A 72,089-nucleotide genomic window follows, 5' to 3' on the forward strand; every position below is an offset into this window, starting at 1 on the left:
GGGAGCACTACGAATAATTCCAGAGCATAACTTTTTTCAAATAGCTCACTTCCTCGCAAAATAAGTATCGTGAAGACGATGATGGAAGAAGACTTAACTCTAGGGATACCGCGAGCGTAGCGAGCGGGGAAAAAAATGTATGGGTATGAAGCCTGTAATATAATATGTTGACTGCTATATTTTAGTATTAAAGATAGGGATTTTGGGGGGCCCCTTGAGCCTGGGGGCCTTGGAGCCTGGACTCCATTAGCTCCGCCCTTAATCCGCCCCTGGCTACAGCTTATGTTTCTCAGAAACTGAGAGGTCATTTCCAGTTTTATGAAGTGGAATAGTGGACTAAATATCCATGATTTGTGGAGAAAAGTGTTGGATAGGGCAGGGAAGAAGTTGTGTTGAAGTGTATATGAAGTGGTGAAAGTATCCAATTGAAAAGTTTTCTGAGATACAGTAAAAGCTCCTTATTCGCGCTTCCTTCATTCGCGTTTTCACTATTCGCGGATTAAAAAAATGCGACCCAATTCCTATATTCGCGGCTAAAGATTTCTTTATTCGCGGATCTAATCAGTACGTACATACATGATAATAAAAATGATTCCAATAGGTTCCAACCCAATATCCTTTGTAAACGCCGTCAAGTGGACTAATAAAATGTAAAATAGACCTTATTACAACTTTGCCTAAAGTATGTTGTTAACTGATATCGCCGCTGTATTGGTTCGGACTTTGACAGCCGTCTTCGCCGCGATCGGTGTTTTTGAGAATGTAAACAAACAGAATGAAAGCAACCTTATTACTCAATGAAAAAAGTATATTTTTAAATGCCGCCACATACGCCTTGGAGAGTCGTTTGCATCCATATCACGTTCATTCAATGTGAACGAATCAACTGTACGATCGATAAAAAAATCCGAAGATAAAATAAGGTCGTCTGTAGCTTCAACTTCACTGTCAGCGAAAATTGTTCGTGATCCAGCAATAGAAAAAATGGAAATGGCGTTGTCATTATGGATCGAAGACCGCAACCAAAAAAAGGGTGCCCCTGAGTGGTCCAATGGTCCGGGAGAAGGCAAAGCGTCTTTACGCTCATTTTAAAGAACCTGATGGTAGTTGTAGTGCTGAATGTACAGATGGAGGATTTCAAGCATCGGAAGGTTGGTTCAATAAATTTAAGGTGAGACAATCATTGCATAACATTAAAATCGTTGAAGAAGCTGCATCTGCAGACACTGCTACAGCAGAACGATATCCAGAAGAATTTGCAAACTTAGTAGCTGATGGAGAATACAAACCTGAGCAAGTATTTAATGCAGACGAAACTGCACTGTTTTGGAAGAGAATGCCAAACTAAACATTGATTTCTAAAAGCGAAAAGTCTGCTCCTGGGTTTAAGGCAGCAAAGGATAGAGCTACACTGCTGCTATGTTCTAATGCATCTGGAGATTGTGTCATTAAACCACTGATGCTTTACAGATCGTTAAATCCTCGGCCTTTAAAAAATCAAAACAAGGACGACCTGCTAGTGTTTTGGCGTGCTAATAAGAAAGCGTGGGTTACAAGAGCTACTTTTTGTGACTGGTTCCGGAATTGTTTTGTTTATGAAGTTGAAACTTATTTTAAAAAACAGGATTTAGACTTTAAAGCAGTTCTAGTTTTGGACAATGCATCAGGTCATCCTCGCGAACTTGGAACTATGCATCTAAATATAAAAGTGACATTTTTACCTCCCAACACGACGGCTTTGCTTCAACCTATGGACCAAGGAATAATCCAGGCCTTTAATCTCTATTACATTAGACGAACCTTCAAAATCGTATTGGATAATATGGAATGTAATCCTGATATGAATGTTATGGAATGCTGGAAGAAATTTGACATAGCAAAATGCATCGTAAACATAAAAGAATCATTGGAAGATCTGAAGCCACACACATTGAAGTCATGCTGGAAAAAACTGTGGCCTGCTCTGATTGCGGAAAATGACGAAGAATGTGTGCAAATTCAAACTTTGACTGTAAACATAGCCGAAATTGCGAATGGAATAGGACAAGATGGGTTCGAACAGATAGAATTAAGTGACATTCAGGAATTGCTTGAATCGCAAGATGAAGATTTGACTGAAACCAACTTGGAGGAAATGTTAAATTCACAGCCCATTGAAGAAGAGACTTCAACAAGCACTAGAAACGTGACATTTAATTTGAAAAACCTTAGTGAAGGTTTAAGAATGGCAAATGAGCTTTATGATTTATTTATGAAAATGGATCCGTCTATGGAACGAAGTCTTATTTTTAAGAGGCAAATTGCTAATGCCACTGCTGAATATCAGTCTGAATTGAAGGAGCTTTTAAAAACTGCCAAGCAAGAAAAAATTACAAAATTCTTCAAACCATTGCCTAAGCCTGAAGATAATAATTAATCAATATGGTCAAAAACTTCAATTACAGTAAACTGATTTTTTATATATGTGTTTTTTTTTATTTTGTCACCTAGGAACGTATCCCCTATAATCCCATATAAATTACCATTCCGTATTCACGGTTTCTGTATTCGCGGCATATTATGGAACATATACCCCGCGAATAAAGAGCTTTTACTGTATACAAACTCTAGCATTTAGACTTTGTTTCATAATATGTCCAATGAAGGGAATGGTACATTGTCGAAATTCTAACACTTTATTTATTAAAAGTGATTTGCTTTGGTCAGATTTTATTTTTTAATTAAGGTAAAGCAGTTCCAAAGCTAGATTTTATTGATACGAAAAATTTACAAGACATTCTAATGGTCAACCGAAACTACCGAATAAGGACATAAATTCTAACAACATTTAAAGATTTTTTTAAAAAGAAATCAACGATAAAAAGTACAGGTTACAAAGTCTCTGGGAATAAGGTAAGTGTAAAGCATCACCAATAGATGGCAATACGTTTCCTCAATCTTTCAAATGTAAATTATAGTTGAGGGTAATATGTACTACAATTTGCTCAAATTTAGGAGACGGATATTGAAACCTGGTCCAACGAAAACATGAATCAACAGTCAGAGCAGTGGCCTACACAGAATGTCATCAACGACGGGTGCCAGTACCCAACTTCATATCTCTCCAGGATCTCTGCTAGTTTTATTCAGATCTTAACACGTAAATGAATATTTTTTTTTCCATAATATAATGTAGAAAGAGGAGAATTAAGATACGGTAAGCTCTCTTTGCGTACGCCACTAAGTCATGGAATAATCCAATTATTGTATTTTGTTTAATGTAGTAAAAGAGTACGCCTTAAGTTACCTTACCACTAGATAGTATACTGTTCCGTTACTGCACAGGACTGCACCACTATTCCATTACTGCACTGCACCTCATCATGTAGCAGTACTTACCAACTGCAGCATTGATTATATCTAGTATCTGGTAGGTCACTTAGCGGACAGTTTTTGACCGTGCAAGGGTCAAATGCTCGTTTTACCAATCTCTAACAATGTAGATTTTCTTGGAGAAAGCTTTCCGCATATCTGTTCGACCAGTGCCATAATTTGTTTCATGGTCTATCCATCGTGGACCAAAACATTCGCAACCAGTCACTAGCTTTTTTTTTTTTAGTAGATGTATACTGCATGTACACATTGCCGGCTACTAATACAGCAACACTAAGGATCAGAAAAGATAGTAAAGCCAGTACTTTGGGGGAAGACACCAGACACATAATACTGTATAAGGGAAACAATTAGACTTATTGTTGTATGCTATGTGCAAAGGGAGCTTGAGAATAGAGCATTACATACAGACGTTAGTATCTCATGTAGCCGGCATGAACGTCAGTAACTGCTGCGATACTGAGAAGTGTAGAGAGAAAGAGGCTATGAATAACTCCATGGAGATATCACAAGCTATTCTGTTTCTCACGTTTCCAAAATTCATCTGTTGTAGCCACCGGAAATCTCTGATGTGCTAATCATTATAGATTATGAACAAGACGTTCAATAAGAGAGAGAGAGATCAGAAGATATCTAATGGGGTACAAGCAATCAATTGAACATGCTGTCAATCTAGAAATACTCTAATATTGAGTATTACGAATTATTTTCTTACATGAGTCGTGCATTCCCCTGTTGGAAAATAATTCCATTCAGGAACTGCAGAGGTAAAACCACAGTATGTTCCAACACCTCAGCGATGTAATACACCAATGCTGGCAATTCAACGTTCCATTAATTCATATCAGACGTGAATTGTAACGAAATGCAATGACATCTTCCAATAACGCTGAAGCCGAATCAGTGTGACGATACAAGTCCAGAATGATGCAAAACATGCTTCGTTGACACTGTATTGCACTAATGTGACCTTCATTCTATTTCAGGTAGAAGCGGAATTCTTCAGAGAGGAGGGTGCTATACAATTTGTATAAAACCTATCTATACTTATATAAATACATTACATGTAGGTATACTTCGTTGGATTCTACTGTATATTCTTTTTTATGCAAACTGCAACTGAAACAGATAGCTTTTTGAAGAAAAAATTAGTAATCATTGGACTGATTTATTCGTTTCTGTATTCCATTTTATTTTATTTTTTTCTCTCAGTATAGCGGTTTTCTAAAAATCAAAATAGTTCTCTAAAAATCAATATATAGTTTATCTTTCCTCGTAACAATAAGCTTTCCTAAGATTCTAACTTAACACCAAGTAATTCTTATAGGACTGGCAAAACTGCGTCCTCTACTAAACTGACGTGAATGCATAAGGAACCACGCTTGGGTAACCGCAATTACATCCATTTTCTTCTGTATATTTGTACGTGTATGTATGTGTGTTACCTGAAATACAAGTGGTGTATTAGGAAGATCAAGAACAATCATCAAGGACTTCTGCGAAAATATAAACAGATTCATTTTAAGTATGGTGAAGGAACCCATCAGGAAACTCTGAAGAATTACATGTGTTTCTCAGACAATTGCAGACAACAGAAGCATCTGCCAGTGATATCCGAAAAAAAAAATGCCAATCTTTTGCGAATATCAGTCATACTAATCTACCAGAAGCTCTTTTTTTTTCCGCAAGGGATGACTTCATTCCCAAATTACTACCTTACATTTATTTTTAGGCTTTAATTCTTTTCTGAAGTAATGACATGTACTGTTTTTGCTTATTCTATATAGAGAAGTAATCAACTTATTTTCAAGCATTAATTAAAAATATAAAATCTAATGATATCAAACTGATATGAACTACTATACTGTACCAATTCCCTGCAAGTAACAATAATTATGGTATCCAGGAAGGGTACAAGTTCTCCTAAAGGATCTCTCTATGATTTAGTCAATGTTATTCTCTAGGAAGTAGTCAGTATCTCGTGCATGTTATTAGTGTCTGTGTGAATGTGTGTTATTAGTAGGCAATGTTAGATGTTAGAAAAAGAGCAGTTATTCTAAAATGCCTAACAAGCTTGCCTCCTGCACACATGGTTCCAGGTTCGATTTCCGTTGGGAAATTTCCTCGGAAACAAATCCGAGTAGTAGTTCGAATCCCACTTTAAATAGTAGGCCCCGTCTCAAACAGCCTCGATTAAATAGATCAATAAATACAATAACAACTATCGTTGACTATTTGCTAATGTTAAGGATTCTGAGGTTGGTGGATGGTTCTCCAAGAAGAGAAACCGAAAGATTTCTATCGTTTTTAAATCAATACAGTCTAAGTAGTATTCCGATCAGAGTACTATAATGAGACTAGTGACAAATATGAAGTTTCTTCTTGTCAACCTCGCGAAAGTAATGCAAACATGCAACCATTCCCATGTAACCTAACCTACATCCAAAAACAGCACATGTAGACAAGTGCAGACGAGCATGACCAATGCAGATATTGACTGCACTGAATAGCTATGACATGGACCAAAAAATGTCATATTTCCGTCGGTAAATTTTGAGTCAATTTCTCGTCCCTACTTCTCCAAGTATTGAAAGAACATTGAAGAAAATATTTTAAAGAACACTTTGATTTAGCCTTTTAAACCTAATTTTTTTGAAGTAAAATCTCAAATCCGTATTTCAGTATTCTTCATTCTCACAAATAAAGGACCACCATCTAATTGAAATAGCCTAGTTACATCAGTCTCGCTTAGGATACAATGCATTGGAACAATTAGTAAGGTTGCAGAAAGGCAGATTCATCTACACGACTAGCAACGACAATATTAACGCATAGTTAAACTCGAACTCATTATAGTGGAGTTTTAATACTGCAATTCCTTAATCTGACAAGTAACACTTCCCAAGTGTAACACTCCGATTTTGATAAAATTTGATGAAATAAATAAATAGTGTTTTTTATTTTCTGGGGAAAAAAAGTTTTTAGGGGGCAAAAGCCCCCCACCCAAAATTTTGAAAGTTGACACCCGAAAGGCAAAAACAAGTGGACCGAAGTGATCGAAATTGTACACAGATATTGTTGACGCAAAATAAGGGAATACGTGTTTCTTATTTTCTTGGAAAAAACGGTTGGGTGGGCCACGGACCCTTCCAAACCTTTGATCACGAATTATACCAAAAGTGCTAATAACAGTAGGGCCTACGTCAGGAGTGCCTAAAGGACATGAAAAATTGCAACGAAACTTTGTGTAGTGATAATACGCAAAAAAAAAAATAAAAATAAAAAAATAAATAAAATAAAATAAAAATAAAAAATAAATAAATAAATAAAATAAACGATTACGTGTTTTTTGTTTTCTCGGAAAAACGGTTTTGATAGAATTTCATAAGCATTGTATTAAATCAGCCAGCTGCTTTCTAAAATTGTAATATTGTTAACTATCTTTCAGGAGTGGGGGCCGCGATATGATGTATTATGTTAAGGGAAAATCTGAACTATGTGCCTGGGAATCACGTACCAACGGTATTATTATTATTATTATTATTATTATTATTATTATTATTATTATTATTATTATTATTATTATTATTATTATTATCATTATTATTATTATTATTATTATTATTATTATTATTATTATTATTATTATTATTATTATTATTATTATTATTATTACTGAAGTTCTTGTAAATATAGGCAAAAATATCATGTAGGAGATAAGATATCATAGTGTACTTTACATCAGCAGATACAAGATACAAAGCCTGCCTTGTCCAGAATTTTACCTCCCGAAACAATAACAGGCTTCAATACTCAGTTCGCGTCGTACATGTGAAAGGAGAGAAAGAGAGAGAGAGAGACATTGCATTTATACTTATAGTATGCGATGTCACCATAGCATGGCACAAGAGGAAAAGAGAGAGGTAGCAGATAGATGTGTGCGTGTGTGCATATGTGTATACATATATATGTGTGTATTGTGATTTGAAAAGGAATGGCAAAGAAGAACGCCCCTACTTTATGTATAGGACTTAACGTTCCCGCACTGTCTGCTATAGCAGATGGTTACCCATCCTCCCCTACTACTATATCTACTCCCCCTCCTCCACATAGAATTTTTCTCCCTACTATACTCTAATGTGTATGTGTGTGCTAAAGCCCTCCCCCTCTCTCTAGCTCTTTTTCGGCCGTCGTATTCACGCGCCACGCTCCCTGCACGCGCGATGCCCCCCTGACCCCGAGGCCCTGACTGACAGTCCTACAATGAAACGGGGTGGTGTGTGCACCCCTCTCTCTCTTTTTTGTTCCCCACCTTCTCTTGGTTCAAGAGACCACCAGCCTACCCCAATTCTCCTCGGCTAGTCCGTCAGCTTGCAACAGGAGGTGGGTTGGCTTCCTGGTTTATTCCAAACACTGTTACCAACATTTAGATCAACTTTTATATTATAAAACAGTTGTGTGTGCGTGTTTCCGAAGGAACGGCGGTTAATGTTCAAGTTTCTTCCGTATTCAAAAAATACGCAGTTACATACGACGAAAGACAGTGATCGAATCGTGTTGTTATTTGGTGGCGCGACGGGCAACGGTTATTTTTGTAGGAATGAACGTGTTTCAAACGATACGCTTAAAATTTGCGCCTGTTTTGCAGATGTAATACTTTGTAGCATTGGATATTTTTTTCTCACATTTGTGGAACTGATTTTTAGAAAATGGCTACTACCCTTAGCGTAGTGACATTTGCTACATCTGGGCCACATAAACTACAAATCTTACAACCAGCTCACAACAAAAACAATATCAACAATAACAACAACAATGACAACGAAATTCAAAGAATGGACGTAAAAAGAAAACCATCGACAATAATGGTGTCTCCAGATTCAACTGCCACAGCTGTGGTAATTACCAATGGCAGTTTTGCACATACTGGTGCAACCGTTACTTCGCCGAATAATAATACTTCATTAATGACAACACCAACAAACGGGTCATCAAAAGTAAAACGACGTACTCCCACTACTTCTGGTGGAACTTTTTCGTCAGGACAACAACCTATTTCTGTGGCGCGTCGGAACGCTCGTGAAAGAAATCGTGTAAAACAAGTGAATAATGGATTCGCAACTTTAAGACAACATATCCCGATAACGTCCAGAAACAAGAAGATGAGTAAAGTGGAAACATTACGGTGTGCAGTGGAATATATAAAATCTCTTCAACGACTTCTCGATGAAAGTGATAATAATGTATCATCTAGTGCGGGGGAGGACAACAATACCAGTGCGATTATGCCTCCAGGACCAATTGTTTTTGAGCATTCAGAAGCCGTTTCAGACAGTGGTAATACTGATGACATTCCGTTAGTTGTTGACGATTATAAGGATGATGCTAGTTCGTATGGGGACACATTACTCATCCCAACTGACAGTACTCGATCGCTGCTTACTAATATTCATCATACAAATCGTCTTCCCCCACTTGTTTCGGCATTTCAACCCCATCAAGAACTGACCCTGGTTGCTTCGTCTAATTCGTTGTCCCCCACCTACAGTGACACTTCTTCCAATAACTCTTCGTGCCCTCCAGATGCTCCACCGCCTCCAGGAGGGTATCTGACGTTATTCGATTCTAAATCCGGCACAATTGACCTTCCACCTCTACGTCATCAGTCTGTAAAAAATGAAGTTACGAAAGGTGAAGTAGAAGAGAGGGATGTACTTGACGTCATGACCTGGTGGGATCAGAGGTCGAACCTTCGACAAGTGACAACATCCTGATGTTACAACCAGGTAAGAATTTATGTGTTTTTTGATAGCTATATTTTACGCTTGATTTCCTTTTTTCTACCTATAGATCACCATTTATCTTGTATAAAAAGAAGACGGGTTGGTTGGTATCTATCCCAGTCCTATTTCCTGAAGAATTATTTTCAACATATTGAAATTCAATACACATTTCAACTTAATTCAGAAAGCAATAAATAATGTTATAAAGTAAAAGTGTAATCTTTCTCGTATTGTAGTTCGAGAGATTTCTTACTTTTTATTTGATTTTTACTGTGAAATATTACTGCATATTCAGACATAAAAGTATTAAACTTTATTAAGTATATATATATATATATATATATATATATATATATATATATATATATATATATATATCATTACTTGTTTATAATTCGTTTGAAAATGTATACATAAACTGAACAAACACATATATTAGACAGTAGTATCACCATATTTGTATTAACACTGTCTTTTCTGTTGTGGTCTTGTTTGTAGAAAAATATATATTTTTTAAATCTTATATCTTCTTTTACGTGTAACCAATAGATGAAGATAATAAGAAATCCTATATTTGACTTAGCCAAGCAACATCAGTAAGTTGATTTATTGAATGTTGTTTCCCATGTTTTGATATCTTGACTTTTAAACAATTGGTTTTGAATATAGCTAGAAACGAATTACAGTTATCTAATGTTTTATTTGTTATCACTTCAGTCAAATATGCTTCATTAAAACATAAATTGAATAATAAGAGTTCAATCTTCAGGAATCTGTGGTATCTTCAGAGAGATTAAGTGAAAACACTTATATACACTAGACTTCATCTTGCAAGTTGGCACACAACGTGGAACATATGTCTTTTCTATTTGACGACTTCCAAATAATAATATCTTAGTCTTCCACGTCTGGTTTTCTCTCGATCTTCCCATCTAGCAGTATGTATTAGCCTATTATGAGTAGCGAATTAATTGACCAATCATGTTACATCTGCTTTCTCTAATGTGGCCAAAATACATTGGTTTGTTTTACTTCTTGTAATATTGCTGTAGTACCTCTCCTTTCTTCCCATTAATTATACACACACTATTCCTCTCGGCCTCTATGGAGTTTATTCTTCTTCCAGCTTCTCGCTAGAATACAATTCGAACCAAACTCAAAGTTTCAATTTTAAATCTTGGGTACACTTGCAATAAAATTCTAAGACTGTAATGTGAGTCAATTAACTCAACTTGTTTTGGGTTTAATAAAGAAGAAAAAATGGAAACTAATGTTTAAGAATGTACTATAGAAACAATATATTTCAAACACTATTTGTTGCCGCATAATTCAATTTAAAATTATTTGTTCTCCAGCTTAATATGGTGTGTATACCACTACCAAATCATTAATTTTTGACATTGATTATCTTCTTAGTGAATGAAAAAGACAAAGAAGGCAGGAAAAACTTATCCAGAGCTGCGGAGTAGATAATCTCAATGAATGTAAGAAGTTTATAAATACTTGACTGTGAATATGTACTGTATTTTTGGTTAATATTAAAAACAAATTACAACTATTAATACCAGGCACTTTCTTAGTAATAATAGTTGTTACTTTGTTTCTAATGTCATTAACAAAAAGCGCCTCTAAACGTATCAATAAAATTATTGAAGACATAGGCGCCGACTTTGGGGGGCAGGACACTTTTTGTCCCCCCAATATTTAAAGGTGGGGTCCTCTCCCCCCCCCCCAATATTATCCATTCGAGGAAGAATTAACAAAGAGGAGCAAGAATTTCTGTCGTAAACTTTGACGTGCCTTTAATTCAACATTATGAACATCCTTCGTATTCGATAGAAAACGCCGTTTTCAAAACGGTGTTTAGAAGAGCACTGAAGCGTCAATTAACATCCTGGCACCACTGATATGACAAGTAAAGATCAATGAACAAAAAAAAAAAAAAAAAAAAAAAGTCGGGGGGGCGGCAACAAGCAGTTGATAGCAAAGCAGATTGAATATGATGATTATGATATTTATTCATTGTATCCCCCCTCTCCAATATCTTCTTCAAGTCTTTGCCTATGATTGAAAAAATGAAATGAAATCTTTGAGTTTTACGTCCTACGGTTATGCCGGTTGGGCTAAAGGAGACGGTGAAGATGAGAAATGAATGAAATGGTGGAATGAAGAAAGTGGGAGGAAACGAGAGAACCCCGAGAAAACCCACGAGCACGGTGTTTGTCCACCACAAAGTCCACACGGCGCGAGCTGGGATCGAACCCAGGGACCCTAAGCAGGGATGCTTTACCACTGAGGCACCACGCCCCCCGTCTATGATTGAAGACCTGTCCGAACTGTTAATACTCAAAATTATATAATGAGTGGTCTTCGATAACTATATAATGGTTAATATTAACTGGCGTAAATCTCAAATTTAATTTACGGTTTTGAGTAGTTCAGCCAGGTTTTTAATCCCATAGATTTATGAGAAATTATTTTCTTTAAAAAGAAATTGAAATTAAAATGACTTAACCTTACTCATTCCGTTTTAATTCTTTAAAATGATCTTTACTTTCTGAAAATTAAATTTTGTGATTTAGAATTTTAATAATTAGCAATAATTTGAAGAAGAAAGCAATAAAGAAAACACACATCATTAAAATTATAGTTTATTTCAAAGAAAACCATAAAACAACTATCCAAATAAGTCAATGGGGTAAAAAATAAAGTTGGCGTATGCACTCAACCCCCTTAAGAAGATATTTCAGGCGAGATTCATTTTCTTATTGAAACTTTTCATTTACTTTTCATATTAACTTATTAATAGTTTGCATAAATTATAACTGAAAACGTTATACGGAACTATGTTAAATTACACTTATTTATTTACATATACCTGTATTTCTTTTCATTATCATTTTATTTGTGAACGGACCTTGGCTTTTACACTGTTTTCACAGGCCTTTACATTGCTTTCTTAGTTATGAGAAACTATGTGTAAGTAAATGATAATATCCAGCAAACTGTAGAATTTTAGTGTAGCTTGGTTTCAAATGGTATTTCTATTACGGATGGTCAAATTACACACTCATAAACAGTGTGGCGGGCCGGCGGTATGCGTTTGCGTAGACCGGCACCCACACAAGAGAGTTTTGTAATTTCCCAAAATACTTCTATTTAGTCAACCAAAGTTTCTGCAAAACACCAACTATAACTCGAGCGGTAAAGTTATACTGGAAACAGGAACTCAGCTAACAAAACAGTCTGAAGAATCTTAGTATTACACGGTAGCGTTGGCCGTGGCCAAGACTTATCTTCTAATGGAAACAATGGAATCGTTATCCTGATTAAGGTTTTATAACCAAACAATCCTTTGGGATATCTCTTGAAACAAAACTCGACAAATATGTTCCTTGCAGTAAGCCTGCAGTTTATTGGCTCTAAGCAAATTACAAGAACCAGAGCCGGGGCGATAGTGTAAGTACTGTGTCTATATATAAGAGAGTTTAACTTACGTGGCGACGTTCCAATAGGTAGTAAAAATAACTCACTGAATGTCACTGAATAAAACAAACTAACTGTAGCACTTTTCACAAATAAAACAAAACTGCACTAGACTGGGAGGGCACGAATCAGTCCTAGTGGGTAGGTAGGTAAGAGGTATACTATTTGATCTACCGGTCTGCGAACAGACATCAAATAGGGTAGGCTACCAGAGGTTAGGAACAGGTTACCGTTTGATCTACCGGTCTGCGAACAGACATCAAACAGGGTAAGTGTAAAGGTTACCGTTTGATCTACCGGTCTGCTAGGCAGACATCAAACAAAGTTGGTTACCAGAAGGAATTAAGGTTACCGTTTGATCTACCGGTCTGCGAACAGACATCAAACAAGGAAGGTGTAAGGGTTTACCGTTTGATCTACCGGTCTGCGAACAGACATCAAACAGGGAGTCACTATTTGATTACCGGTGCGTTTTAGGCCAGCTAAGCAATAAACTTAGAGTCTGTCAAAACACACATCAAATAGGGGTGCGACAGAACTTTAGCCGTCAACTTCCTAAGCTTGCCAGCAGTTTCTGGAGCGAGTCCGGGCTGAAGCGAAACTTGCGGAAGTAGATTGCCAAGTTCGGAAGGAGGTAACTTTAGCCGTCAGTTTCCTAAGCAGACCAGCAATTATGGGAGAACCCTGGCTGAACCGTCTTGCTTTCAGAAACAGATTGCCAAGTTACTGTGAGGATTAGGTAGGGTAGTACTTTGACCGTCAGTTTCCTAAGCCGACCAGCAATTATGGGAGAACCCTGGCTGAGCCATCGAGCTTTCAGAAACAGATTGCCAAGTACTGGGTAAACCAAGGTAGTGAGGTAGGTAACCAAGAGATTGAGTAGGCAGGCCTCCGTAGAGGCAGAGAGGTTTGAAGGCAGAGGGATGGACAACTAGAGACTTCTTCGTGATAAGTTCCTGAACTGAGACGTACCTAACGAATTGCGTACTCCTCGTAGTCTGCACGTCTCTGAGGGGTTCAGGAGAGGGACGTTGTCCGACGAGAGAGGCCAAAACACGCGTTTTTAAGGGCCTCGGTCGGAGGTGCAAGCGGCACCAATTTACGGTCTGTGTGCAAAATAGTAACGTGAGCAAACGTTGCACTAGGACCGTAAGGTCAGAGGTTGAGCATGCGTGGAGATCTAAAAAGTACCTAGGGCGGAGCCCGAAGGGGACCCGTATCCTGAAAAGAAAGATTATTGGCTTTGCACACGGTTCGGGTGCACAAGGAGCTCGGAAGAGTTCCACTCTGAGGGGCGGAGACGCTAGCTATTGGAACGAGCCATGCCATTAACATCTAGATTGGCTAGAACAAGGTGCCTTGGGCGGAGCCAGGCCAAAGATAAGATTGTGTGTGCGCGCATGCGTGTGCGTGTGATGTGTAGTCCTTGAGTTTAGGTGTGTGAGCCCCTTTCTCTGGAAGAATGATATTACATCGAGATATTACAGAGAATTGTACAAATAGTATCTTATACTATAAACATATACTAAACATAAAAGATTTCAAGTAATAAACTTGAAAGGTTTTATACATCATGAACTCAAGACCCTTCAACAGTTTATCTTACTTGTTTTCGACCAAAGACATACATATATATTTAATGTTTTCGAAGAACGAAAAAGAATCTTCTTTTTAGAAGCAAAAATGACATTTAAAAAGATACACAATCTATATGGGTTTTCTTAACAGTATTCTACCACTAATAATAATAATAATAATAATAATAATCTAACTTGTTAAAAGACTACATAAAAAAAACTAAGCTTCTGTATCGAACCAGAAGGGGAGAATGTTTATCTTAACTGCTGTTGACCTACAGGTCAGAAAGGGGGAACTCGCTGGCGAGACGGAAAGCAGACAGAAGGTCTGGTTTACAGCTAGGGAAAAAAAGAACACTCAACACGAATTTGTATTTTTAAAGAAGTAAATGAATACGAATTCTGTTGCAGGTTTTAAAAATGAAAAAAAAAGAATATTTATTCGCAAAAAGAAATGGCGAATTTGCGGTTCCACTACAGTCCTTCCTCCTAGGGAAAGAAAAATTTTAACTGGAAGGCAAAATTTAAATTTTAACTGTAAGGCAAAAATTTTTCGTACTAACTACAATCAAAATTTGAAAAAAAAAAAATCCAAAATTAAATTTTAACGATAGTTCCTAGACCTAGTAACTCTCTGATTGAGATGAGGTGAATCATAATCTTGTGATTCTTCGTTAAAAGTTATTTCACCAGAAGCAGCTCGATAAGTAGCATTAAGAGCTGGACTATTTGATTGTACACCTGCAATGATTGTTGGCTTAAAACATATGGTTTTGATACAGTCTGAATTACACCATTTATTCCTATGTCTACAACAATTAAACTTAAAACTACAATACACACAAAGAAATATCAGAATAGTAAACATGATTATATAAGTCAAAATAGAATAAGAAAATACATGATTACTTTGTCTTATCTGCCATTCTTGTTCATTAATTAATTTTTCAACATCCTCAACACGATGGCTGGCATATTGTAAATCTGTAACTTTGTGTATGATATGATTTAACGGCAAAGTAAATTCCATATTCTTAATATTGATCTTTGAGTCTGAGAATATACAACAATCAATGCTATCATTTAGTAGTGGAAGCAAATCTTTACTTGTACTGTTACTTACATATATTTCCTGAGAACTGATTAAGGAATTTGGATCATAAGCTTTACAGTTTTTATCTAAGGTTAATTTCTTACAAGTATTAAACATATGTTCATCAATCTTACAATATTATGGTAAGATTGCTTTGATACTTCAATAATCAAATACGGATTTTGAGGCTGTATAAAGAAATACTTATTGTCTTTAAGCTCAGTTGGAAATGGAATTAATTTATACATATTAAATCTTAAACCATCAGTAAAAGGTAAACTAATAACATAACCAAGAATTTTTCTGATTGATGAAAACAATTGATATAGATGTATTTATTAATGTATGACATGCAAATTCATATATGTCTGACTACGAGTATTGACTACGTTTAATAGTTTTCAAAAGACTATTTAATAATAATTAACATATGAAATGACATCTGATTTAATTATCGTAAATAATTAAATAAGAGTCATTGATAATTAACATCTGAAATACCAAAAATGAGAATTTTTTTAGATTTCAAACACCCAAATTAAATTTATGAAGTTAATTAAATATTCCTCTTTGGTTTTTCACCATGTATATATTTTTTTAGTTTTTTAATTAGCTCAACCTTGTGGAGTTTTCGGGTGATTACACTTAATTAAAGTTCTCGATGAGAATACCCAGAACATATGACCAAAAGTTTTTTTTTTATATATATATATAATCAAGCAAGCAGACAAGGAGAGAGGATGTCTCATGATGGCTGCGAACAAAAATGGAAACTACATTACCTACTAATAGTATCTACTAATAATATAACTTTAACCTATTAGCATGAACTACAAATGTTTTTCTTCGATTAGCAATAGTACAATTAACACCTTTAACTTTAACTACTTTGTATGGACCGATCCACTGTGAACCCAATTTCTTGGATCGTCCTCTTCTAACAGATTCATCTTTAAGTAACACTTGATCGCCTACTTTAAACAATTGTTCTTTATGAGAGGCGGTCTTATCATATTGTTCTTTGTTTTTAACCTTAGCTTGTTTCAGTTTTGTTCTAGCTAACTCGTAACTGTTCTGAAGCTTCTGCTTTAGGGTTTTGATGTAATCATCATACGCGTAATTAATGTCGGTAGTTTGTTTCTGTAATATACCAGGGATGTTAGCCATCCGGCCAAACATCAACTCGTGTGGAGTATAGTTAGTTACTGAATGTGGAGTTGTATTGTAAGCAAAAGCAGCGTATGGCAACCAGACGTCCCAGTCCAGTTGGTTTTCAGACACATAATGCCTCAGATACTCAGCAAGAGATCTATGAACTCTTTCAACGAAGTTAGCTTGAGGGTGGAATGCACTAGTATGTAGTTTCCTAATCTGGAACATGCGACACATTTTCTTAAAGGTATCGCTCATAAAATTAGTACCTTGATCGGTTAAAATGGTTTGAGGTATACCGAAAACACAAACAATTTTCGTCACAAAGGCTTCAGCTACGGTTTCTGCATCTTGTTGCTGTAGGGGAATGGTCACTAAATATTTCGATAATTCATCTTGGCATGTTAAGATGTATTTGTTTCCGAGAGAACTCTCAGGAAACGGCCCTACAAGATCTAAAGCGCATTTCTCAAATACTACTTCAGGAGTGGTGGTCAAAACCATGGGAAGTTTGACATTAGGTTGGGTGAGTTTGTTCTTTTGACACGACTCACATTTCTTTATGTATTCTTCGACATCGGTGTTTAGTCTTTTCCAAGATTTCGGATCGATATTGTTCATTTCTAAGTACGCTTTGATTTTAGCTATAGTTCGATGAATACCTTGGTGTCCACCGGTAGGAAGGTTGTGAAACTCTTTCAGAATTCTACTCTTTGTTTCTTCGTCAAGGGTGGAAGGTTGACCTTCTGGATCGGGGTCTAAATATGCAATACGACTCAATGCATCAGCATTGGTATTACGGACACCTGCTTTATAAACAATCTTATAATTATATTCTTCTAGCTTAATTCTCCATCTTAAAAGTCTACTACTAGGATCTTTTACACTAAACACCCAAAGTAAAGGTTTATGATCAGTCACAAAGGTGGTTTCCTTTCCAAAGATGTATGGGCGGAATAGTTTGGCAGCCCAAACTATCGCAAGTAATTCACGTTCGGTTGTGGAGTAATTTCTTTCAGCATTATTAAGTGTACGACTAGCGTAAGCGATTGGTTTGTCTTGGCCAATTTGGCCCTGGGACAAGATAGCTCCAATTGCGACTTCTGAGGCGTCACAGGTAATAATAAAGGGACGGCTCATGTCAGGATATTGAAGGAGAGGTGGTGTTGTCAATTTTTCCTTCAAAGTCTGGAACGCTAGTTCTTGTTTAGTTTCCCACTTGAATGGAACATCTTTCTTTAACAAAAGGGTGAGAGGTTTGGCTATATTGCTATAGCCTTCAATAAATCTACGGTAATAAGAACTTAATCCTAAAAATCCACGCAATTGCTTGACATTTTTCGGATGCGGAAAATGTAACACTTTCTCAATTAAGCGAGGGTCTGGCTTCAGACCTTGATCTGTTATTTGATGTCCTAAATATGTTACTTCCTTCCTAAGAAATTCACACTTATCAGGCTGAAGTTTGAGGTTATAGGTTCGAAACCTATCAAATACAAGTTTCAATCTTGACATATGTTCCTTTAAGTCTCTACTATAGATACAACAATCGTCTAAATACGAAAAACACTTTAATCCTTGCAATCCGGATAGAACAATATTCATCATTCTCTGAAATGTTGCGGGGGCACCGCATAATCCAAAGCTCATACGATTATACTCGTAATGACCATATGGTGTACTGAAGGCGGTCTTACTACGGTCTTCAGGTTTAATTCTAATCTGTTGGTACGAACTGGCTAAATCCAAGGTCGTAAAGTATTTCGATTGCCCTAACTGATCTAGTATTTCTGTAATATTCGGTAAAGGAAAGCTATCTCCAATAGTAATCTGATTAAGCCTACGAAAATCTAAACATATACGAATCTTAGGTTTGCCTGATGCGTCCATCTTTTTCGGCACTATTAATATTGGAAAATTCCAAGGACTCTTGCTTGGGGAAATTATACCTTCATCTAACATCTTGTCGATTTGATTTTGTACTTCTGCCTTATGTACCTCGGGAATACGGTACGGTTTCTGAGTCACGACTGTACCTCGTTTGTCGGGATGAATGGGGATGCTATGTTCAATCACATCAGTATAGGAGAGTTTGTCTCCCTCTAAATAAAATAAATCATGATATTCTTCACAATGCGACAGTATTAACGCTTTCTCTTCTGGATTCAAATGGTCTAATCGCAAGTTCTGCCTAAGTAATTCTAAACGCGATTTTAACCCGTTAGTTTGACTTGCATTGTCAGATTTGCTCAATGCATAAACACTATGAGATTTTGTCATATCAAGAAGTGGTTCAAAATCTAAAGAGATTGGAGGAATTTGTACGTCTACCTCATTTTCAGTCAAATTCAAAATGCTAGTTATACATTTGTTATCGGATGCTTTAACTATAGCGTCTGGCAGGAATACACCGTCTGCCAAAGTACGTTTGGACAAAAATCCTATCCCATTATTTTCAGTCTTAACTTCAATTAGCTTTTCAGTACGTGCTGGGATCTTTACTTTAGTTCCTACATCAATTTTCAATTCAGCTTGTCCGTCATACGAAATTACACAATGATGTTCAAGAAGAAAATCTCTGCCTATTATACCGGCTACATTAGGAGGTAATAAATCACTACGCATTACATGAAAAGTATGAGTCACTCTGTTCTTGCCTATTTCTAATCTAAGATCTAATGTACCTAAAGTATGGGCATGAAAATTATTGAATCCATGCACTGGAGTGGAGTCACATCTATGTATCTTTCTCAACATTGACTCACGTAAATGGCTATACTTAATAAGCGATAGATCTGAGCCTGAATCTAATAACATGTCGTAATTCTTATTTAAATCCATCATTCGTACTTTAATTTTACCCTTTTCATCGATTATACTCTTAGTGGAACATTCGCATAATTGGGCGTAACGTCCAATTGTATCAGACTTAACAGAATTTCGATCAGGTTTCTGAGGTGGGGACACCTTCGTACAATTATTACTCGTTTGTTCAGTGGAACAAAGGAAAATCTTCTTAACATTATCATTCTGATTTCTATTACTATCAACACGTTTCTCTAATTTAACTCTGGAGGAGTTGTGTTTCGATAAACAACATAAAGACTTATTCTTGCTACAAGATTTTGGCTTGGTGCTGTGGTCAGCACGGCATTTCTCTTTCAATTCACAATCATGCGTGTCAAAGGCGGGATGACGACGCGGTGAGACATTATTCGGGTTTGGTCGCGGAGAAGGTTTGCGCGGTGTACGGCGCTGAGGACACACATACACTGGGCGACGCGGCGAAGGACTACGCGCTGGACGTTGCTGAGTGCGATGCGGAGAATGACTATGCGATCGGCGACGCTGAGTGCGACGCGGAGAATGAGTACACGCTGGGCGATGACATTGAGGACGGCGCGGAGAAGGATCTCGCGCTGGGCGACACTGAATGCGACGCGGGGAACGGCTTCGCGTTTTGCGGCAACGAGAACTACGCGGAGAAGGACTGCGCGTTTGCCGGTGATGAGAACAACGCGGAGAACTTGTGTTCTTTCGGGTACAAACATGGATACGTTTCTTAGCACAAGTATGGGTACGCTTTTCACGACAATGATATGAGTGTGTACAACGTAAAGCACAACAAGAATTGGAATCCTCTAATTTGTCACTATTTTCACTACAATGTTTATCATGCGGTTCTTCATGCGAGTCTACTGAATGATCACAATCTTCTAAACAATGAACCTTTTTCCTAAAATTTCTTCTATCCTTACGGGAATGAGAAGAGTTATGAGAATCTCTAGATTTACTTTCAGAATGCTTTTTCTCGGAAAATTTCCTATTTCCTTTCTTCTCTGACTTATGGTTATGATTTGAAGAATTTGCCCTATCTTCATTCTTAGAATCTAATGGCTTTCGTCTCTGAGACAATATGTGCGATTCTTCAACTAGAGCGAAATCTACTAATTGAGCGAAACTATCATCTTCTGTACTTTTACCACGAATTACTGTTTGAATGCGGGGATCGCTAATTCCCTGGACAAAAGATGCTTTTGTCAAATGATCAATAAGTGAATGAGCGCCAGCTCTTTCAGTTTCACGACATATTTTCGAAGCAGCAGCTTTCAGATCAGCTCGAATTGTATCTAACTTGCTAGCCCATGAGCTAATACCCTCATTTTTGCCTTGCCTGGCAGAAAACAATAAACAAGCATAATAATCAATAGATCTATGTGTAGCATAATTCTCTTCTAAAATTGTCTTAACTGCTTCCCAAGTATCTACGTTCAATCTAACTAAAATACGATTTCTAGGTTCTCCTAAAATTTTTGACTTAATAAACTTCAATAATACAGGTTTGTCACGGGGGTTAACTAACCCTTGAGCAATTTCACAACTATCAATAAATTGCCTCAACTTAGAACGATCTCCTGTAAATGGTTCTGCAATAACCTGAATTGCTTGAGAAACTTTAACATATTCTGGCTGTACGTTACTTCCGTCAGCTTCTGCCATGATTAAAAATTCAAATTACGTTCCAACGTAGAAACAACAAATTAAATAAATGAATGAACCTCTTAGATTTGCGAAAACTCGAAGGTTTGAGCAATAATGGTTTCTGAGAGGAATTTCTCACTTAACCTAACTAAATCTAAATTCACGATGAGTTTATCACCTGTATGGGGCTTTAAATGCCTAATTTCAACACTAAAATGCACTGCACTTATTTAAACACTAATGAACTGAAATCACTAATGTGCGTTTGGCGTCACGATACAGTGAGCAGGATGTTTTGCTGATTGATGGCCAGTCAAACAACAAAAGCGTCCTTTTCCCTTTTTCGCTTCCGCCAAGGAGGATGGAATGAAAGTTAAACAGATGGAAAAACTTTCAGCACACAATAAATATCACACATGCAAAATGCACATGCACAAAACACAGTTCACTTAAATAACTTAAACTGGTTTCAAAGTTTACGATGTCACGATTATTCCGGATATCCTAAGGCTGTGCAAAAAGTTCACGATATCCTAGGTTGTTCAAGATATCCCACAAAGCTGACACCAAATTATGTGGCGGGCCGGCGGTATGCGTTTGCGTAGACCGGCACCCACACAAGAGAGTTTTGTAATTTCCCAAAATACTTCTATTTAGTCAACCAAAGTTTCTGCAAAACACCAACTATAACTCGAGCGGTAAAGTTATACTGGAAACAGGAACTCAGCTAACAAAACAGTCTGAAGAATCTTAGTATTACACGGTAGCGTTGGCCGTGGCCAAGACTTATCTTCTAATGGAAACAATGGAATCGTTATCCTGATTAAGGTTTTATAACCAAACAATCCTTTGGGATATCTCTTGAAACAAAACTCGACAAATATGTTCCTTGCAGTAAGCCTGCAGTTTATTGGCTCTAAGCAAATTACAAGAACCAGAGCCGGGGCGATAGTGTAAGTACTGTGTCTATATATAAGAGAGTTTAACTTACGTGGCGACGTTCCAATAGGTAGTAAAAATAACTCACTGAATGTCACTGAATAAAACAAACTAACTGTAGCACTTTTCACAAATAAAACAAAACTGCACTAGACTGGGAGGGCACGAATCAGTCCTAGTGGGTAGGTAGGTAAGAGGTATACTATTTGATCTACCGGTCTGCGAACAGACATCAAATAGGGTAGGCTACCAGAGGTTAGGAACAGGTTACCGTTTGATCTACCGGTCTGCGAACAGACATCAAACAGGGTAAGTGTAAAGGTTACCGTTTGATCTACCGGTCTGCTAGGCAGACATCAAACAAAGTTGGTTACCAGAAGGAATTAAGGTTACCGTTTGATCTACCGGTCTGCGAACAGACATCAAACAAGGAAGGTGTAAGGGTTTACCGTTTGATCTACCGGTCTGCGAACAGACATCAAACAGGGAGTCACTATTTGATTACCGGTGCGTTTTAGGCCAGCTAAGCAATAAACTTAGAGTCTGTCAAAACACACATCAAATAGGGGTGCGACAGAACTTTAGCCGTCAACTTCCTAAGCTTGCCAGCAGTTTCTGGAGCGAGTCCGGGCTGAAGCGAAACTTGCGGAAGTAGATTGCCAAGTTCGGAAGGAGGTAACTTTAGCCGTCAGTTTCCTAAGCAGACCAGCAATTATGGGAGAACCCTGGCTGAACCGTCTTGCTTTCAGAAACAGATTGCCAAGTTACTGTGAGGATTAGGTAGGGTAGTACTTTGACCGTCAGTTTCCTAAGCCGACCAGCAATTATGGGAGAACCCTGGCTGAGCCATCGAGCTTTCAGAAACAGATTGCCAAGTACTGGGTAAACCAAGGTAGTGAGGTAGGTAACCAAGAGATTGAGTAGGCAGGCCTCCGTAGAGGCAGAGAGGTTTGAAGGCAGAGGGATGGACAACTAGAGACTTCTTCGTGATAAGTTCCTGAACTGAGACGTACCTAACGAATTGCGTACTCCTCGTAGTCTGCACGTCTCTGAGGGGTTCAGGAGAGGGACGTTGTCCGACGAGAGAGGCCAAAACACGCGTTTTTAAGGGCCTCGGTCGGAGGTGCAAGCGGCACCAATTTACGGTCTGTGTGCAAAATAGTAACGTGAGCAAACGTTGCACTAGGACCGTAAGGTCAGAGGTTGAGCATGCGTGGAGATCTAAAAAGTACCTAGGGCGGAGCCCGAAGGGGACCCGTATCCTGAAAAGAAAGATTATTGGCTTTGCACACGGTTCGGGTGCACAAGGAGCTCGGAAGAGTTCCACTCTGAGGGGCGGAGACGCTAGCTATTGGAACGAGCCATGCCATTAACATCTAGATTGGCTAGAACAAGGTGCCTTGGGCGGAGCCAGGCCAAAGATAAGATTGTGTGTGCGCGCATGCGTGTGCGTGTGATGTGTAGTCCTTGAGTTTAGGTGTGTGAGCCCCTTTCTCTGGAAGAATGATATTACATCGAGATATTACAGAGAATTGTACAAATAGTATCTTATACTATAAACATATACTAAACATAAAAGATTTCAAGTAATAAACTTGAAAGGTTTTATACATCATGAACTCAAGACCCTTCAACAGTTTATCTTACTTGTTTTCGACCAAAGACATACATATATATTTAATGTTTTCGAAGAACGAAAAAGAATCTTCTTTTTAGAAGCAAAAATGACATTTAAAAAGATACACAATCTATATGGGTTTTCTTAACAGTATTCTACCACTAATAATAATAATAATAATAATAATAATCTAACTTGTTAAAAGACTACATAAAAAAAACTAAGCTTCTGTATCGAACCAGAAGGGGAGAATGTTTATCTTAACTGCTGTTGACCTACAGGTCAGAAAGGGGGAACTCGCTGGCGAGACGGAAAGCAGACAGAAGGTCTGGTTTACAGCTAGGGAAAAAAAGAACACTCAACACGAATTTGTATTTTTAAAGAAGTAAATGAATACGAATTCTGTTGCAGGTTTTAAAAATGAAAAAAAAAGAATATTTATTCGCAAAAAGAAATGGCGAATTTGCGGTTCCACTACAACAGTATGTTAAACATACTGGGCATTTCATGTTTTAGTGAATTACATTTTAAAAATAAAACTCTTTTAGTTCTCAAAAGCGGACGTTTTATGTATTAAACAAACTTATTTTTTTCTGAAAAAAAGAGAGAAGAGGGATACAAGTTTTTTTTTTTTTAATTCAAGGTCAATATAGAAGAAACTAGCTTATATACTTCATTGTTCTACTTTGTGGTTTTTATAATCTATGGGAAGTGGGTAGTTAATGTGTCCTTAAAGTTATTAATTGTAATTTGCTGAAAGATTGATGATGATATCACATTTCTCACGCAAGTTGCTGGCCAGAGATGAGTTTCGAAACAGTTTATTAAAGAAGAAGAAGAAGAAGTCTGATTTGTTTCTCGGAAGTGATTGACTATTTCTTTTGACATTTGGAATTCCTTCCTACAGAACTTCACTACATTTTAATCTTCTTACATGTAAAAAGGATTGTTTGCTTGTTCGTATGTTTGTCCCGTACACAAATCCACAATATTGGGTTACCATTAAAGCAATTGTACTCAAGAGATTGAAGTCTGGAGGTGACCGTAGATTATTTAAAAATTCTTATGCGTATCCTAAGAAAGTAAAGGGGCTTTAAAAGGAAAGAGGAGGTTAAACATTTACTCCAAAAATAGACTATGTATTTCACTAGCTCTTTACATTAGGAAATTGAAACTTGGACGTTTTATTTGCAAAATCAAGTTGATATACATATATTGCTCGCAATCTGAAAATTAAAGTACTGTAGGGATAAGACACTCTTAGGGAGTGGGAAGGGATGACATAAAAATATTCGAATACGACCGAGATAAAGGTCGAATCCATCTTTTTATATTTCTGTGGGGTCGACGTTTCTGATAAGCCTTTTTTTTTTTTTTTTTTTTTTTTGTATAAAGCTCTGTCCCAAATTCATCTCCTGTTTTTCTCCCTGAAGTCATTCTTAATCATGTTCATCCATTTCCTTTTTTGATCTCTCTCTATTTCCCTCTCCATCCACTTTCATTGTCATCACTGTTCTGTCTACGTAGTCGTTTGTTCTCATTAGATGGATTTCTCGCTGCTCTTCTTTCTTAGCTCTTCTTAGATGTCTTTACAACCATGGTTGTTTTCATTACTCTCTCATTCCTCACTATTTCTCTTCTTGTTATCCCACACATCCAGCGTAGCATTCTCATTTCAATAACGTTCAATCTTTTCTTCTGTGCTTTCTTTATTGCTTTTTTTTTTCTCCTAACATTGCTGGCCTAATGATTTGTGTTGCAAATCGTCCCTGTAGTATTTACTGTGATTTTGTGACTGCACAAAATGCCACATATTTTCCTCCACTTTCGCCACCTCTCTTGCATTCTGTGTGTTATTTCCACGTCCAAAACGTAACTAAAACCAAGAAAATGTTTCAAAAACGTTTCAACGTAAATAAAACGAAGAAAATGCTTCAATGCAAAACATATGAAATCATCACCAATCCAATAAATAGTACGGACTAACATACTTCTCGTTCCAACTCAAACTAAATCATGTTGAACTGCATCAAAACTTTCTAAAATAAAACTCATCCCAAAATATAAACTACCTCTTGTAATTTTGTTTTAAATAAGAAATAACGTATGTCATATGTTAGGGTTATTAATGAAATATTTGTTTATAAAATAATAACATAATTCCATGAGGGATATTCTACAAATTTGTTTAAAAAAAAAAAAAAAAAAAAAAAAAACCTCACTCGAACAGTAAACTACCCCTTGTGGATATTCTCATAGAAATGATATATGCAGTATTATAAGAATAATAATAAAATATCTTTTCTTATGAAATATGATCAAAATCACGCTATCGTTTTTGAGAAAGTAATCTGCACATTAACTCATCCCCAAGGGAAAACTACCCCTTGTGATTTTCTTTCGTAAGAAATAATTTTACACAATATTATAATTTAAATGAAATATTTATTACGAAATATGAACAAAATGACATGACTCGTTATTCAGAAAATCGTCCCCCCCCAAAAAAAAAAACTCACTCCCAGGAATAAACTTCCTCTAGTACATATTTCAGCAAAAATGAGTTATGCCATATTGTCAGGTTACTAATGAAATATTTATTTATGAAATATGAAGAAATCACGTATGTGTGCAGTTTTTCAATTTAATGATCAATATTTTTAAATATTAATTTTAAAATGTTACCAATCGATACTTCAATTTTTTATATAGTTATATTTGAATATTTTTTGTGATTTCAAAATATTTTGATATTCGATATTGTTATCTTTAATATTCTAACTATATAAACTTGTAGATAGTTTGATAGTCGATATTTTCATATTTTTGATATATCGATCAAGCTTCAACATTATTTATTTATTTTAATTAATTAATTAATTTATTTATTTATTATTTATTATTATTTTTTTATTTTTATTATTTATTTATTATTTATTTATTTTAATTTTCGATATCTAATTCCGTGTATTGCACAGTGCTAAGTGGACCTTTGAGTTCTCTAAGCATTCTAGACTTCGGATATGCAATAAAAAAAAAAGGTGAGGCAAAAGATGCACTGAAAATTGCGAAAATATGCAGTGAAGAGATAAATATATGAGCTAAAATGTGCAGTAAACAAGCAAATATGTAGTACAAAAGTGAATAGCTAATAACGTTATTCTACCTTTTGTAATCAAGTATATTACATCTGCTAACTTAAAATAACATCTTAATAATGAGTTACAGTACAAAAAATTGGCATATATGCTGCATAAACTAATACTAAATAAATAAATGCTAAATCATAAATGCTAACTAATACTAAATAATAATTTATGTTTAAACTAGGGATGGCCAATTCCAGAAGTTTTACTTTCCAGAATCCGGAAAGGAACTTCGGAAAAATTCCGAAATTCGAAAAAAATCCGATGTCGGAAAAATTCTGGAATTCGGGAAAATTCCGGATTTTTTCTGAATTCCGGAATTTTTCTGAATTCTGGAATTTTTTAAGTGAAATTTCCGATTCTGGAAAATTTTGGCCATCCCTAGTTCAAACAATAATTGGAGTTCAAACTCATGCGCACAACTTATTTACTAAACTTGTTGTTGTTGTTGTTGTTGTTGTTGTTGTTGCAATAAACAATCGTTTTCTTTGTTTCTCCTTTCTTCCTAGTGCTTGACACACTTTTATATATCGAAAATGTTCTCTCTGTCTGACAAGTTGTTAGGATTCCTGAAGAAATTACGTTGTTATTAATCGCAACAGTTCCAATGCTATGGAGAGTTCTAAGCCACATTCTTTTGATTGTATTACATGTTAGTAGTACTTCAAGCTGCACATGCGAACACACTCCTTCCAAAATTTTAATTGCACGAGTAGTCCTGGAAAACTTTCTTAAAATTTGGAACGGGTACCTTGGCCCAAGAACACATGTCAAATTTTCAGCAATGACATTTGACATCGCCATTTATGATCTTTAACCATCAGAACTGTTTGACCTTTGACCTCTGAGAGGCATACATGTTTCGACTGTCAAGATACGTGTCCTACATCCTGTAAGAGAAAAAAAAATGGAAAGGGTACATGTCTTGGCCGTGGGTATATGTTGTATTTGTTTAGCACATACTTTGCATAATACATTATTCCATGATTAATAAAGTTTCTTCGCCAACAATCCATCTACTTGAAAGGGAATTATTTTTAAGACTTCTGTTTTTGCCAGCACGATCTCAAACACAATGTACACACAATAGAACAATTTTGTCAATTGGCTTCATTAATCGACAGAAAAGTATTGCTACTGTTGAGACGAGTAATGCTCGCCGACAAACAAACAAATAATAATAATAATAATAATAATAATAATAATAATAATAATAATAATAATAATAATAATAATAATAAAGTTATTTGGACTCTACATGTTGTGATTCATCCATCCTCTACCTTCTTCACATAACTCTGGAAATTCCCACGGTAAAATTTCAATTACTAAAGAACTAATTTAATTTCTATCTATGGACTCAAAGTCTTCCTTCCACAAACTGATTACTGACTGAAGTAGTTCTAAGAATGGATGAACGTAATAATACTATAAATTATGTTTTTCTATGCAGTTATGTTAGAAATATGCACTAACCTCCCGAACATGCATAATATGCACCATAAAACTTCGTTATTTTAGTTGCAAATCAACTGTATCGGATATATATTAAGATAGTATATCGATATCATATTGGAAAAAAATACATGCAAATATGCAAAAATCCGAAGTGTGGAACAAGTGCTGTAGTTAACAATTGTCTTCTGTTGACAACTAATGTAACAACAACAATGACAAGTTCAGGTAAGTCAGTCAGACATTACGGTACTTTCTTTGAGCGATTTTTTTCTTTTTTTAATGCATGTTTTCTCCTCTCAGAAAGTTCGTCAACAAAACTTTTCTAATACTGTTTGAAGAAGTTTGCGTCCTTGAAACCTCGAGACAGGGAAACCCCTACACAAAAAAGGATCTTCACGAAGGCTTTTTTTTCTCCTATTCCTTCCTCATGGTCTTTTTGAGGGTAAATATTCTTGCATCTTGTTTTGACCTTCTCAACCGCCAAAAACTTCTTCTTCTCTCCAAAAAAGCTTCTTCCCATTCCAGCCACCTATTTTCTTCCATCTTTTCTTGGATCCCAGCAAGACCCGTCTTGATCGCTAACCAGGAGGAAAAAAAGATATAATGAAGAAAAGGAGCTGAATTCTTCGGAGGAACTGAGTAGAAAGAACCCAGGGAGATGGGACATTGTAAGAAAAGGCTCCTTGGGCGACTCCCTTCCTTCTTTTCGTCTTCTCTCTATTCACAAAGATGTGTTCTCTTATGTTGGTCTGGCTGCTGGAAGAAGTTCTGCAAATGAACGGAACCTTTCTTCTTCGTCCTTGTCTTTTTTCTCTACCTTGTATGTACCAAGACGTTTCGACGTCGCCTTTTCTTCTTTTATTATTATTTTTTTATGTGGATTTGTCTTGTATTTACAATATTGCCAACCCTCTTCCAGCAGACATTTGCAAATTGTTTGGTTTCTACCAGCCTAAGAAGAAAGAAAAATAAAGTTAAAATTATTATTCTTACTTTGTGACAAAATTATTCTAACTCAACAGATTCCTTAATTACAAGAATTCGTGATTTTATTGTGGAAAGCCCAGATCCGATTTCCGGTAGAAATAGAAGTATCCCATTTTAAACTATAAGTTTACGTCTTATGTAGACTAAAAGCTGGGCTTCCAATAGTATATTTTAATGTACGTAAGTCTCTGTCCATTTTTTCTTCTCCCTCATTTCGAAGCTCTCTAAATAATTCTTCTCTAACTTTGTAAGGTCCAACACTCCATATATATAGCGCTTGGCCAACTTTTTTCTTAGTCCAATATTAAACCTGCTGAAAAGATCACTCTTAACTAGCACTAAGGAAGAAATTGGTCAGGTGCTATGTATGGAGTATTGAATTGTATGATTCAGAGACTTGGACATTACGGAAGTTAGAGAAGAAATATTTAGAGAGCTTCGAAATGTGGTGTTGGAGGAAGATGGAGAAGATAAAATGGACAGAGAGAGTTACAAACGAAGATGTTTTAAAATGGATAGGAGAGAAGAGAACGCTTTTAGAAAGCATCCTTCGTAGAAAGGCTAATTGAATTGGACGCATTTGCGAAGTAATTATCTTGTTCATACCACCGTAGAAGGAAATATGGAAGGAAAACAAGGAATAGGAAGAAGATGAACACAACTGATCGATGATTTAATAAGTAGAAGAAAATATTGGGAGTTAAAAGAGGAAACGGAAGATTGAAAAATGCGGAAGAAACATTTCTAGACTCAACTCTAAAATTAAAAAATAAGAAAAACCTCATTAGTCCCACGATCTGCCAAACGGCAGAATACTTAATGATTACTAATAACTAATTTGGTACAGAGACTCATAAAATATCGAGACTTGTTTTATGTTTACGACTGATTCTGGTTGGTTGAATTAAAGTTTAGCGTCCCTTTCTGTACCGAGGCTATGTGAGACATGGCTCTGCAATTTAGGGTGGAATTTGAACCACCATAATGCGTTCAAATTACAAGGTTCTTCCACCGGCACACGGAACTTCAGCACCAAAAGTGGGTGCGTTAGCAACTAGACTAGTGGGGAGAACTACTATCTGTTTATTGAGTTGCTAATTTATTGTCCAAATCGCACCGATTCAGCTTCCCCAGTACTTTATAATGAATTAATATCCAATACAGTACACTTAAGAAGATTACTATATTATGTCCATAGAATGTCCAAGAGACATTTATAAAACTGCTTAGTGTACTTGCACTAGACGAGAGTCGAGATGTAAGAAACTTTTCAAGTTCGAGATGAGGACCATTTTCATCTTGCTTTCGAAAAGAGACGAGAATTTTTTCGTTCCGTGGGCGACACTAATTCACCTAAATCTTAGATCTAAGACACTGTTTAAGTATTGCATGATTCATAGTACATAAATTATAAACTGATAAAGTGATTGTACGAACATAATGAAGATCATTTATCATCATTTACAGATACCCAAATCATTTCACAATACACTCCAATAATAAATAAGGTTTAAATGTTGTTATATCATTCTCTTCCAGGACCTCTCATGACACGGAAGAAATTTGACAACTTTTAGATAAAATTAAGAAAAAATTCGGGACGGGACGAGAAAGTACTTTCCGAGAATCGAGTCGAAATGAGAAGAACTTCTTCGAGAATCGAGACGATTTTTTCTCTTGTCTCGTCTCTTTGGCAACACTGATTATTAGAAATAATTTTCTTAATTCGAACAGTAGCTTCCTAACTGAAACATGGACGGGAATGGTTTTGCTGTAAAGTTATTTTGATCTAATCTCCAGTACATGAGTTGCAATAATTTTGGTTAGTGTTTGTTATCGGTATTTATATGAAGCTTACTAAGCAGTACACAAATGCTTTAATAGGTGTTAACTGAAATTAGGTTGTAAGTTAAGTATTTAGCTGAAAGCATGATTTTTCTTAGATTCTGCAAATTGTATCAATATATTAGAATGCCATTCTAGCGTATAATTCAATTTTCTAACAATATTCAGTCAATTTTATTCGCAAGAGTTTTTGCCAGTACGACAACTTTGCAGTAAGTAACTCACACTACAAAAGCAAGTTGAACTGTTCTTACTTTTAATTCGAACTGAACAAATGGCACTATCGCTGTTGTTAGCCTGCGAAGTCGAGAATTTTCGCTTCTGGTTTTTTACTTCCTTTCAGATCCATGGAGGTGGTGATGGAGTATAGAAAAGCTTTCCTGTTTTCCCCAGAATGTAGTTCTCGCAACAGATGTTATGCCTTTTACACCATATGACACGACCATATGACATGGACCATATGACATAACTGAAGTAGAGGCCTAGAGCTACTTATACTTATAAAGATGATATAAAATAGATTCTTTTGGTTCTTTTTCCCATCAATTTGAAAAGAAGAAAAATAAAATGAACTTAAATGATACTATGCTATTTATTGAATTTATTTGCATATTTCAAAAATGAACTAATAATGAACTATATCTATGTCAGGAGTCCGAAGGTTCATCGGCTCAGAAACACAAACTCTCCATTGGAATGTATCCTTTGTGAATGAAATTCCTATGTTTACATTGAAAGTGATGTTGCACGTTGTTTGTGATTGCATCTCAGAGGACGGTTGAGTAGTTTGAAAGGAATTTTATTATTATTATTATTATTATTATTATTATTATTATTATTATTATTATTATTATTATTATTATTATTATTATTATTATTACTATTATTATTATTATTATTATTATTATTATCTCGTGAGCACGTCAAGTGAGGAAGATGAAACTCGGTATATAAACACCTCATGAAAAATAATGGGAGTTCTTGTTTTTGAAAATTTCAATTTTAAGAGAAGAATGAGGGATATTAAATTTTTCTATAACTTTTATCTTCACATTTAAATTAATTATGCCTGTTGTTTGTGATCACGTCAAGGGGAAATGGTTAAACAGTTTGAAATGAGTTTTTGCACATAGTTAATTCCTACCTGAAGCTGGGATTTTATCATGTAACTTTCCTTAAAGGACAAAGGGGGTTGAAAATTCATGGTAAAAGTAAAATATTTTGAGCAGTTTTTATTACTACACTTTGATCGATATGGGGGAGAGGAGGATCAAATATTTTCCATTAACCTATTTCTCTCCGTGAAAAGAACGGATATTTCAGTTAGTGTGAAATAAAAAGTAATGCGAATTTGTTTTTGTAGTAGATCCTACATACTTGCATGTTAATACGTATAAACAGATAATAAAATGTCTTTCTTCATGTGTCAGTCAAATAGAAATCGAGAATGTTTCACTTGGAAAATTACTAAAGATATGTCTTTGTCTTGTCAACACTAACAGTAATCAGGTCGTAAAATTTCCTAATTCTTCTAGCGTATCTGGTGGAGTAGTGAAGCACAGTACAATTATTGTATGTCTCAAAAGCTCTTTAATCTTAAAATCTATTTTAAGAAAGCAAATTGGCAATTGAAAATGGAAAAAAAAATCCAACATTTCAATTCTTAAAAAAAAAATTTACTTCTATTAGAAAAATAACATGCATTCAATAAAGTCATTTCTTTTTTAAATCTGTAGCTCCTGAACTTAAGGCACTAGAATCTTCAGTCAGAACGACTGGCTCAAGGATTTGAATCCTGAGTGTAAGAGAAGAGTTATTCCTGTTCTGCCCTCCTCTTTGTTATTCTAGAAAATTGTGTACTTCCTTCTTTCGAGAAATCGACACATAAGCGAGTGTCGATGGTACAAAGTCCCACGCAATGCGGATGGGGCTCCCTGGATTCCCTGTGCGACACTTTTTCTTTCTTTTTTGTTATTTTTAAGTTCGGTTCAATATCTCATGATTGTACACCCGGCTCAGGGAAACATGATGAGATGGATGATAATGATGACATAATGAAAGTGGGAAAAAACAAGAGAACCCCGAGAAAACCCATATATACAGTGTTTGTCCACTACAATGCGCACTTGGCGGCAATTGGGATCGAACTAGGAACCCGCGCCAAAGGTGAACCACCGCAGCCTCACAAGAGAATTCCGTAGTTTCATTGTATAATAGAATATGAATACTTAAATACTATTTAAGTAGGAATATTTTTTTTTAAATATATGTACAAGATTTAATGAAACCCAGTGTTGCAAATAAAATCCAAATTTACCGAATAAAGCCCACTGGGCTGGGTTTTTCACAACCCTGATACAAAGGGCAGAGAAAAATCTCATTTTTGAGACGGTGAAATCTTTACTTAAAAAATCATTTCCTGTTAACTCTTTACCGCATTTTCTGTATGGGTATCCGCAGGAAGTGATTCAACTCTCCTACTTCCGGTTTCAGTAGAATCATAAAGGCAAAGATGAGACCTATTCTTTGACGTTTAATTCATATAATATATATTTGTGGCTATCAATTACAGCATTTTCGGTCCGATACTGTCGAAATGGGAGATAACGAGGAAATTAATTATTTAATGTACAGTCATGCCAGGTTTTTTTTAAAAAAAATTAAAATCTCCAACTCTTCAGAAATGATTCTATTTATTTTTTTATGTTTTTATTTTTTTACAAAAATTAGCGAAGGCAAGAATTTTCAAACTAACAAAAACAACGAACAAAATATTACTAAACTGAAAGATTCTAACAAACTTTTTCCAAGCAAAATATTATAAAGATTTGTCCTTTGCATAACATTATAATGGATAAACACGTTATTTATTTTTTTAATTTAAAGCGTACAAAATGTCCGGTGTTTTTTGTGAGGGGGGGGAGGAAAACCCATTCCCTCCCATATTTTCATTGCACCGATTCATCCATCATTATTATCATTCAGTTGCTTTATTCATCCGTCTCCCTGAGCCTAAATGGGACGTAATTGTGGGACATTAAACCGAAAGCTTTTATTTCAAAAATATCCGATTGGATCGAAGTTTGAATCTTAGTTTTCGATATACCGTGTCGATTCCTAGTCAGGTACTCGGGTTCGATCTTTGTTCCAGTCGCAATTTTTTTTACTCTTTGAATTTAATTGAATTTGCACCTAGAAATATAGAGAATATTGTAAGGGGAAAATTTATTTTTTTTATTTATTCTATGATATATTACAAGTAGTATGACTATTAGGAGTATCTGTGTGGCTATTAGAAGTATGTGTATCATCACTAGGAAAAAAGAAACAACAATAGGTACAATTTACTTGAGCCAATAACAACTGTCAATAATTATTGGCAACAAACAGCGTACTTTTAGAACCATAAAATAGTTTTATTTGATTTTCTCGAAAACTGCTCATAAGAATTTATCCTCAGCCATGTCATTTTTTTCAGTTGTGGTCTATGGATTGATATATTTGTTATCTTTGATAACATCGTAGTTAGTTAAACAGATATTAAAGTTTTAGACCTAAACGTAATTTTTTGAGCTATATATCATTAACCATGTTGCGTGCTGTCGAATTGCTAGTGCCATATTGAAGAGCTTGACGTTATTATACTTCAGTGTAAGGTGGACGTCAACGGATGCCATGCTTCTCGTACAGCATTACTTTTTAAGTTTACAAAAATAATTTGTTTTATTCCATTTTCTCGAAAACTGCGCGTGATCTTTTACACTCATAAGCGGCGCTATAGTGGGTGCAGTGGGTGCAGCTGCATCCACATTAACTTCGATTTTCAAATTTATTGAAATAATCCTTTTTATTTTGTATATTTATTGTTTCCTATGTTTGGATATATTTGAGTGACTTCTTAAGTCTCTCATAAGTTACTTGTTATCATATAGAGTTTTTCTACTTTTTTCTCTTTTTTAGTAAAACTTAGGGATTATTTTTGACATCTTAAGGGTCAATAGTGCAGAGCGTTCTGGCAACAATGTTAGGATGTGTTATCCCATCCTAGTCTGAACCCACATTACCAAAATCCTGGCGCCGCCTATGCTCATACATGAAGATCTATCAATTGGTATCTTTGGACAGTTTTCTTTAAACGCTAAATGATATTGTATAATTTATTATTTCTTACGTCCTGTGCACAATATGACGATGTTGTTGCAATAAATCTCGATATTCTTCTTCTGGTTGTGTATGTTAGATTCAGCATTCCTCTCCAACATAATTTCAAATGATTCCGACTTTCTTCGTGCTGTTGTTTGAATTGTTCTCTAGTCACATTACCTTGTCCCGAAAGAGGAGATAGGGGGTGGAGGGGGCGATAAGCATACCTTTACCTTTTACTGCTTATGTGTATTGCATTTATACTGTAGAGCTCCTTCGTGGCTAAGCGGTTAGGGTACGCGCCTATGGTGTGGAAGACCCGGGTTCGATTCCTGCCGGGAGTTCATGTGGTTCGGATTCCACGTTAATCAGTAGGTTCCATCAGTCTCGCTGCTGAAAAGGACGTTAAACTCAAAATCTCCTCACCATCACCTGCATTTATACTGTATAAATTATTTTTGGATCATTTAACCATAGTACAGTTCTTTAAAAAAAAAAAAAAAAAAAAAAAACTTCGGGAGAGCAAGTAAACAAGGACGTTCAAGGGAATTCATGTAATTGGATCGGACAAAAATCTAATAATATTTGAAATCTAGACAGGAAAAACCATGTGTTGCCTAAGGATATTGAGCGCGTGATACCTGGATTAAATTCCCGATGAGAGCTCTTGTGTTGTTCAGATCCCACATTAAGCTATAGAACCCTATTCATATAGCTTCGGTACCAAAGCAAGACAAGGGAGCGCGATCTGAGATGGTATATGAACTGACAAAACACTTGAATATATTTAGAATGGCTCAAGGAAGGGTTCGGATCTCCAAGTCAGGGTCACATCCAAGGGCGCCCATGTTGTGGTTTCCAAGGGGAGGCAAGAAAAAGCGACATATCAAATATAGTTTCAAATTTTGCTGTAAATTCTAAAAATTCTATTGGGTATTCGATATTCCGAAGTACAATTTCTTCTAGGGAGCGATCGCCCCACTTTGCCCCCTCCCTGATGGGTGCCATTGGTCGCATCGGTCTTTTAGGTGGGTCTATGATTTGGGAAGGAATTGGTCCTGGCTTTCTAGAAGTTACCATCCCTGCCTTCACCTAGTTTGAGTGAACGTAAATAGGAAAAACCTAATCAAAATAATGACACGACGTATCACCACGAAAACAAGTCCGTGTTCAACTCTGTTTGACCAAAGTGATGATCATTTCATTTGGGACCAACATGAGATATTACTACTTGCTTCCCAGGCAAAGGGTACCACAATTACCAGGATAGTCGAGTTTTCTTTTGACCGCACACTGTCTTCGTTTCACCTCTTCCCACACATGTAGTCATTTTCTAGGGGAAGTACTTCTGCGATGTTTCCTGAGGTGCAGTAATGGATTTTGGACCACTACGCCTTGCTTCACGTTCGGACCTATAACACAGCAACGGTGCAGAGATACGACCTGTACATTACCACATGACCTACATAGGTATGCAGGATTATATATGTGAAATTTCATTGTTGTACGGTATGTGGAAGTGGGTCAGGGGAAACCTTTTTCTCGTACCTCTCGTTAGCTGGTAAATTTCAAAGAAATCACATATGTAAAAAATTACTCAAAAACTATTGAATTGCGACCCCCGGTTCATATAGTGAAAATGTTTCAAAGTACTTGCAGAATATTCCCTTGCAAGGAATGTGTCGAATGTAAAGCTACCCTGTATATATATACAGGGGTGGATCCAAGGGGGGCTATAGTTTCCCCCCCTTGACGCTCAGATATACACTGGATAAAATGGGCTTCAATCCTGCTTTACACTGGATAAAATGGCAAAGTATGGTTTAGCCCCTACCTTGATCATATCCTGGATCCGCCACTATATATATATATATATATATATATATATATATATATATATATATATATAGGGGAAAGACAAAACACTTCATACAGGACACGTAAGTTTGGCCCTCCACTGTACAACCGTGTTGGGTAGGTTGCCGATCGTTTTCAATGTGTTAGCTAAAAAGAAGACCACTGCAATGAAAATTACGTCTGAACTCAATTCCGGCCTACAGAACCCGGTTTCATTGAAAACAGTGCGACGGGAACTTCATAAAATGAAAATTCATGGCAGGGCCGCTATCGCCAAAAGCCTGGTAACAGCAGTAAATGCGAAGAGGCGTATCCAGTGGTGCAAGAACCACAAGGCGTGGACTCATGAGCAGTGGAAACACGTAATGTGGTCCGATGTATCGACCTTCACCTTATTTCCAACAACTGGTCGTGTTTACGTATGGAGAACAGCGTCGCATGCCTATGATACAGACTGTCTGCTCCCAGCTGTAAAGCATTGGGGTGGTTCTGTTACAGTATGGGCAGTGATATCGTAGTTTTCTGCAGGTTCCATCATAGCCCTGCATGGAATGATGAATGCTAAGGCGTATGAGGCCATTTTGGGGGACCAGGTTCTACCCATGGCCCAAATATTGTTCCCTGATGGTGATGGCATCTACCAAGATGATTTGGCACCTTGTCACGCTGGAAAAACGGTGAAATCATGGTTTGATGAGCATGACCTGGAGCTATCACACCTCCCCTGGGTCCCAAAATCACCAGATCTGAACATCATTGAGCCATTGTGGTTTGAGTTAAAAGGCGTGTTCGGTCTCATTACCCTCCATCAGCATCCTTTAAGGAACTGGAGCATGTTTTGGAGGAACAATGGTACAAAATTCCACACACCACGATTCAGGAGCTGTATACGTCCATTCCACGTCGGGTCCAAGTTGTTTTGGACGCAAAAGGAGGCTCCACACCATACTAGGTGTGATTTTGACACTTTTGCAAACGTTTTAGATTTTTTGTCCAACTCTTGTGTGTATATACGTGACAGTAGCGTACCCAGGAATTTATTTCGGGGGGGGGGTCCAAACTAAAAATGAAGCTATTTTATATTACAATTGCTAAAATTGCCCCTAAAATTAGGCTAAATTTTTAAAAAGTCGAAATTTCGGGGGGGGGGAGTCCGGACCACCGTGTCCCCCTTCCGTACGTCCCTGATACGTGACAAAGGGTAAATTTATCCCTTCCTTTAATGATGCAAGGATTCGTTACAAAATCAATAAGGACAGAAACTTCTACGGTAAGAGAGCGACCAAATTAAAGAAATAAAAAGGAAACTGTCGTTTTACTCGGAGAAATGATGGGACGGAATTACTAACATCTTAAATTAAATTCTCTGTTGTGCGAGACAGACAAAATGCAACTGTTTTATTATTATTATTATTATTATTATTATTATTATTATTATTATTATTATTATTATTATTATTATTATTATTATTATTATTATTATTATTATTATTTGCAACGAAATTAGCTATACGTATTTCTTCTTTTTCGAACTTATTTTGTATCTGGACAATCTGAAAGTTTCAAAAGTACTTATCCCTCCCCCCCCCCCGGTCACCCCCTACCTACATACTTATTCGGTGCTGAAAGAGACAACTAACATGTTCTAAAAGTATTAGAGGGTGAACGAGCATCGCTATGGTATGGTCTTGTTGATGGCTGCCCTTGTGAATTGTTTTTGTTGTCAACGATTAAGCCCCTTTCTTGTTTTCGGTTGTTGCACTGAATAGCGTAAAGTACGTAGGTCAATAATACTAAGTCACCATCCCGCTACAGAGCTAAGCTACAAACGGAAAAGAAAAAGAAAAGAACAGCAGCAGCTGTTATCGTAATGTGCAAATGTCTCCTGTAATAGAGTTGGGAAGTGAGTAGGTAGGTAGTACCGTCATATTAAAAACCCCACCAACCAACCAGCCGCACGTGGCCCATGATGTTTGTAAAGGTATCAGATGAAGACAGAGAAATTTGCTATGTTTAAAAATTAACAGATGGCTCTGCTCCTTTTACATTTCCTTTGTTCCTCATGCCGTAGATTATATTCTTAATTAGACTAACAATGATATTCTTTCTCAGTTAAAGAATAAAAAACAGGGCCCACCTTTTCCTTTTTCCATCTCTTGCAGGTGTCCTAGAGTGTGTAATATTTTGTGTATTATTCCCTGAAGTAAGTTATGTTTTATTGATGAACCTTTCATTTCTTTATACGCATGGAAGTGTATAAACCTCTTTTTTTACTCAAGTTATTTCCCCCATTTTGTGTACGATTATTTTAGAAAAGAAAAAAAAAAGATGTTTTAGTATAGGTATCACTATTATTAATGCTAATCCGATCGGTAACTAGATATTTATTTCAAGTTTTTTTTTTAAAAAAAAACCTTATTTCTTTCTTTTCTTTTTTCAAAAATATCTTTTCATAAATAATAATTTTACAATGTACATTCTAAAATAATGACTAACCTATTCGTGTAACTACACTCTGTAATTACCGTAAAAATATCGCTGTAATAATTAAAGTTTTTTTTTAACCATAAAGAAGTTCAGAGTACTAGCGTGATACATGTATACATGGACATGATGTACTAATTAACTGTGAATCAGAATGTACTGAGTTTGAAAAAATGGTAAAGAAGGTTTATTATTATTATTATTATTATTATTATTATTATTATTATTATTATTATTATTATTATTTGTAAATCTGAACGTTGATGCTCTTCACACTACTTACCAAAATGACTGACGCTAAAGCATACCTTCATCAAGCTTTTGTATTATGACAGAGATTTTAATCTTTGTTTACCTATAGTGACCTCAACGACTTACGAAGCCTGGGCTCTACCCCAATCATAGAACTACTTTGTCTCGTATGTGATGTATCGAAAGAATTCGGTACGATTCGTGGAGAGCTGCCTTCCAAACACACACGTGAAAAAAAAAAAAAAAAAAAAACGTGAAACAGCAGTAATGCACCAAGAATGTTGTCAAACTTAGAAAACATGGCGAACGACCGACATAAAGAAAAAAAGCACTTAAGGAACTATAATACGAACACTAACAATTAAACATAGTAAACAGTAACAACAATAGTAGCAAAAATATAAAACAATGCAACAACAATAACAACAAAACGAAACTTAGCAGCAATCCGACAACATTGCGCCCTCAGGAGATGTTCTGCGTGCGAGAAATAACACTAGCAAAATTTCGAGGATAGAGGTTGATGACTGGGATACGCCTTTGCGTTTTATTGGGTACTGAAATAATTGATATATCTAGGTCAAGCTTCACGACTTCTTGCGGTCACCATACAATATTATCCAAAGACGAGACGTACACCAATCGCTAGACGACGTCGAGCTGAACAAAACGGCATGTTTTAGGATACATTCTGATGCGTAGGTTTCGAGAAAATCGAGGAGGGAAGGTGCTAACAGTAAGAGCTAAATTGTTCGTTGCTAATAATAATTGATAGTTTCTAATTTTCAGGACAAAAAGCTTATTTATATATTCTATATGTAATAAAAATACACCAATAAGTAGTAGGTTGTATTGGTTATTTATTTTCTACTAATGGTTACACATATACTACTAACATTATACCTTGTTGGCTAAAGGAGACGGATGACGGATAATGTGAATGGTTATGAAAGAATTGGTAAAATTGAAATTTGGGATGTTTCATCCCAAATTTCAATTTTCCCCAAAATCCTCAATTTTCTCAAATTTTCCCAAATTTCAATTTTCCCCAAAATCCTCAATTTTCTCAAATTTTCCCAAATTTCAATTTTCCCAAAATTTCAAAGAGAACCTTCGTAGACAATGTTGTTCGCCATAAACGCACATGACCTGGGATCGAACCGTGGATTCCTTGCACTAATAATGATGATCTACTACTGAGCCATCTTGACTCCCTTCCTGAAAAACTAAACAGTTACTACACTGCACAAAAAAAAAATTATGTTAAAACCCTCTGATTTTTTTTAACGCTTACTTCTTGGGGAAAAAGGTATGAATTCAAAATTACCCTCTATTTCCTGAATCCTGGAAGAAAAGCTATCAAGGGGTAAAGGAACTAGTCACCCTATTCTGTTATATTTGCTTAATGTCCTCTACCTCTGTAGCTAAATTAACTTTAAAAGGCTACAATATTCCTTCGAGTAGAATAATCAAGACAGACAAAAGTGCCTAGTGGTATCTAATCAAAGGTAAATAAACCTTCCGATACCTTTGTAAATCTGAGGTCATTTATAGTTCATGGGCACCACTCATATAATTATTTCCTCGTAAATGGTGTTGTTCTTTTCATATACAAGTGTCTGTGACAAGTTTCCATTTGTGATAAATACAAAGTAATTTCCCAGAAATAGTGCTATTTGCGAAATAAATTTCCGTTGGGCACTGCGTACGTACATTTTAAAGGACGTCATCTGGTCAACGGTCTTTTATTTTGCACACGATATACCTGTACGTAAGATAATGTTTTCACATTTTCTGCAAACTGCGTTTTTTTCGCTTTCTTCTTTTTCTTTCTTTTATTCTGTCTGCAAAGTGCAAAGTGCTTGCCCTCTGTGTTCACAGAAAGAAAAGAACAAAATATTTGCAATGAAAGAAACGAGAATGTCCCAGAGCAAAAATCCAACAACTAAACCCGAAGAAATGTAACTCGTTTTCTGTCGTCGATAAATGGTAGTGTTTGTGCCATCGGTGCATGAGATCCATGTTCGAAGCCCAGTAGTAAGATTTGTCTTTAAAGTTTAGAAAAGGAACGCTAGACTATAAATAAGCAAACAAACTCTGTCATCGGTTACTATATCAATAAAGTAGACAATATTTTGCAAATTGTTCTGGATCTGCCACTGAGTCTTACTATAACTGTGAAACAGCTAAGTACGACGACTTCAAATATTTCTTTGATCTTTCCTTTCCATGCCATTTTCAAATTTAAGGAAATATATATGTTAAATGCTTTATTCAAAGAATTCTGTGTGTCCTTAACGTTCTAACCAAAAATTATGTAATTTATGATTTATGTGGAGGCGTTAGCATCAAAATAAGGAAAATGATCGAGAAATTCGTTATAATATTTAAAAAATATTAAAATTTACGTTTTGTTAACATACAGTTCAGAATTGAATTTGGCAAACCTAAAATGACCGTTACTTTTATAGACACGTTTGAAACCCAAACTGACTTTTATAGAGTACAGTACAAAATTTAAGCTGGGATATACAGTAGGTTGCTATAAATCTCCAAATTGAAACACTTTTATGGAGAAAAAAAATAACGATTCACACACGAGAATTTTTTTCACTATAATATACAAAAATGAATAAATCTCCTTTTTATATATCTTTTCCAACTTCGATAATATTACAAGACGAAATTTTCAATTTCACGTGTATACTATATATTTTCACATATAAGTTGGAATTACAATAGATTGTAAACTAGCTAACAAAAAAAGAAAGAAAAACTGTTACAGATTTTATGTAAGAAGACAGAAAATGTGGTAGGACAGACAAAACGAAAGGAAGATTGCTTTATATATTACAATTGAAATAAAGAGGCATGATTTACGCCCTAAGGTCTTATTATCTTTATATATAAAATCTTAGGTGTCAGTTTTCTTTTAGAAAATTTCTCAATAGTGGCAAATGCATATGAACTGTAGGCTATAAGCCCATACGCTCTCTCTCACACACACACACACACACACACACACATGTGGTTTATAAATATATATGAGAGAGTGTGAAAGAAGGAAGCTAGATTTTTTTTTTTTTTGTAAAATTTCCTTTTCTTTACTTCTTTATGTATATTATTTCTGCGAATTTCCTTCGTATTATTATTGCTATCTTTCCCATTTCTTGTCTGGTTAAACTATTCCTAAAGAAAGGAAAAGTGCTCAGAAGACTGACTAGACTCAAATGTGCTGTACAATAACAAAAAAAGTGTTTATCATAACAAAAACCACCGAATTTCAAAAGCTGTAAAGAGATGAAATTTTTTTAAGAGGAAAAATAGAATTCTTGATAGAAAATTGTATAGAAATGTGGAAATGCGTAGACGGCAAGAGGGGTGAGAGAGAAGGTCCTACAAAAAAAAAAAAAACTGTTGGAATAAGGTAAGAGGGAAGCAGAAAGTGTATAATATGTTTTGGATTCGTCTGTGTGAGAGAGATTTATAGTAAGGTTCCGTATTGACGATATAAAATTTCGCGGAACGGTAACGCTGCAATAGAAAATGCACCAAAGTATAACAGGAAGGGGAGGGGGAAGGAAGGAAATTATGAATTCCCCCTTCCCTATGAATTTTCCTTTTTATGAGGTATATATATATAGATGCAACGGCGAGGGGGTTTGAAGCTTTTGTAAAAGAAGAATTATCATATGGCTTAGAGCCCTGTCTCTATGTGCACTCTCCCCATTCCTGCGTCCTTCAAAGATACAGTGTCAAGGTATTTCAAACTATATACATTACACAGTCTACCACTACTACTACGCTAATCAGAGAATGAGGAAGAACACCCGAAAGGTAAAGTAAAGCGAAAAGAAAAGAACTGGCGGATGAGGGGGATGAAGAGCATAGTTAAGTAGGGGTTGAATATAAAAAGGTAGATTTGACGTAGGACAAGGAAGTTGGGGACAAACCAGGAAGACGTCATTTTTGAGTGCCTATAAGGAAGAACTGAAGAACAAGAGAACTTATATATATATATATATATATATATATATATATATATAAAGAATGAGGCGACATATCATCTAAGGTAGTCATGTTCAGACAAGAGGCCCCTTTCTTACCTCTCCCGTTTCCCTCTGGCTTCCACATTATTATATCTTCCCTCTGATTTACATTTTCATTTTCCGAGCGCACACGCGCTCACCAAAGGAGGCCACCGAACAATTATATTGCAAAATTATGTAAATGTGGGTGGGGTGGGGTGGGGTGGGGTAAGGGGGGAATAGGTAAAGTCTGTGTTTGAACCTCTAAGAGATATAGGTGAACACAACCTAAGGGGAAAGGGGTAAGCCGTTTAAAAAAAAGTGATATGAAAGGGCATAAGAAGCAAAAAAGAAAAAGACAAATCTAGAAACATGAAAGGGATTGGAACACGGAAGGGAGGGAAAACGTGTACTTATTCCGGGTATGTAACGTCCCTTCCTTGATGGGTCTTGTCTCTTAATATTATTAGTATTATTACGATACTGATCCACCCCTTTTACTTCACTCCTCACTCACTGTTTCGTCCACCCGTTGTTCATATGAACCATTATGTGAGCCACGCTCCATCCTGAATATCACTTGTGCGTGAGTCTTTGCAAATGTAAAATAACTTTTTATATATACATCTTATATAGAAAAAAGGTATATACATATTTATAATTGATAAAGAAGAAGAAGAAAAGGTTCACCGTCATCAGACAAACGAATATCTTCTACTACTCTTGCAATTCTTTTTCTTCTTTACCAAGGGGAAAAAAAAATATATCTTTTAGAAAGAAGCGTAGAAAGCGAAAAGAGAAATTCATAAAGATTATCTATGGATGTAACTCACGTGCTCAGTACCAGAAAAGAAGTATTAACTATTATCATAAAAGGAAGGAATGGAAAAAAGGAAGAGATTTTTAGCAATAGAAACAAAAGAGTGCAAAGAAGAAAAGAAAAACTGTGTATAAGCAGAAAGAGGCACATAACCCAAGTGACGTATAGAAAATTGCAGGTAAAACGGTATAAAACTTAGAGACAAGAAAGGCTCAAAGAACTTATACTTCCCCAAAAACTGTCCGAAATAAATTAGATGCGTGAAATTCTTTAGATCTTCCTATTCTTGCCTAATGTTTTATATTTTATGCTTCTTTCATTCTTTCATAACATACATACGAAATATATGTATGTACATATCAAATCAGAATGCACGGATATTATCTTAACGGTACTGGGTACCCGCGCCATCTTTGTTTCTAATAGTCCATTGATTTGGGGAAAAATATTATTCTCTTTTTCCATAATGACCCGGAAAATAAAATGAAATGAAATTCCCAGTTTCACGTCCTATAGTTGTGTTCTGTAGGCTAAAGAAGGCTGATGATCAGTGTTGCAATATTGGAAAGCACGAGCTTATAATTATTTCTATAAATTTACATTTTTTTGACGTGGCAAAATTTATGTGCACTGAAGAGAACAAAAAAGATTCTAATATCAAGCTACCTTATATATATTCACATAATTTACACAGACCACCCGCGTTTTATTTACTTTCTCTTAAGTCGAACACAATGAACACGTTTGAAACGTAAATTAAATTAAAATAAATAAAACATGGACGAAATACAAAAAATGAGCTTATTTATTCAAAGTACCTAGTTTGGAGTTTCTAAAAATTCAAGTGAAAAATGACAAACACAATAATTCATTATTATTTCTAGATTGGTTTTCTAGAAATTACATAACTGAAATAAAAATATATTGTAGAAATGAACTTACGGAACTACTTTCTTGCTAGCAAGAAATTGACAACAAATGTTGAAAAGAAAACAAAAATAAGACTTTTTTTATTCGTTCCTCTATTTGCTGGTTAACACACTTAACAGCTGTTTTCAAATGCATAACAGTCATTTTTATTGTTTCGGGACTGAAAGGAGAGAGACAGTTGGGATATTTCGAGTATTTCCTTAAACTGACGACCTTATCTAGATCTACCATCTAGATAAAGAGGAGAATAGAATAAAGAATGTACCATATCGTTTTGCAGCTAATTACCATGCCGAAGTTGTAATATTTAAAACAGTGGGTGAATGACAAACCAATATTCATATTATATTACATATGATGTTTTTTGGGTGGATCATTTATCTTGAAACTGCCTTATAACTTTTGAACTAGTACATAAAAATCAATGAAATTTTGTAACGTGCAAATATCGACAAGGGGATATTGTTTAAAGTATTCTGCAATACAAGTCCGATTAACAGTGTTACCTACCAAACATAAAATTACACTGTTTCAAACGACATTAAATCAGGTTATTACAGTAACATATTTCACATCTACATGTGAAACGAACACTTCGTACAATACCATATTTATTATCCAGTGTTGCATACAAGGAACACTACAATGTCACAAATATCCAAAAACATTCACATTTTGGTGACATCTACAACAATAATAACGCAAGTGCAACGAATGTGTCAATGCACATCAGTGTTGTGACGAAAGTAGGTAAACTTTGCAATCTATGTTAAATGTTTATTTACTAGTTATAATATTCCCTTAATTACTTGGTAACTAACCTAAATCAAGGCTTCCGTTTTTAGCTATTTGTTTACTTCACAATCCATAATACATCATTGCTTAGTAACGAACTTTCTTTCAAAAGATCATCGCCATTTTCATCTCTTTTTTCAACTCTTTCTCTTGTTTTTTTTAGATGAGTGCATGTGCACAAAACCATAACTCTTTCAGCCCTCAACAATCTATTACCTTAAAATTATGTAATCGCGATAACTTGTAGTAATTACAACTAGCAAAAACTATTGCTGTAATGTTATACGTAGAAACAGACAAAGCAACTTTTTTACAAAAACAGCTTCCTACAACTACGCCATTTTAAGCAGTATAGAAATCACTACCCAAGTTTATCATATCTCCGGAACCAGTTGAGATATCAAATTACTGTAAACAGCATTATCATCTTTACGTTTATTGGAAACCACCTATGTGATTGTATCTTTGTTACTGCTTGTTAGAAATATGTCATATCTTGGTTATCGTATTCGACACTAAGATACTTTCAGTGTGCACTGATACATCCGTTGCACTTGCATTGTTACTGTTGTAAAGACCTCAAAAATTTGAATGTTTACGGATATTTGTGTGAGTGTAATATCCTTAACTTGTAACACTGAATAATAAGTGTGATAATGTACGTTTTCGTTTAACATGTAGATTTTAAATATGTAGTAACTTGACGTAGTGTCATTCAGAAAATATATGTTGGGTTACCAACACTGTTAATCGAATAATATAGCGAAGTACGTCAGAGAAGAGAAGAGACAGTACCGAACAAAGACAGTACAGTACAGAAGAACAGTACCGACAAGAGAAGTACTGTTCTCTTGTCGGTATTTTCCCGTTACAAAATTTCACCGATTTTTTTTCTAGTACTTTAAGAGTTACAATGTTGTTTCAAGATAATGACCACTCTATAAATATAACTTTACTCATACGTAGACATAGTTACTTCACAGTTACTTTACTAGAAACTGTTACATTATACTCTATATTATATTTTGCTTACGAAAAACAAATTCTGTAAGTTGATCTAAGTTGATCATTTTCCAACGGAATAGATGATGATCAACATAGACAGGTTTCACTGTACTGTTAATGATATAGTTAGGTACTTTTCTGCTCGTCCAAACAACCCTCAAATAATATTTAGACTAAGTATTAATATGGAAAGAAGTAAAGGAGCTATGTACTTTAACCCACATAGCACAAGTACGTCCACGGGATGTCCGAGACTGAGCCCGCAACGGACGACGGGACATCCCGGGATATCCGAATGTGCTCCCAGGACATCCACAGGATTTCCGCGGGAGATCCAGATGTCCGCTAATATCCCGGGATACGGGATATTCAACGGGACCACGAAGGGATGTCTATTTTTTTTCCCTCGGACCTCCTGTCCCATCTGGGACGTCTCGTGGACATCCTACATGGGAATCCTTCAGGACGTCCCATGCAGGACGCCCATGGGATGTCTTCTCATTGTCCCGATAATCCCGGGAACAGAATGGGATGATTGGAATCAAAATGGGACATCCCAGGGACGTAGTGTGCTATGTGGGTAATAAATATGAAAAAAGTGCAAAAATACCACGCTTTTTTATTGAAAAATCGAAAAAAAAAAACACTGGAAGCAAGTCGTTATTTACAACAGTAGGCATAACAACATTTAAATCACATTTATTATTGGAATATATTCCGTAATGAATTGTGTATCTTGAAACCTTGATAAATGCTCTTCATCATGTTCTCACAATCAAGTTGTCAATTTATAGTTTGAACCATGTAACAGTAAAACAGTGTTGGAGATCAACAAGGTACATGCGCGAAGTGTCTCCTTGGAATTCATGTAAAGTTGATTCAAATGCAAAGTTCTGCGGGGCACAATGTGTATTGTACTAATTTCAGCTGTCCATGCCGGTAATTTGCATATTTATGTTTTGTTTTTTTTAAATCCAGAATTCAATCATACACTATATAACACTCGGACACAAAATTGCTTTTAGTTTCTTTAGATATAACTGGACATGAATGTGGGCGGAGTAACGGGAGAGCATGGGGCATTGCCCACCCAACTTTTTGGCAAAAAATAAAGATGCTACATATAATATGGCCATCTACCAAAGTTTTCGAGACCGACCAAAAGGTCTGCTCCCCCCTTCCCCCACTGCCCTCCCAGCAGACAATTCCTCGCTCCGCCTATGGCATATACAAAACAAATTGGATCAAGTACTGCTTCTCAGACACATGTTACTCATACCGGCCACCATCTTGGATCCGCCATATTGAATTCAACTTTCGTTTTTTCAAATGGGAATAGGTGCAAGCGATACATGAAATTCATGTGCAATTTTCTTGGCAATTCATTGGCGTAGTGATTTTTACAGTAGTTTGTACCATTTACTAGGAATTGCGCGTTAAATGTCAAGCACTTCACAAATATTGGACCAAATAGAAAGTTGTACAGGACCTCGTGTGTATATGTACTCTTTTACGTGATTTATCGTTGACGAAATATTCTCTGAACTTACATATATATAGACGCACAGACGTCTACGGAAATGGTAGGTCTCCATCAAAATCTGGTCGTATCGGATTTATATTAGGCATTTTGACCGTAATAAAATACTTCCTTGTGATAATGTAACGTGGAAGTAATAACAACCACTCACAGAAATGTAATAAGATTATGATATCAATGTTGTAAAGAGTTTGTTTATACCTACAGTATTTTTCCAGTTAGAAATTGTTTTGATTTGTCAACATAAAAAATGTAAGCGTAACTGATATCTTTGCAATGTCTATTCGCGAAGTCCCTGGAGGGAATTAACATGCAATACCTTCCAAACGGTACAAGCTAAGGCAAAATTCAGTACACCGCGAATTTCCAAGAAAATGTACATAAATTTAATGCATCATTTGCACCTATACAGAAAGTTGAATCCAATATGGCGGATCCAAGATGGCGGCCGGGGTAGACAGCATGTCCTAGACAAGCAGTACTTGACCCAATTTGTTTTTCATATGCCCGCATTCATGTCCAGTTACATCTTTAAAAATAAATAAATAAATAAATAAATAAATAAATAAAAGCAATTTTGTGTCGGAGAGTCGTAGTAGAGTATGATTGAATTCCGTATATATATATATGAAGGTCTATAAATATGCAAATTACCGGTATGGGCCGCTAAAATTAGTACAATACACGTTGAGCTGCGGAGACCTTTGCATTTAAATCAATTGTACAGCATTAAAGATCTTGAGGAAACTGACGACAAGATCAGCGATATAATCGTAATTTCTTATGTTAAAATTACAGTATAACACCTGGAACCCTTTAAGGAAATCCCAACTTATACTCAGAAAATATCAATTACCATGAAATATTAAAATTAAATGAATTTATCTAAGTTTAAAAATGTATTGCACTTTATTATAGGTAACATTTCGCTTTAATACAGTGTGTAAATTGTCACGACAGACTAAAATATTGTAAAATTATCCTTTGTAATTTAATAGTCTCCAAATGAAGTCATGGTAGACAACACTGTATCATGGATTTTCTCGGTGTCCTCTCGATTTCTCCCACATTCTCATCCTATTAATTTTTTCATAATCATTTATTTTCATTAATCATTCGTTCCGATTAGGATAAATGATGTAAATGTGGGGGGTACGTTAAATTAAATATTTCTTATTTTCTTTTTTTCAATTAGACCCATTCCAATATTAGGTTTGAGAGTACCAAGGAAACAATAATAAAACAGTTCTCCTGTAGTCCAAGCATGCAAAGAATCACAAAGTGCTTTTTAATTGGCAACTTCTTACTTTCTAGTTAATACCAGAACTCAACACTTTTATATACGTAATAAAGAATTCTTGTCTCATTAATAAACATGGAAAAGCTATATTGGAGAAGTTAGAAGTACCATTTAGAAGGACGGGAAAGGAAACGAACGTATATATATATATATATATATATATATATATATATATATATATATATATATATATATTATGTGTGTGTGTGTGTGTGTGTGTGTGTGTGTGTGTGTGCAAGAAAAGGTAGTTGAAAGCTCTGAAATTGTCTTCTGCGGGAGCCTTCGCGCATCGACATTTCAAAAAAGCGGAGGATAATACGCGGTTATCATATAATGAAGCTAATAATCCGTGACGAAACGATGATTGGCCAGTAAGCAGTGGCGAAAGAGTGATTCCCAGAGATCTAATGAACTGTTGGTAGCCATAGGTTAATTAACCATGAAAATGGATAAGTATTGTATCTATATGATACCAGTACAAATCCTTCCTTTTTCTTCGTGGAAATTTTTCCACGCGAGAAGCAAGTGCGTAGTTTAATAGAATTCTGTTATTAAATAATTTTATGAATGATAAATATACAATGAATTTTATTTCCAACCCCAATAGCAGTTTTTGAAAAAATAATAACAATGAGGGTACTTGTTAATATTCATGCACTATGTACGTATAGCTTTACATATGGTAACCGTCCACCGTAATAATACTACTGCAGAACGAATTCATAAGATAGCTAATTTCTTCAAACCTATATTTTGTCACGTGTGGTACATTCTTCGCAAGAAGTTCACTGTAATTAAAAAAAAAAAAATTGAAGTAATAATAATTTAATGTAGATGTATATATTTGTAACCAGAATATCTTCCAGCCCCATATGCCTTTGTGTAGTTTTCAGACAAATTTTCTAGCGCTTTAAATGTAATATTAATTTTGATTAAATCAGATTGTATCTCTCCGGGATATTGTCAACGCCCAGAAGGAGAGCGATCGAGAAACCATATGAGCTTCATTATATATACGGAGTTTCTACTGGCCTAGAAAGTCAGGGAAACCACATTTAGTCAGGGAAGTATATATGTAGTCAGGGAAAGTCAGGGAAATTGACCAAATATGTATATGTTACGAATATAGAAACTAAAAATAGGTTATAGTAGGTTCCTAGTAGGTAAAAAGTGATGTCTACTAGATAAATTGAGATGTCTGGCCTGTAGCTCAGTCGGTAGTGTGTTCAATTGTCAATCCAGCGATCTGTGTTTAATCCCCGGTGGGTACAAGAGCTTTTTTTTCTACTCTCGGAGATTGAGTCAGCCTCGGAAAACGAATACCGGGGACAATCCTAGAACCAGTCAGTTGTTAATATGTGACTTAACATTCAATTGTAAGTCTTAGTAATCAGTATTAGTAGACTTCGTGTTTAATTTAAAGTTGAAAAAAAATAAAGAAAGAAACAGGGGTTTGATAAATAGTTATGTTGTATCACTTTATGGTAATAAATGGAAAATCACAGATGAGGCCGAAATGTTGTTCAAATTTTCTTGAATTCGAGTGGCAACTTAGTTCTCTTTCCCAACAAAATCATCACTATCTGTTAAATAACAATTAGACTATTCTCGTGTTTAATGCATTCCCACAAATTCTTAATAAGCTTTATATTATTCACACCTGTTGCTTCATCATTCTTCATAACAATGACGCTTGCTTCAAATTCATCTCTTACTATCATAATCCCTTTTTCATCTTCCCTTACTTGTATTTTGTCTTAAATAATAGGTATTTTATTTCACTTCATTTATTTACCCTCCATTTTGTACAAGCTTGGAAGTAATTTTCCGATAGTACATGGGATTCATCATTCTTAATTGGAACAGTACATATATTAAACCCATTTGTTAAACATAATTCATATATTTATACATTATAGTAGTTTGAAATATCATTATTACATCATACCTTATACATTAAAGGACCTATTTTGTTAATTTACTATTGCTATTTACATTGTAACTATTTAATTGATTATATTCATCTACTGTATAGAAGCAATGCGACAATAGGTAGTCTTTTAATTTTCTTTTGAATGCAACATTAGACTTGATTTCCTTTAATTCTTTTGGTAACTTATTGTATAGCATATGGCGGGTGGCTCTCAAGAGTACGAGTCTAATTTTCACAATGCTTTGTTTGATATGATTTTGAGTTTAACCCTTTTCCCTTTATATAGTCCCTTTCAGCAGCGTGGCTATATAACGAACCACATGAGTTCCCGCCGAGTTCGAACCCGGGTCTCCCACAGCCAACAAGTACAATTTCTTACGAGGTGAGAGTAAGTAAGAGTAAGATCATAACGCGAAAGTGTGATCGATGTAAAAGTAGAAGTGAGATTCTTGTATATAGTGATGTATTAAATATTTTACATTCTGAATAAATAATTATTGCGATATTTCATCCAACGAGATTTCGGGCTACGAGGTTTGGTCCAGGCGAGAATTATTCTACCTAGGGTTTGGCCAGGCAAAATTTTGACCCGCGAGCTTTTGTCAGACGGGATTTTGTTCCACAAAGTTTTGGATGGGGAAATACTGGGAATCAAGATTTTAGTCATATATCGGGGAAAAAATTAACTGATGCGTGGTTTTAATATAAAATCAATTTTATGAAGCATGATATATTAAAATCATTTTGTCCGTGTGTTGGTCTATTGGTTGATTTGTGAAAAAAATGCAATAAACATGGCCTGATCTTTCTTTTGTTTCTGTACTGGTTGGTCGATTCCTTTATTTAAAGTTTGACTTTTTTTTCTCAGGAGTACTATTAACGTAGGAGAACGCTAAACTACAGGTATTTCCACAAGTAAGACATTAAAATAGCCGTGAAATATTAAAATCTTATTTCTGATCCATTGCATAAAATAGTATTGGATTCTGGAAGATATAAACAACTGGTAGGTTTCCGATGAAATGTCAGGGTTCTTAAGGCTTGGAGTCTATTAGCAACGTCTAAAACTGAAATAGACAAAGCATTACATAAATAAATAGACTATGGTTGCTCTTGAGACAAAAAGTCTGGGCTAGGGCTATCTCATGTCGAAAAGGTGTCATGACAGTGATGTCTCGTCCTGCACCCCGTAACGAAACTTCTGTCTTGACTCGTCTTGTAGACAACCGTAGAATTAGCTGAGAATTCCAACTGAACGAAGCATTTTCTTCGTTTACTGCAAGTTTAATTAATGAGAAAATACTTTTGTCCCTACATTTTACGTATCGAACATAATACCATGCAGTGTGCGAATTAGGTTATTGATATTGTGGGAGGAGGATAAAACGAGGCTCAACAGGACACAGAAGTCTGAAGATGTAATAGTTTAAAATAAGCCAATGACATCCTCTCCCCTTCCCCAACAGACACACAGACACACTCACACACAAATATGATTATCTGATAATAGTTATAGACAAGAAATTTATTAAATCAATCAACTTAGCAATAATATCTACATTAACTATATATATTGCCTGAAATGCCTGCATCTAACCTTTCTGAATGTTTTTGAGTATATAATTGAAAATATGTTTCAGGATATATGTACAATGTAAGACATTTAGAAATCCATACATGACTTCGCTGTACATAGTTAGCATATCCGTCGTTATCCAAATTCACCTTCGACGACGAACTGGAGAATATGAGGACATGAATGCAAGTGACAACTATATACTAATCACAACAAAATAGTTCAACTGGGCGACGGTGGAAACTGGGGAAAAGAATGTATAATTGCGGTAGCTATGGGTATAAAATTAGAAGAAACTTAAAGTAAATAGTAATATGAATAGCAGATTAAAATTATATGGAAGAATAAAGCCAATAGAATTTTACAATACTCAAACTTAACACTAAACATGGTTTGTCGAGGGGGAGGAGGAAGAACAAATATCCCTGGTATGGATGCTTCAATTAATTTGGAGAATACCAAATCTGATTGAAGGAAGAAATCCCTGTGATCTCCCCGGCAATTCGCACTCTAGTAGACCTACCAGGTGCATCAAAGACGAATGATGTCTATCACTCTTTGATGGTAACACATATGTGCTGCTTTTTGGTAGTGGAGACCCTTGTATGTATATTAAAGTTCAGTCGACATAAGTTATTGCAATTTAACTTCAGGCTACTTTAAAAAAAAAATCTTCAAGGTAACACCAAATCTTTGCTTGTTACTCAGATATTAGATGGTATTTTAAGCGGTTACTAAAGAAAGAAAAGACCAAAACTGACCGAATTTAGTCATTAGGAAAAAATTAAAGCATCTTTATACTGTACTCAGTCACAGAGATATCATTATCTCAACCTATTTTGCTAATCTCCACCAGGTGTTAGAAAATTAGTCAGTTATGTTGAGAGAACCTCTAGAAGATGAGTGCAATTGACAGAAGTAGTTTAATTCTTTGATAGATAGCAAACAATTTAATCTCTACCACATCCTTCCCTAAATTCGACTTCATGATTGGCTATAGTAGACGAAAGTAACTATAAAAACTCATATTCTCTAAATTATATAAGATGTTATTTACCATTACCACTAACCAGTTACCATTGCGTGTGTGTATTCAGAAACAACTACATGTAAAAGAGAATTTGTGGTCCACACTCGAGCTAAGAAATTTGTTTTAATGGCTCTATATAATTATAATTTTTATCGTCAACAACAACAACAACAACAACAACCACGTGGCGTGCAATAACGTTTAGTTGGCAATGTATACAATGTAATAGACTAATCTTTTTCAAGGTCACAGATATGGATGCTTACGGTATAATGAATAGAGAGTCAAGGTCGAAAACATTACACATTTAAGAATTATAACTATGTAAGTTCTATCCAGATGTACTGTATAATGAACTTCTGTATCACTGGTGTTCCTCATAGCTTGGGTCAATTTACAACTAAGTTATTGTTAAGATTATGATAGGTGCTTTATGAAAAGGTGTTAGTAGTCAAGCGATTAGTATATTATTATTGTTATTATTAGCGAACCAGTATAGTAGGGAGATCTCTTGTTGATCGTTTTCTCTTTCACCTATTTTGTATGCTTGCCGTAACCAATCGGATTACCTCATTCGGAGTCTATAATTCCCTCATCTGTTTCTCTTTTTAAAGTTTCATTGTAGCAATTTGGTTTAATCGCTTCAAGCTATAAAACGATTTATATGAAATATAGCACAAAAAGCAAAGCTGGTCAAATAGATGCGAGTCCAAAGCAAAAAAAAAAAAAAAAAAAAAAAATGATTGATTTACTATTAATTATATTTTATAACTTATTCTCTCCCGCGCCTCTCGTTTAGATTATATTCGTATTTGTATTTGTATATTTATATTATTAGTAGTAGCCATATTCGATGAATAAACTTATATAACATCATCTACTACATGTTTTAGTGGCTTCAGTTAAGATGAGTTCAAATTGACCCACGTCCTTGTTATTTATCTGAAGATAATGGTTGGTAAAAGCATAATTTACTCCTCCTTTTCCGTTCACTGCATCCCTTCTGATGCATCCCGCAAAATATAACTTCTCTTCCAACGACACCGAAAATAATTGTTTTCTGTCTCTAAATTTCTTTATCACTGTTCTTCCTCCCATACGATTCTTAACACTTTATCATTAGTTTTCCAATCAGCTTTCTCCATTCTTTACAGGCTAGAGTCCTTTTTCTTCATATTTTTTGCAACACTCTACATATAACATCAGTGAGTTTTTTTTTTTTTTTGCTTTTCTGTATTCAGTAACTCTCTGCATACACCAGTGATCGCCAAACCGTCAATCACGATCTACTAGAACTCGCGGGGACATTTTCGGTAGATCACGTTAAGAGTCTTCATCCCGGCGAAATTAAAATACCGCTAGTTTTACAGTAATTATGTGATATCTTCAAATAGATAGAAGATAATCGAAATGTGGAACAAGAGCGCCCTAGACAATATTATTTCACATGGGAAACCGTTATCACGACTCACTTATCTGCTTTCGATTTCGAGCCATTTTGAAAATCGGCATTTATTTTCGCGTTTCTAAACAGCTGAAAACGGAAAACCACTAGGTGACTTGTGATAACGGTACCTCGCGCAAAATAATACTGTCTAGGGCGCTCTTGTTCCGTGACGCCACGTTTGGCCTAATCCTCGTTTCGCCTAACTAATTATCTGGCACTTTTATGATAGATAAATGATAAAATTTGTGTCCGCCATTTTAGGCGAAAAAAGGATCCTCGTCTGGCCTAATCCTCGTTACGCCTAAAATGGCGGACAATAAGAAAAAATCGTAGAAATTCAATTAGAGGGAAATTATATAAGAGAAAATTCCCTAGTATATAAAGAATTAAGAAATGCAAAATATATAGATTAATATTATATTAACTATTTTCGAGTAGTTAGGATTACCAAAACTCCTTTATGTATTTACTAAGACCATGGATATATACGAATATATACGAGTAGGTGAATAGCAAAACCCGTTAAATTCACATTTTAAAATTTGTGACAAATCGAGAAAAACTGTTTAAACACGTCATAATTGTAAAATAACATTAGAAACTAGAGAACATTAAAAAATTAAGAATAATGTGAGTGTTGGTCTGTCGAAAGCTGTATAATCACACTAGTCTGTGAATTGCATTTTGAAGAAAATAGTTTGGATTTACAGGTTTTGCGTATGTAAATGGAAATAACAGCTTTTGCATCTGGACGAGCGGCCATTTTTTGTTGAGGCTGAAGATACAAAACCTATCAAAAAGAAAGGGAGTTAGAGTCAGAAATCAGTATTATGCCTACTAAAATATTTGGGGGAGGGGGATGTATTATCAACTATACATTGCACAAGATTGGCACAAATGAATATGGATACATAAATGCTACATTAATTTTGTTCTAAATTGAAAACAAAGGATCCAAATGTGCAAAAAATTGAATTATGTAACCTCCTCTCCATCATCATCTACTAAATGGGAATCAATATCGTCGTCGTCCTCTGGTGCATCACCATTTTCTCGGTTTTCTATTCCTCAAAAACCTCTTTGTAAAACGTAAGCTTTGAGCTGCTTTCAATCGTCAAACCCTTCGTAACTACAAGCGGAGTTAATTATACCTATCCGTATACATTTCTAAACTGAATGACTATATTTTGGACGAGTTTGTAACCTTTTATGGACTAACATAGGGTTAATATTAATTTGCCAATTATCCCAATATATGAATTTCAAATATAGCAAAACAAAATGTGGAAATGTTGAGTTTGAGCAAAACAGTGGCAGAAAGAGAATCAGAAATGGTAAATAAGTGGCAAAATTTTTTAACATGTTGTACCAGAAGCATGTTATCATTTTGAATGATAATTGACACGAGACATTTTAAGAAAGAGGTTCTATTGAAGCTGAAGAGACCGTTTAGAGAAGAACCTAATCCAACAATGTTCTGTTCAAAGTAAAGAGTTACCCTGAAATACAAAACAAACTACTTTTAACCATAGATAGTCCACTCACCTTGTCTTTTTAGCTACATTTCGTTTCCAGTTTTTTCATGTGTCTTGTACGTTTTCTTGACAATTTTGGTGTTGTCTGATAACAAAATTATGATCAACGCTGCTTAGAGTATCGTTTTCTTTCGATTTTGCGTGCATTTGTCTAGTAATTATTAAAGAAAAGCTAATAAACACAGAAAAGTTTCACGAACAGTTAGGTTAGGACGTATAGTGTCTCCATTTTCAGTCCAGGGTGCGCGGTGGCTCAGTAGTAGAGCGTTCACCTCCGGTGCTTAGGGTCCCTGGTTCGATCTCAGCTCGCGCCATGTGGACTTTGTGGTGGACAAACACCGTGTTCGTGGGTTTTCTCGGGGTTCTCCCGTTTCCTCCCACTTTCTTCATTTCATTCATTTCTCATCATCACCGTCTCCTTTAGCCTAACCGGCATAAGCGTAGGACGTAAAACTAAAGATTTCATTTTCATTTTTTTTTCAATTTTCAGTCCAAAAATAAAAAAAATAATGAAAGCACACACTTCAAATTCTGCCAAATAAAATTTCGAATGATTTACGAAGAGTTGGAATAAATATTGAGATTACTAAACTAATCCTATACAGTACGAAACCTCAAATTGTTTGAAATATGGAATTAACCGGGTTTGATTCTGCTTTTCTCGTTAAGTTATTTGCAGATTTGGGATTTAACAGTTTATGAAACTTAATATGGAAGAGGAATTTAACTGGTTTTGCATCTGTATTTCTCAGTTCTTCACATAGTAGGGAATATTTTTTTTCGAAAAATTTCCCTCCAGTTTTATCTCCACGATTTTTTTATAGTCCATCATGTTAGGCAAAACGAGGATTAGGCCAAACGAGTATCCTTATTTCGCCTAAAATGGCGGGCATAAAGCTTATTTTTTATCTGTCATAAAAGTGTCAGAAAATTGGTTAGGCGAAACGAGGATTAGGCCAAACGATGCAAGATCCTCTTGTTCCATATTTCAATTATCTTTTATCTATTTGAAGATATCACGTAATTACTGTAAAATTAGCGGTATTTTAATTTCGCCGGGATGAAGAAGTGTATAGGCAACAAATTTATATAAGATTTTTTTAAAACAAGTTGATAGTGCTTTTGTAGCTCACAGTAGGGTTTAAAAAGGATACGGTAGCTCAGAAGCTTCATAAGTTTGGCGACCACTGACATACACTTTTCTTCTTCCCTCCGGAAGAAGAAAAGTGTATAGGGATTCTTTCGCCATTCTTATGCTTTTATAAATTCCCGATTACATTTGAGAACTTCATGAATTATAGTATATATGTACCAACAACTAGTCACATGTTCTTTGCACTTTAATGTTTATACTTGACATGACTCCCTTCTTTTAATATATCATTATTTTTATCTTCTTAATGTTTATTCTCCAAATATATTGTGTACATTAATAATAAATTTATATTTTAAATATACCTCAAAACGCAATTATTGTGCACGGCAGCCAAATTGGCGGTTGACCTTTGAGCGCTACTTTTACATCAATCTCCTTACACAAGTTTTGACAATTAAAATCAGGGTAATATTTCTATAATATTAAAAAAAACTAGTAATCATTTGTTACCGAAATTTAATATATTGTCTTCTTTGTGTTTCAGGCAATTGGAACAGTTAGTTAAATTTTATGTGTGCTAAGAGGAAAATATTCGACAACGTACAACAGCAGAATATTAAATAAGAGCAGAAATGTTTAGACAAGGAGAAACAAAGAGAAGACAATCTTCCTAACACTACGTGATAATTTTGGAGCGAATACCTATTGGATAATCATCTGAAATACAAAAATAAAACTGGAACTGTGTGGTATAGTATATGTAGATCCGAGTGTCACATTAGTAGCTTGACGACTACTGAACACAAGATATTACATATGCAACAAGGGAGAAGATAACTCTACTCCATTTATTATTATACATACGAAGTAGTATTAAGTCATTGGTCATATTTTTCTTCACTGTGGACAGAGAAAGACAAAATGTTTTAGTAAGCATATGACAGCAGGGTTTGTATATATAAAACTTATTTGTAGATATATCTCTTTCCGTGTTGACTTAATTATAAACAACTTTATGCTTTTTTCCTTTTTTTTTTTTAAAAAAAAAGCTTTTCCATCTTCTTATTACTATTCTGTATTCAGCACAAGTTACGTTTGAGATGAATATTTATTTGATTTTTTTCTTAATGCGTGAAGGAACGATCAATTACTCTCTGACATTTCAACTTTGTACAACAATTAATCTGATGGTTTGAAATGATAATATATGCAACTCGCATATACTTGTGTGTGCTTAAAATGATACGCTTTTAGTGCTTTTAGTGTATGAAACCTTCTTAGAACAAGTTTGTTTTTAACTATTTATAGTAAACTATCTTGCTTTCTGTCTTTTTTTTAAAAAAAAACATATCTCTTATTTATAGCATTGGTGCTGCGTAGAGTTTAAATGTTTAGGTACTACAATTCATACCCTAAGCGTGCAATTTTAAAAATGGACATGCTTCAGCTCAAGATAGAAATAAACATACTCCCTAGTATGTTAGGAAGGCTATATGCTATATCCTATGTTATATATATGTTGTTTCATTCCCAGTACTATTATTATTTGGATAATAGTGTCCCAGAAGGATAGAATACTGTAAAATGGTTAATTTGTTTGAAATGTGTTGATATATTAATTTTAATATAAAGTAAACCACTTGTTATTAAATATGGAACATAATATCTAAGTAATGCATTCAAGATTCTGCTGTTACACTATTCCTTTCTTGACTATATTTATTTTCACATAAAGGAAGTCATTTTTCATTGGTAACAACAAAACGGTGAACGGTGTGTACAGTATGTTGATGAAAATGAAAGACATATCTAAAAGAGGATGACATGGTGACATTTTAAAATTACAAAAGAATTTACTAAAAAATGTTTTAAAAATAATTAAACGAATTCAAATTTGGATAGCACGTAAGAGGTAAATCTTACTCTTTAAGCACCCATGTTTATTATTCAAATTTCATATATTGTTACAGAAACTAAAATAATAGTATCCTCTTAATATTACTTACGAATATACACAAAACAACATACCTTTGTAATACATGTTAGGTACATTCAATTAGTATATCCATACCACTACTAACAGACTAACCTATTTTTTTTCCAACAATAAACTCTTTGTGGACACGTTACACTTTTCTGAACATTTCTTGCCCACAGTCAACATCTTTCCCAATTTTAATTTTACACGCCGTACTGCAAAAGTCAAATATTTATTCTAGTTTAATAAATGGGGTGCATCGGTTGCTAGCCTTTATTCAGAAAGATCAGTAACCAATACATTATAATTACTAGATGTCAACTCTGAATGAAACGTACAGGCCAGTTGTTTTTCAACCCTTACTTACGGATGGATACCTTTCACAAGGGAAGTTCGGGAAAAAAGCACTCACCTGCAGAGGAACTAAGCATGTCGTTTGAAAGACCAATTCATGTTTATTACAACTATCTAATAATAAAGTTCCCGTATGGTTGAGAACTTTTCGAGAGATTCAACTTGGAAGTTTATATGAAAACATGAGTATATGCGCATTTAAACGTGTTAAATACAACATTATTAGCAACGATGTTTTTTGAACTGGCTACTGCTTGATCACTGGGTCCCTTCACAAATAAATTGTCCACTGCAAGTTAAATGACTGATGACAAAGACATAATGGTTGAGAATATACCAAAGACTGCACAAGATTTGTACAAGCATTTGATGTGTTTGGATTTCAACCAATCAAAGATTATAGAAGGAGATTTGTACATAGTACGAAACTTCTTCATCCGGGCATTATAATGTACCAACGAAACAATCAAATAAAGTTCGTGACCATGCTAATGAATCAGTTCGGATCATTGAATTGTTTCAGCTTGTGTTCCACAAGGCAAGTTACCGAACAAATTATATACCTCTTGAATCACCTGTCGAATTTGCTTTTCACTTTGATTAGATGAACTGTTCCCTTGACGGATGCAACGCAATATAAATATTCATGGTGCAGGGAAGTCTTTTGCCTGCATCATTTCTTCATAGAACTAAGAACAACAGTGATCAATTTTCATCTGTAACCTTTCATTATTGTGAACAGTATAATGACTAATTTTAACTAGCAAACCCGTTAGATATTGCAAAACAGTGTTTTCTGCTACCTCCAATAAATTTCAATTCATATGTCAATATTCGTTGCTAATAATGTTGTACCCGATTAACCCTTAACACACCAAGCGGGGTCCTCTAGGGACCCCAGAGGGTGATATTTAGTGATACTGCTGCTAGGCATGCGAACGAGACGAGTCGAGACATCACTTTTACAGTACAATTTCGAGACGAGACAGCCTCAAATCTTGTCTCGTCCGCATCCCTACCTGCCGCGACTGATAAGAACCAATTTAGTCTCAATTTTTATATGTGTCCTGTATCCTTTTGGGATACTGCTAGATAATTAGATCAATGATACGTTTGTTAAAAAAGTGCAAAGAAATAAGTTGAGAAATTAAAATAATACTTGGGGTCCCTAGAAGACCCCAACTTGGTAAACAAAGTTGAAGACTTAGGCTTAATGCGTTAGGGGTTAAATGCGCATATACTCATCTTTTGATATAATCTTCCAAGTTCATATAAACGTCCAAACTTCATATAAACTTTCGCGCAGTTCCCACCGTACAGGAATTTTATTAGCTTGTTGTAATCAACATAATTAGCCCTTCAAATGACATGCTTAGTTTCACTGCAGGCGAGAGCTTTCTCCCGAACTTCCCTTGTAAAAGTGTTGTCACGGAACCTGTTATTGTAATTCATTATTCTTAATATTCTCCATTATTCATAAATTGTTACTGCATAATTTTATTAATGCATTATTCTGTTTTTATCCAGGGAAGGGTCACTTTCACAGTTTTCATGGTCGCGGCGCCTCTGATAACCTTCTTCCCTTATCTTTTTTTTGATACTTTCCTCTTTGACAGAACCTTTCCTTCATTATCTTACTTGGAACTCTCCTCATTATATGATCATGGACCGACATGGTAAATACACATATATACGAGGTATTTCCAAAAGTTTCCGGCCTGATACTGAAATATCGCGCCACTGGTAATAAACTGTTTTATTTTTGCGTATAGTGCCATCTATGGAATAAATAATCTATCAGTTTCAACTGTCTATAGTTGCGTCAGTTTGTTGGAGACAGTCATTTGAATAAGTATCTGTGTGTTGAGCTCGGATACTGCATGACAATGCTCCTGTCTATACGGCTGTTGTTGCTAATGTTGCAATGAAATGCTGTGATGAAATGAGAAGATCCAACACCCATCCCAGAATCCAGATATAGCACCATGCTGTTAATCAAGCTGGAAACTTTTGAAAATGCTCTTTCTGAACAAAACGTTCGTGATTATTGTTGTTAATAAAACTGTAACAATTTTTTTCCGAAAGGTCTTAAAAAGAATTTAAAAAAATAACTTTTAAAACAATGGCATATATTAATTTTAGCAATGGCTCTCTCCACTCAAAATTTGGTATCCCCTTCATTCAGTTTATGAATCCGGTCATGTATACAAGTACATAGAAATTAAGATAAGTAACTGAAGATAAAAATTCATAAACAAACAATTAATTTAAATAAACAATAAATTTGTAAATATCTAGCGTGTGTTATAAAGAAAAGACAAAATACATTTTAAAATTTAAGTACCATGCAAGTACGTCAAGTAGACTATAAAGTAATAAATATCATCTCCAAAAACACACAATGAATATTTTGCACTTCTTTTTATTATATGCTTTATTTTACTAGTAGATCTACTCATGCTATGCTAAAATAGAATAATTTTAAATAACAAAAAGTTCTTTATTTCACTTACTAGTCAATATGCACATTCTAAGTTTCGCATCAGTACCTCAAAAGCCTAGAATGTAACCTGTAATGCAATCTTTTCTGTTTTCTGTTTTGCCGGTACTGATTGATTCACTTTAAGTCAACAAGAAAATAGACAAGTTCAAGAGAAAAGTTACTTTCTTAATGAAAGAAAGAAATATTAATACAAAACAATATATAATATAGGTCTAAGCGAAATTATTATGTAATAAGCCATAATAGAATTACTGCACACAATATTAGTAGAACACAGTATGTAAACTTGCCCAAGAAACACTCGTGCATGCAACTATGCTACTATGAAAGTAGCAGTGACTTTGAATAGCGGACGACCCAGCGCATCCTAATTTACGTTCTACCCGCCTTCCACCGCTCTCTCTAGACCCAATCACCCAGTGAGCTAAGATATGTACTGTCATGTTCCAGTATATTTATGGGTAAACGTATAGTTGTTAATAGAATAATACTTCACGCATTAAGAGACAATTTTCCCAATTAAAAGAATGAACTATGTGGTAATTATCTTTGCACTGACCTAAAGTAAATCTTTACAGTCAGGACGTTTATCTATTTATGTTTATGTACAAATAACGTTGTGACACATTTAGAATAATAACATTTTTTCTGGATATTATACAGGGCGATTAACATTAATTCTACATATCGCAATTCAAAAGTTAAATATTTTTTCAGAAAAGTCTGTAATGACACATAACATTTACAAGCTGTCAATGTTGTAAATGAAATGTATAGGTACCAGCAGAGGCAAAAGTAAGGGAGACGCCGTTATCCCACTCCCAAAAAATATCTAGGGCGTCCCCCATTTCCTAAGAAATTACAACGGGCAAAGATAGGCATGGGGGAACTCCGTGACGTCATGCGTCCTCTTACATTTTCAGAACCTCTTTTACCCCTGGATACCAGTCATTTCTGCACAATCCAAGTATATGACGACAGACCACGTGTTTCTGCTCAAAGCAGGTACCAAGAGAATCAATAACAACCATAAATTGGAACTGATAAAAAAAAAAAATTCTTAAGAAATGTTGGCACGAGTGGAGTACCTAAAATACCGCTGATTTTGTTTATCAAAATACTTGTTTCCTTGCATACACTGCTCCGACAACATGCAAGTTGCTGTGCCTGCTTCTCCTATACTACTTCTGTGTTTCCTGAGAAACAGGCTATGACGTCATAGAAGAGTTAGAAATGGCTGGTATAACTTAGGTTAGTATTTTGAGTCAGACTATAGTCATCAGTAATGTTCAGTTAGAAATTCACACATTTGTTCCGTAATTAAATATCTGTGTGTTTTAAGCACTAATTATATAGTACTAAATTCAATTGTACTAAAATTATAATTTTATTTTAAAATTATATATATATATATATATTGAAATCAAACAACATTTGTTACTTATCAGCACTTCATAGTAGTATATCTAACACTATAAATTCTGATATTATTGAGTTGCGAATGAAAAAAGACTATTTTGATAGCATTTTCTTATGTATTATATAGTTACGTTTAATTATCTTTTTTTAAATCTTATTTTCACACTCATATATACTACATGTTCACACTAAAAGATTATCTGTATAATTTAGCATTGTGATATTATCATGTATTCAGTAAGTAAAATACAAACACTGAAAAAAAAAAGCAGAATCTACATCTATAGCAGGGGTACACATAAGAAGTGTCATAACCGTCTCTGAAATTTTAAAGGGGGAAAAAAAAAGAGGAAGATGTAAACCAGAGTAAGAATAGTGTTCATATTTTTAAATACAAAAACAACACGGTTAGTTACAGCTGCATCATGAGGCTCAAGAAATACACAGACATAATTCTTCGTGTATTCTCTGTTGAATTCACGAAACTAACCGCGAATCACATACAGTGAAGTCGATATAGAGTAGCGTTCTCATCGCTATTTCTGTTGATGTCACAAGCAGGGGAGGGAGAATATTGTCTATTTATGAAATTTAACAAATTTTGACGGGAAAAGTAAAGAAAAAAAAACGAAGAATGTAACAAATTTGTTAAGTTTAGATGGAAAAAATAAAGGAAAAGCTAAAAGAGTGTAACACAAGCATATTCAGTTAATTTGATAAACTACCATTCAGGTATATAACTCGTTTCTTTAATCTGAGTTAAGAACATACTTTTCTCTTACCATCTCATACATGATCTTAAAATATTCTTTGTGAGTATGAGAATTCATCTACAGCTGTCAAGTCTGTGCAACGTTCTTCTTCTGCGTCAAAAACCTCCCATTAGTCCCACTCTGTGATTTCATTTTCTTAAAAATCAGAGTCTGTGTATATTTTTTTGCCTGTGTTTATAACTGTTCAGTATCTATGAGAAAATTTAAAAGTAGATATTGCTTTTGTGAGAATACCTTTTTGGAGCGTATGATGAGCCTTCGACGATGGACATCTTTCTTTCTCTCTCTCTCTCTCTCTCTCTCTCTCTCTCTCTCTCTATATATATATATATATATATATATATATATATATATATATATATATATATATATATATATATATATATATATATATATATATATATATATCATGTATTTATCACACACACGACAAAGTGTCATTAGTGCCATAAAAATAACAGAAGTTTGAATAGTTCACAGAACCGTCCATACTGCCTTGTCATTCTTGAATCTCCTGAATGTATTTAATGTTATTGTAAACATAATGATCGAAACTTAATACATTTTAAAGTGAAGTGAATTACTGTAGCAACAAAAACACATTATATTGAACAATAACTGCAAGTGAAACGTTAATTCGTAGCGTTATTCTTATTATTATGTACTATAACCTTTGTTATCTATTATTTCTTTTGTAAATGTATGTTTCTTGTACACAAAGTAGAGATGCACTATACATAAAGTACTGTAAAATATTATTTAGAAAATTTTTGCATATAATTTAGTAGTTTAGTCTCTTTTTTTTAAAAAAAAAAAACAATCTAGTCATTACTACTTAAAATAACTGTATTTAAAATATAAAGATATTTCTTTGTTTATATTTTCTTACAAGTGTTTCTTTTTTTAATTTTTATGTGTAATATGTATTTACCAATTATTTCTTCCCTATAAAAAAATAGGTTATTTAATTTTGTGTATTTTGTTCATATCTTTTTCTTCTTATTATTTATTACTAATAATTATCGAAGAAAATATTTTTGTAAATTGTTAAGCAAATTAAAACTAGATTGAAATGACAATTGTGTAATGAAGTATGTTTTCAAAACAAAACTGTTGATGATTTCAGCTACTTCGGGTTGTATGTACAACAAAATGCGTTATTGACAAAATTGGAAATGTGGGCTTATCATCAGGCAAGAGATATGATATATCATAATAGGTACTGTCTGTCCATTTTTAGTGTCAATTATCGGCTCCCTTCCTAATAGAAACTGCCTAGCTCTACTAATTGCATGAGTCACCGGGTTGCTAGGACTACGACTCTTGTCTGAATCACTCAGGCCTGGGTCTCACTTCTCAGACTCGGTGACTAAGATAGAACAGGTGTCCCAGTGACCTGGAAGAAAGCAATAATATCACCTCTTCAGCATTACTTTAGAATTTTGTAATTAATATATAGATTAATGACGTCACCGACAAGGCGCACCCACATGGGGTCCACCGGGTCCGGAAGTTTCCCCAAAAACTTAAACAATCGACATATATTTATACACTTGTATAATACAATTATACTTGTTTAGCTCAGAAATGATCGATTTAGCCTAAAGATTTTGATTTTAAACTTGTACTCTTTCCTTGTAAAAACAACCTAGTTCCATAATTTTGTCTGAGAATATAAATGACGGTACTTAGCAATTACTTATCGCCTTTTCGATTGTAGAATAACACCAGTTCAATATTACATAGACGAAGTGGCGTATTTAGGATTTGGTTTCGGGAGGGGCTATGCACAACATGTGAACAAGCACTTATATTTTTCCTTAGAAATGGTAAAAAAGATTATTGCTGTAGGGGAATTTCGGGGGGGGGGGGGCTTGAGCTCGATAGCCACCCCTAAATAAGCCACTGCATAGACGTAAGTTTTGTAGTATTGAATCCCTTCAAACTTTGAACCCCTCCCAAGAAAAAATCTGGGAGTGCGCATGGTCACCGATATGACATTTCTTAATAAAGGTGCCATGACTTGAATATTTCAAACATAATTTTATGTTTAGGCCTATTTGCTTTCCCTTACTAAAAATTATACTGTGGTTTTGAACACAAGACACAGATTTAACAAAACATTGTTTTGACTTAGGGTAAGGTTTCATATTTTACACGTCATTTTTTTTTCAGGCTTGCTCAATCATACATCCCTCATAAGCAAAGCGTGTAATTTTTCTTTTCTGTGATTGTCGTACGCCTGTAGTTCGATAGCCCTTTTAGTTATCTTTCAGTGTAGTGCTTTAACACACACATATACAAGACAAGAAATAAAGAAAATTATAGATTTATCTGGGAAAAAATAAGAGAATCGTGCTTCTTGGAATTGCATGAGCATTTTCATGCTTATCCTCCACCGATGTACCGTTATTTGTAGGTTTGCTCGGGTCCCAGAAAGACCTATTCACGGAGTTATCCGAGTAACTAGGTCCGATAGGTCACGCACGTTACACTTGGCTCAGTATGACTTCAAATTACATTCGGTCTTATCCGCGGGAAGTCTTAACAGATTGCCTACCTCATCCCTAGATATATGATATCACTAGAGCATAATGTTTATTAGTTTTCTGTGACGTTGATGCTAATTTGACAGGTTATACTAGTTAATCCTAGTACTATAGCAAGTGAGGCGTCTTTAGAAATTAACAGTTGGATAAATTAACTATTTACTTTCAGTTGCGGTTTACGAATATTAATGGTAAATGTTAGGGAACAAAGATCGAATTGCCTAAATACGTATGCCAAATGTTGATTACTTCATTTCATCATGTGTTTCTTCTTCAAGTTTTTTATAGTGTTATTACGTTTGCTTTACTAAGAGTAATGATTACCTTTAGCTAGAAAAAATCCTTGAATATGAAATAACCTACATTAAAATAAAAATGTGTAAAAAAAAACATATATTTCTTTTTTGGATAGGCCATGATAATTTTCAGCTTTTTTAAAAATAAAAATATTGTTTATTTTAGTATATTTTAATATTCCTATATATATATAATCTTAACATTCCATTAATATTTTAATGAGTGAATACTCATTCGCCATATGTCTAAATGAAAAAAATGTAAGCACATAACGTAAGAACCTGTTTTATATTTTTAAAAAATAACAAATGCACCATCTTAAAAATTAAAAACAAAAGAAACAACATACTTGTAAAGTATTAAAACCGGAAGCTGTAAAGTCAAAGTGGAATGAAAGGTGGCTGGCACTAATTAGGATAAAAACAGACGAAAAAAAATATATTCCTTTATCTCTCACGAAAATCGGATAATTTAACATCATATGTTAATTTTGATTAATATTTATAGTACCACAAGTTCCTGACATTATAAGTGCGTTTTCGTTTTCTGCCTCAAATAAGGTAAAAATACCATTTCCTCTTGTAACAAGAATGTATCTGCATAATTTTATAGTTGAATATTAGCCATTGAAGCTGACGACATCAAGTATTTTTTTCTTGTACACTTTAACCCAATTGCAAACTGATTGTAATCAGTTTATAGTTTAATGTACAGCAAGCTTAGATGTAGCTTATTTGAATCATTCTGCTCTAAATGCGTGATTATTTGTCGTTTGTCTATCTAGAAGTTTTCAGGTACCGTCCACATGTTTTCCTTTTTCTTTTCTTTTTTAACATTACATTTTTCGGCTGTCTCGTGTGCAAACAATTTGTTACGAAATATACTTTACTGTTTCTTTTCCAAAAGTAACGGACATAAATATCTTATTTGTAGTACAACACTGAAGATTCTCTGGTGAATCACGGTGTGGAAGAAATCAAGTACTAAGGGTATTTGAAAATCAAATTGTAGGTTTTTCTTTATCCTCAAGATCCCTTTATATAATGAGAGCTCCCTCCTTACTAAACGGTTAGCGCACCTGGGAGACTCACTTTCGATTCCCGGCGGAACTAATGTGGTTCAGATTCCACTTTAAGCTGTAGGTCCACGCCTTATATACCCTCGGTGCTGAAAGGGACCCTAAACTAAAAATTAAATCAAATCAAATCCTTTATAATGTTCTTTCTGTAATCCTGGGTTCGATTCGCGGTGGAGATTTTTCCCTCAGACATAAACCCGAGTAGTGGTTCGGACCCCACTTTAAACTATAGGTCCTGTCTCGTATAGCCTCGGTCCTGTCTCGTCTGAAAATGGATGCTCAACTTCAACCAACAAGCAACTATCTAGAGAACAAATTTTCAGTTGCACCACGAGATGAGTTTATCCTGAAATTATTAACAATCTACAATAATAATAATAAAATATAGGAACGGAAATCAACCTGTACCTATATTTTAAGATACCATCCCGACATTCGTCAGATGGAAAATCCTCAATCAAGATGCTGTGTGCTCACATCAAAAGGGGGAATGAAACGTTTCCTCTCTTTTTCAAATGCACATCTTTTGGTTGCTTATTAGATGGAAAAACAAATATGAAATGAAATATTTCTGTTTAAAGTCCCAAGATTATACCCATTAGTCTAAGGGAGAAAAAGGCAAATATGAAACAAAAAAGGCTTATTGAAAAAATAAAATGAAATGAAATCTTGGAGTTTTATATTCTACGCTTATGCCGACTAGGCTAAAGGAGACAGTGATGATGAGAAATGAATGAAATGGTGGAATGAAGGATGTGGGAAGAAACGGGAGAACCCCGAGGAAACTCACGCACACGATGTTTGTTCACCACAAAGTTCACTTGGCGGGAGCACAGCTTATTGAAGACAACCAATAGAAATTGCAGTAAATATATTCTTTTTATACCTTTTTTTATAAAGTTTCACAGACTTTATATACTGTAGCTACATTAACGTAAAAGGGATTATATTCCTTTAGTTTCAGCAATTTAAAAGGCAATTTCAGGGTCTCAGATACCAAGTATAGAAGTATTTCTGTCAAACATTCTCAAAGTGCTCCGTTTTGAGGCACGTGTTTCCTGCGTGTGAGGTGTTTACCTCAGATACAGTCTTTCTGAGCCCGTCTTATGTAATTTGTTGTTGGGAAAAGTTGTTAAATTTTCTCCAATGAAACAATATTAAGGAAGCACAGAGGCACTAAACTCAGTGAAAAACTTGAAATCTCACACGTTCATTACACAGTAGCGCCTTTTACTTGCGACGAAGGAACTAACTTTTAATCTGACATCAGCTCTGTGGAAATTTTGAATCGACGGGCCTACAGTGAAGGAGCGAAATGAATGTCCAAACCTAACTACAGTAATTCAAGAAACTGAAACCAAATATGTGGTTGATTTTGTTTGTTACTAATAGCAGACACAAATGAGTAGCAGACAGATATGCAGTAAGATGATGCAATGAGCCTCAGCGTACTGCTCTCAGAAAAGTGAAGAGAGAAAACATGCTGATTACTGACTCCCAACCCATGACATCACATGCGAAAACTTATGGTAGTGCCAACTCTTTGCTACGAAATGGAACATTGATTTGTTTCTTTCGCTGTACAGATTATTAAAACAGATTTCAACAGTGCACATAGGAAGTTACTCGTCTGTATGTATCCTTACCTATGTCTCTAAGTATTTTGGCCGCGGTAGCATGGTAGATAAAGCGTCTACTTGCCAACTAGACGGTCCGAGGTCGACCCTGGAGGGAAGGGGAAATCTTTCTCGTTGTAACCCCGTTTCAATACGGCTCCCAGATTCACTTCGTCTTCTGGTACCTAGGGGCAACCTGAGGGAGTAAAAGTCCGAAGCGTGGTGCTAGCTATCTCCATGAGTGCCAAAGTCAAGGAAGTGTGGAACCTTTAACTCCATACTCAACCCTGGGTTCTTTATATCCTGTCTCGAAAAGAATCTATTTTACTACCTATACTTATTTCTAGAGTAGAAGAATGTCCAAGAAGCTTCTGGTGTATAAGATATTACGTTCATGAGTTTCCCTGTTTCGTCCCCATTCTATCCATTTTCCCAGTAATCACTCGCACTAATAATTAATTTCGTTTATTCTACAAAATATAGCTGTAAGACGTTAAATGTGAATATTAATTGTGCGTGTTTTGGATGGATGGATTTGAGTTTTGCATCCCTTTCAGCAGCGAGGCTATGTGAAACGTGGACCTACATCTTAAAGTGGAATCCGAACTTCACGATCTTCCAGCGGGAATCGAACCCGGCTAAACGTATAGCCACGAGGAGTTTATTTGTGTCTGTTCTATAGTAACCGTAAAGTATTTCATCAGTATGCCATTTGTGATATTTTGGATCCCAGAAATTCATCCTCTGCTTACACTACATATAGGAGAGAAGGACACACGCGTTCCTTTTCATAATTTTTCGCAGTCTGCTTCT

General features: G+C 35.2%; 1 protein-coding gene across 1 annotated transcript; it reads left to right on the plus strand.

Moving 5' to 3' along the window:
* Nucleotides 1-7,689: 7,689 nt before the first annotated feature.
* On the plus strand, nucleotides 7,690-59,740 carry LOC145680862 (uncharacterized). The gene is made up of 2 exons (XM_081751995.1): nucleotides 7,690-9,158; nucleotides 59,254-59,740. Exon 1 carries the CDS (start codon nucleotides 8,082-8,084, stop codon nucleotides 9,144-9,146), a length of 1,065 nt encoding a protein of 354 aa, XP_081608121.1. The 5' UTR covers nucleotides 7,690-8,081; the 3' UTR covers nucleotides 9,147-9,158; nucleotides 59,254-59,740.
* Nucleotides 59,741-72,089: the final 12,349 nt, after the last annotated feature.

Source organism: Thermobia domestica, chromosome 3 (genome assembly GCF_964235325.1).
Source record: "Thermobia domestica chromosome 3, izTheDome1.hap1.1, whole genome shotgun sequence".
NCBI lineage: Eukaryota > Metazoa > Arthropoda > Insecta > Zygentoma > Lepismatidae > Thermobia > Thermobia domestica.

Coding starts and splice junctions, on each gene's coding strand:
- LOC145680862 (XM_081751995.1), top strand. CDS start 8,082: ATGGCTACTACCCTTAGCGTAGTGACATTTGCTACATCTGGGCCACAT.